Source organism: Neolamprologus brichardi, chromosome 1, assembly GCF_056152115.1.
Source record: "Neolamprologus brichardi isolate AB-2024 chromosome 1, ASM5615211v1, whole genome shotgun sequence".
Taxonomy (NCBI): domain Eukaryota; kingdom Metazoa; phylum Chordata; class Actinopteri; order Cichliformes; family Cichlidae; genus Neolamprologus; species Neolamprologus brichardi.
In genome coordinates this window covers 31252018-31324106 of record NC_142104.1, presented here as the reverse complement: position 1 = coordinate 31324106, position 72089 = coordinate 31252018, and the positions used below count along the sequence as shown (strand labels likewise).

Sequence of the window (72089 nt, the reverse complement as noted above, 5' to 3'; positions counted from 1 at the left end):
ACAAAACTAATTAAAATCATTATGAAGCTGTAGACAGGGTGTTGATTGACAGTACATGTGAATTACAAAAAAATCTACAACTGAACAATTGAAGTATTTCTTATTCTAACAGCATAGCACTTCAGGAATGTTTTACTTGTCATTTTTACTTTTTTTTGCACATTTACTATTTCTGCTTGTTATTTTATTGTGAAAATCACAGTCATTCATAGTTATAGTTAAATAAAGACAAATGATCAATATGTTCAATTTTAGTAGTCCATGGATATTAGATTAGATTAGATTAGATGAAACTTTATTAATCCCTCGGGTGGGTTCGCCAGGAAATTCAGTTTCCAGTAGCACAGCACTGACAGAAGTTGCATGTTACAGATACAATAAGGGGAATGAGAGTAAGGATATAGAGATTGACAGACCACGTGACTTTCGCGCATTGCATGCCGGTAACTCGTGGCAAAACAATCCAAGTACCGCATCAAATGCAAGCATTTGCAGCACCGCAAAACATCCATTCTCCGGTTCCAATACCTTCTTGCTTTTTCTTTGCTCCCCAAAAAAGTTATGTACAAAACGAAGGAGAACAATGCCGATCTGTACAAAGACAGACTTGATGAAAAGTCAAAGAAAAGATAGGAGGAAAAAAATCAAAGGAGTGAAAGGTTTATACCCTTACGAGCACACAGAGTGGACAAAATACGTTAGCGTGCTGCCCAACTTTCACCACGCTCATATTTATAATCATACGGTTCTTGGAGTGAGTGCATACACTCATGAAGTTTAGTAACTTCAGGTCACTTCAACAAGCCCAGGAACAGTTTACCGAAGGATGGGTACAGGACCATGAAATGCACCGTGTAGAACGAAAGACCATCGTACGTATCATAAGTTTACCAGTCTCACAAATCGTCTTCATAAATACACATTCGTTAACCGTTTATTAATAGGACCTTTAAGCTCAACGGTAATTAATTAGTAGTGGAAATAATTTCTGGTTCGCATTACAGAAATGTAGCAGTGACAATAATACTGTATGCTGCAATCGTACTGGGCAATTAGTGATACAAAAAAAACCTGTTTTATCCTGTGAATAAAAGTATATGTTTTTGTCAATGTACCATGGTAATAACAGAAGCGAAACGCAATATTGTGTCAGGACAATTCACTATTTATGCACAATAAACAAATGAGCATAGCGCCACAATTTCTGTTCAGCACCAGACTTGCTTGTAACCTATATCACCAATTATGTTATGAAAAATGACGTATTAACTACAACAGAAGACTGACCTTTGTGGAAATGTTTGGAGCAGACTAACCTGTGAGCTGGAGTGTTCTGGGACGTTATATTTGGTCTTTGAATGGCTGTAATCCAGGCCATCCGTCGCCTCTTTTTACTTCGGAAAGATGGCTCGAACAATTTCTCTTCAACGACGTAATCCGATAAAAAAAAACGATCTCTTTACCCGTCGGCTTCCCGTGGCTGTCATGCGACCGGCTATTGCAGTTAATAATACAACAGCTTCTTGACAGTTTTTTGTGTTTCTTTTTATCGCTGTGTAACTGATTTCAATTGAAAGCCTGCGTGCGCTAGTACCTCTTGCCACGAGTTCCCAGAATTCTTTGCGGTTTTACCCTTGAATGACGTCACATTTTCAATCTCTATAAGCATAAATACACCATATATACACACATACACATATATAAATACAGAATATACAATATGGATAAATAGGATTGCACATTTGAGTGATTATATTGCACAGTGATTATTGCACAGTCGAATATAAGAAAAAAACAAATATTGCACAGTGTAAAAAAGCACTACAGCTCAGTTGTTCCCGCCTTCCCTTGTCCCCCTGTTTCCCCTCCCCCTCCCCTCCAGTGAGGAGTTAAACAGTCTGATGGCGCGTGGGACAAAGGAGTACAAATTACAAAGACCACACTGCACTTTATGGTAAATGGAGCACATTGTGGAAAAGCAGCTCTGCAGCCTAAATCCCTACATTGTTTGCAAGTCTACCAGTAAATGTATATTACTTTCTTGTCATAAATTTTTAAAATAGATTTTTAGTCTTAATATAGTAGAATACCATAACTATTAACTTTTAGTGCACTAATCAGATCCTTTGGGTTATCCTGCTTCATTAGACCTTTGCTCTGCTCTTTGCACTCTGTACTTTGACTTAGTTTATCAGAAAATATGCATAATTATAATACATATGTTCTGCCCAAATGTCTAATTGAGTCATGGTATTAACGTCACAGCTGTGAAAAATGGGGAATCTAGTGATGAGCTGGCTGTCTGAAAACAGCCGAATGGGTAACGACCGATGCTAACAGCTGACAGTAAATATGGCCAAAAGCACGCCAGTCAAACAGGTAAGGCAGAGAAACACCTTACCTGGCGGACAATATAGGTTCAGAGAATAAAACAAACTTGTCCAACTATACTAAGCAATAAGTATATAGAGTGCTGTCATCCTGCACAGCACACTTTCCTTCACAGAACATATAAATAATATCGGTCGGTCTTCATATTTTCATCTTTGTAATATTTACCGCCTTTGTCCTTCACTCCAAACAGTACTTGTCAATGCTCTTGTCACATCTCATTAAATTACTGTAATTCTTGTTTCTGTCATCTACCTCATAAATCTCTCTATAAACTGAAGTTAGATCAAAATACAGCTGCTCGTATTGTATCCAGAATTAGTAGAGAACATATAATGTTCTTGAACAGCTCCATTGGCTTCCAGTTCACTTTCATGTCAATTTCAAGATCCTGCTTCTTCCTTTCAAGGCGCTTCATAACCTTGCTCCTCCATATTTATCGATCTTCTACCTACGTACACCCCACTCATACACTCCACTTTTCTTCAACTTCCCTTCTGTCTGTCCTACCTGTTTGCCTGACTATCATGGGACTCGGAGCCTTTAGCTGTTCTGCACCAAGACTTTGGAACGCACTCCCACTAGATCTCCAGACTACAAACTCTCCCTCTGCCTTTAAATCTTAAAACCTACTCAGTATTGCATACCCTTCATCATGACTCCATCTATTTTTATCTTGTTTAGCTTTTATACTTGTTTTTATACGAGCTTTTATACTTTCATACTTATTTTTCATATTTGTTTACCTCATGTTTTTATTTTGTTGTATGAATGTAAGATGGACTTACATTACAAATAAAATGTATTTTTAGAATTAGTTGTAATCACATGTAGCCATTGTAATGCTAGTACACACTTGTGTTGTGCCAATATTACCCAATCATCCATCCTGGATAGGTTGCCAATCTGACACTGTCAATACTACAGTATATGGATACTACATGTGGTACCACGAGTCTTTCAATATTCAACTGTTACTATAAATCAAGGCTGGCTAAAAGACTTGCAATAGTTTCCAGTCATTTAAAATATTTCTGTAAAAAAATGTTGATTTACTCATGTACCATGCTCTTTTAAAAATTATTAATTCAAACTATTATCAGCAATTTCTATAAAAGCTGTGCTGCAGTTTTATAGTGATTTTCATAGTTTTAACCTAGCATACATGATGGTCCCTTCCATAATTCTTAAAGTCCTTTCACATAGGAAGTGGCATCATTTTGACCGCTAGGTAGAGCGAATAGCCCAAAGTTTATATTAAACTGTGCTTGTATGAGATCTTTTTTTGCTCTGCTCATGGGCTTGCACTATTCATGCCAGTGTGACTATCTTTATGTACAAATCTTTTATAGAAAAATATTTTTGTATTCTAAAAACTGTTGATTCAGTTCTCCCTTGGTGTCAATGCAGCTCACTCCTTTTAGATGAATAATATTCACTGTCCTGCAATAGAGAACAGAAAATTAAATTATTGTATTATCAGAAAACGTCAGTGCTCCCATTCTGTCTCCATCTTTCTCCACTCTGTCTCCCTTGCCTGTCTCACTCATCTCTAACACTCCTTTACTTAAGCACTGGGCAGTATAGTGAAACAGAGAAACTGTACAATTGAAAAATACAAAGTGAATTCAGTTTCAGCACATAGAACCACTGAGGTGCCAGTTTGCTCCTCTAGACTACATTTTCACTTCTGACTGTCAGAAACATTTGAACCCCTGTACAATTAAAAGCTTAACAATTACTCTTGTTAATGGTTCATTAAATATACATTGGAATCATCACGTATCGTATTGAGCAATAAAATGCATTATTATATTATACATCTTATGATTATAGCATGTTTGTATTTAGGCTATATTGCAAAAGTAACCCATCCATATCCATATCCATATTAAGTCAGGTGTTCGAATCACTTCCATGGTCAAATGTGTATGAAATCCAGCACCTAGGCATGCAGACTGCTTCTAACATTTGTGAAAGAATGGGTCACTCTCAGGAGCTCAGTGAATTCTGGAGTAGTGTTGTGATAGGCACTACTCCAGATTGCCACCTGTGCAAAGTCCAGTCTTGAAATTTCCTGTTATAGTATTATAACAAAGTGAAAGCAATTGGGATCAATTAGCTACAACATGGTAGGCCATGTAAAATCACAGAGAAAGGACAGCGTATGCTCAAGTGTGAAGTGCAAAGAGGTCACTAACTTTCTGCAGAGTCAATCATTACAGACCTTCAAACTTCATGTGGCCTTTAGATGAGCTCAAGAACATGCGAGCCATGAGAGCTTCATGGGTTTGGAGGAGTGCCTCTGGTTTGGCAGACTAGGAAGGTTGTCCCAGTCTTCAAAAAAGGGAAGCTGGAGGGTATGCTCAAACTATAACGGGATCACATTCATCTTCTTCTTGGGAAGGTCTATGCCAGTGGTTCCCAAACTTTTTTCGCTAGGCCCCCCTTTGTTTCACAAGACAAATGTTCGCCCCCCACCCCAAAAAAACAACAAAAAAACCCCACATCCACCAACCACACACACCCATATTTTGTTTTCAAACTCCATTGCGGTTTATTTCACACCTCAAACATTTAGTAAACAATTGATCAAATACAAGTAATCTGCAATAAATTGCAGGTAGTAATAAAATACACTACTAACTCTTTTACGCTACGTCCACACCTACACGGGTATTTTGAAAATGCAGCCTTTTGTCCACACGTAAACAGCATTTCGAATCACCGAAAACTGCGTTTTTGTGTGGACGAGGAATACAGAGTTTGTCACGCAACGTCAAACGGTGTGTGCCTTTTTTCACGTCACGCTGTGCGCCACATTATTGTTTACATGAGATGAATTGCAGAATGGCAGATAGAGACAAAATACTGTTAATCTTACTATCTTCAGGTTTTACATATACACACGCAGTTACTGTCCCTCTATTTAGAAAGGCAGAGGCATCACGGTGTGATTATTTTATGTGTAGTTGTTTTTTTCCTGTAATAATATTCAACATTGCTATCAATACATTTTTCAAAAAATGTCTCTCTGTGCAAAATGGGTTTAAAAACATAAACAACTGTGGGATACTGTTTGTCCGTGATTTGGAGAGCCGAGCGCTGCTCCTGATGAAGGGAAAACCAATTCTGCAGGGGAGACCTACCTTGGCACTTGAAACCAAAGGGAAGATATGCTTCACCATATTTTCTAGTATTTGGCTTGAAATGAAGTTGGTTTGGAAACATATTTGGCGATGCTTCATCTCCTGCTTTGCGTTTGTGTGGGCCTGTCCATTATGCTAGCAGTGTCCAAGCATTCTTTTTTTTTTTTTCCTTTTCATACCGCGCCCCCCCTGCAATGGCTCTGCGCCCACCCTAGGGGCGGGCCCCACACTTTGGGAAGCTCTGGTCTATGCCATGGTGCTCGAAACAAGAGATTGTCAATTAGTCTAATTTCAGATAAGCTTTTTGTCTTCTTGAGAATATTTGAGGTTGTTGAGTGGTTTGCTCAACCACTCTATATGTGTCTTGCGGACTTGGAGAAGGCATTTGACCATGTCCGTTTGAGTATCCTGTGGGGGGTACTTTGGGAGTGTGAGATGTCTGGCCCATTGTACAACCATGGTGAGAGCTTGGTCCACTTGGCAATAAGTTGGACTCATTAGTGGTAGTGGTTGGACTCTGTCAGGCTTTCATTTATTACTGTTACTTCGTTCTCTCTGTGGAACCAGTGGTGGAAGACTTCCACCTTGGTGGCCTCACAGTCTCATCTATGGTTTTTGCAAATTATGTGGTTTGATGCTTAATGAGGTGGTGGGCTCCAGCTTGTACTGCAGCAATTTGCAGCTCCGTGTGGAGTGGTGTGAATGAGAATTAGCACCTCCAAGTTTGAGGTGATGGTCCTCAGTGGAAAAGGATGCAGTGCCCATTCCAGGTCAGGAACAATTTGCTTCCGCAAGTAAAGAAGTTGAACTATCTTCAGGTCTTGTCCTTGAACCTTGAGAGAGAGGAGCAGGAAATTGACAAATGGACTGGACATGGCTGCAGTGATGTGAATGCCATACTGGATTGTCTATGTCACTACCATCACCTGTGGTCACAAGCTATGGGTAGTAACTGAAAGAATGAAATCATAGATACAAGTGCCAAAAATAAACTTTAAACAAAACTGGCATCTTTCTTAGATAGGGTGAGGAGTTCAGTAATTTGACAAGGGCCTAGCGTAGAGATGCTTCTCTTCCATGTTCAAAGGAACCAATTGCCATGGTTTAAGCATCTGATAAGGAGTCCTCCTGTCAGGAGGAATGCCCAGAACATCTCATCGTGGGTGAGATGTTCTGGGCATGTCATACGAGGAGGAGGCCTCAGGTCAGACTCAGGAGATGCTGGAGAGATTACATCTTTGGGCTTGCCTTGGAACACCTCAGTATTGTCCCAGATAAGCTCCAGGAAGTGGCTGGGGAAAGGGAGCTCTAGGCTTCTCTGCTTAAACTGCTGCCCCATCCAAAGTTCTAGTAATTTTTCCCTGTTTCTAGTGCTTATTCTTTAGAACACTTCAGTAATAACACATTTGCTGAACAGTATCATTCAGCTGTTGGATATGTTTGAATCCAGTACCTTTCTGCATATTAGACTTGACAATATTAACTGCTGTTTGTGCCCTCATTCCTAGTACATCATGTCAGCAGCATCATATGCTTTAAAGCTTTAGAGAATGTTCTCGTCTGCCAAGTAAATGTCAGAACAGGAGCATAATACATATCCATTTTTTTCCTTTACCCTAGAGAGTGTTAACAAGCGTATTAATGAAATGAATACCTGTGGGTTTGTGGTACTTCATTTGATACCTTGCGTAATGGGAAGGATGAAATATCGTGGACAATTAAATCGTGTCTTTAAGCTTCCTGTAATACCCACTAATGAACTGTGGTTGTCAAAACCCACAATCACTCTCTGGTGGGAGAGAAGTGCCCACTGGTGACTAACCTCTCAGTTATAGCACTGGTATGCTGCACTGCTTAATAACTTGAAATACAATGGAAAGGAGTGGCATTTTAAGATGGCATAGGTTTTGATTCATTGAAGAAGTATATTTGATTTAAATTTGTCCAGTTCTATTAGCAGGTATGGTGGGTTGCCAGGGTAAACTGGTTTCTTTTTTACTCTGGATAATTTCATGCTAAACAGGTCTTGTAATTCCATCCATTCATCCAGGGCCAGTGCTTTTGATTGTTTTGTTTTTTTTTTGACATTTTGACCTTCTTTACATTGATTTTATTATGACTTGTGCAGTCACCATAAAATGAAATGACTAAATGTGGATGAAAATCAACTGATTTTTTAACACTATATCACCATCACAATGATGACATAAGAGAAACATAAGAAAAGGTTTCTTCTATGTCAGTACTAAATATTGATAGTTCAGAAGGAGTAAGAAAATAAATAAGTGAACTAGTGGTTTGAAGCTTTTTTTGCCTTTATTTATTTATTTTAACCAGAAAGATGGAATATGCCCACACTTTTAAAACATACAAACATATCAGAATTAATAATAAACCCTTATTAAGATTAACATGTCACGTAAGACTTCAATATAGGCTTGTGAGGGGTAGATCAGAAAGTTCTGTGGCTTCGTCTATGAATCAAATCTTGGTGACTAGCTGAATTACATGTGTCTGCCATTTCCTTGCCTCCCTTTGCACCAATACTCCACTTTCATTAGTTTTTCTAGTTTTAGATTGGTCCCTGGAAGTCTTGTTCAGGTCACTTTTATGTATGGATTTGTGATATGGCCTGGATCCACTCTCTCAGAGCTGAAGAAGAAGAAGCTGAAGTGAGTCAAAATAAAGTCAGGTGTGTGGTGATTGACATTTGTCATTGACTGGTGTTTCCAGATAAGCAGGGTAAGGTTGTACAATTTACAGTTAGGCCAATGGTGAACAAACCCAGGAATGTCCCAAATTAATGTCATCTTGACCATAATTACCTTACTTGGGCTTGTGGCCCTTTCTTTGAAGACTGCTTTTTCATATCTTGGTTGCCTTCACTTACAACTCAGGTGTTATCACCACTCTTTAGTATGGAAGATCTTTTTCACACAGAATTTGAAATTTGCTGTCTGTACAAGTTCATGGCAAGTCTGCAAATGTGATCTGCAAATGATCATCTAGTTCTCTAAGCAGTGTAATGACATGACATCAAAGAGATATAAACCAAAAAATTAGATCAGGCTTTGCATTTTAATAGGAATATGCCCACGACTTACATTCACAAACTGTATTGCAACGTTTAAACACTTGTGAACAAATGAAAACTGTCATAGATTTCATTTTGAGCAGGACATTCAGAAAAACATATAGTGACAATCTAAAATCATAAAAGTTCCTGTTTTTTTCTGTTGTACTGTATATTTAACTTGGTTTGCAAGAAGTGGTTAAAAGGCAACCATACATAAAAAAACATTCCCTTCCTGATCTCCATAAGTGTTTGCAGAGGTTTGACACATGTTCTCTTTCCTATATATTTCAATGTTCAGCCATACAGGAGCGTGAACGATACAGTGCATAAATATCTGTCATCATGAGCCGTAGTGTTTGGCAGCCTTGCCTATCCATTATTACCCATGAAATTCAACGAGTGAAGAATAAAACTGAAATGAAGAGCTGATCTGTATTGTGATGGCTCATTTCCTTATTCCACATCTCCACATTAATTCTAATTATGCCCAAGCTGTCCCCACTTCCCTTCGAGGAGAGGTTTCTGTGTCAGGGTTTCTGTCAGAACTGCCTTTCCATGATAAAGTAGCAGAGCGAGCCAATATTCCTCACTGCCAGAGATAGGCTTCACACACATCTGGAGGCCTATTTATCAAGCTGTTCCGCCACTGGTAGGAGGCACAAATATACACCGTAATGTGCTCAGAGTTGCACATAAACAAGTGCTAATACATGTATATGTATATACACATGTGAAAATATAATACGTGCATAAATATATAGTATATTAGTCAAGATAACGTAGCCACATGAAGCCGATCTATGTTCTTGGAGTCAAAACAATTTAAACACGGGAGTTCATATGCAAAAAAGGATTTATTCTAAGATCTTAGTAGCTGAGCATTAATTAAGATTCAGTTCTTGAATCTTGCTGCGTGATTAAAGTCTTGTTTATTGCAGTGTAGAAAAAATGTTCTCTGACAAAACTTTAATTATTCATGGTTCTGCACTTAAAATGTAAACATGACATGTCAACCTTTAAGGATTACTCCAGATGACCTTTTATTCAGGGCAGTAAGTTTGTCTTGTTATTGTCTGATAAAAGATGTAGTGTTATTGAGTCGGGCAAGACTACATCTTTTATATATATTACCTCAATATATCTTAGTGACATGTACATGGCCTATGCTGTTTTTCAAAAAGATTGTTTTTCCTTCCAACCCTTATTGTGTGGTTGTCATTACAAATCCACTTACTTCTTCGCAAATAACAGCAAAACAAATAACAGAATGGCTCTGATTAATTATTAATCTGTAAGATTTACATTGATGGATTCTCATTTTCCAAGTAATTTTCACTTTAGCTTACAGCCAATCTGACAAGTAATACATTTTGCAATAGAAAAGAAACAGTTATTATAAACATTCTCAATTATGCATTTAGATGATTGTGGAAACTGTTGAACACGGTTTCATTTAAGTCTCACAAGGATCACTGGCTCTGATTGTACAAAATATGGATAGAAGTGAAGCAAACAACTAAAGAAAACACTTTTACTATGTATGAAATATACTAGTGTTTGTGAAAAATGTAACGTAAAAGGCGACATACAGATATGGTAATTATGTCACAAGTCACCATGCTTGAGAGCCGTAATACTTCTATCAGTTTTGATCACCAGACACAGTTGCGTTTAAATGCAAAAGACAAAAAATGTAACAAAAAAAGAAAAAAGAAAATTTTTTTTTTTTTTTTTACACAAACAACCACTCCTAAAATACCATAAACAATAAGTTTAATGTTTTGCCCGGGAGCCGCAAAAAAAAAGTTATTTCCATCCCTCCCATCATATTTTCACTCAGTGTATTTTGCTCGCATAAACATTTAATTTCCGTTTCTTCAGCCTAAGCTGGCACTCAGGACAGTCCCACACAAAGTCAAATTATATGGCCCACTGCTCCACAGACAAATGCAGAGAATTAGCATCTGAATATGCATTGTGCACCAATCTCCCACACCAGCAAATTTTAATTTAAATATACACGCTTGCTAGGAGTCAGGGCTGGCTAGCTTAAATGAGACTGGAGTACCTTTTTATTATGTTATGTCTACAAATTTTTATTGCAGAGTTGCTCAAGGTTACAATAGGCCATTTATTAAACTGTAATGGATTTTCTAGTTGATCCATTCTGCAATGAAATTGCATAGTAGACAACTGGCTGAACCCACTAATGGAGGATTTGTCATGAGGGTGCATGCTTTTTGTGTTGGCTTAGGAACAGGAAGTCACAAATTTTGCATATTTTATGTAATTTGAAGAACATGTTTTCAGCCAGCTTTCTTGATTGGATGGCTTCTCTCAACCATCCCCCAAGGAGAATCAGATACCATGACAACCTGGTTTATTCTCATGTGTGGTCTTATCTAAAATCCTAAAAACATTTTTACACACACACACACACACACTTTGGGTAACTAAGCTGCTTCGTAGATATTTGTTTAAAAAACTCATTTTTTTTTCTGTCATTGTCAAACATCAAAGATGTTTATATCCATCTATTTTGGGTAGAGCAACCACGTCCTCTTTTTTTCTCTATTGAAAATTTCATCCATCACCCTCTTACTGATTTTTTTCCCCCTTATACTCTTTTTAAAAATGTTCCAAGTCTTCCAGAAAGCATTAGACAGGGGATGGACAAGATTTAATGGTAGGTGAGTCTGAAAGACAGGATGCTCAGAACTGAATTGAATGTAACCACAAACACCTTGTTTTCAAGCTCGCATGCATGTGGGTTAAAAGACCGGCATTGACCCTAAAAAGAATCATTAATATTTTATTATTAATCCTGTTTCATCAGAATCCTAGGTATTCAAGGACTACCAAAGGCAAGAGGATTGTGCTATTTGTTCAAAAATGCTGAAAAATGCAAAATAACAAAATCTTTCTCTTATCACATGCATGGGCAGAAATGTATAGTCCAACAGACATACAGTCCAACTGAAACAACAGCAAAGTTATGAAATTAAGCTGAAGTTAAAAGAAATCCACACAGGAATTAGCTATAATATATCCATTTTGGCTATTTAAACCATAAGGAACAGTAAGCAAAACAGAAAACGTTAAGGGGACTGTGATTTCTAGAAATAGATGATATCTACAGTCATTCAAAATGAGCTTTTATTTCTTAATTTTTAGCCATTTCATGTTTGTGCAGTTTTTGAGGAGGTTTTGTTTCATACATTTTTAATTTGTGTTTTTTCTGAACATTTTGAGGTTTCAACTGTCTTCATCTTTGTTGAGCACGGTTACCATGGTTACAGGTGTTATTCTCATCTGTTGGAAGGTGGAAAAAGCTCTGTTTGCTGGAACACACACATACACACAAACACACAGTGTCAACACTCTGATCTGCAGTGATACAACAGACTAACCCTCGTCAGCGAAATCCAGCTACTATTTTGAAACACTTTGCTCACTTTTTCAATTTTGCTGTGTGGGACCAGGAGAGAGATGCAAAAATATTTGATAACAGAGGAAAAATCTAGAGGGGATTGTGGGATAGGTCAAGTGACTAAATCAATCTAAATAAAGTTTGGATCAAGGTGTGTTCCAAAGATGTATGCAGTTTTTTGAACATATTATTACTTATGTATAGTATAATATAATAATATGTTACTTAATTCATCCAGTATTTGATTTGTTGATAAAAATGTAACACAGAATCATAAATATCCCTTAAAGTCCCTTAATTTCTTATTAGTAGATACAGTATTTAAAACACAAAACTATACTGTATTACTCAGGAAACAACTGATGTGTGATTGACAGCGTGTTCAGTAACCAACAGCCATGTAATTCAGCCACACAATTCATAGGGAATAAAGTATAAATAGATTCTCTCTCTCTCTTCATACCGATTTCTAATGTGGTGTCTTGAGTTTCCACTCTATTCTCATTCTGCTAGCCTCACAAGGTCACAATCACCACTTTCATTAACCCAGTGAACTCTTGACCTGTGAGAGTATATGTAATTCATTCTGCTCTCCTCAAATTATCTGGCAAATGAGCTCAGCCAAAGTTAGAATGAGGCAATTAACTCAACAGTCTGAGAACTCTAATCAGTAACTCATCTCCATGACTAATGCACATACCTCTAGTGAGGGTATATTTTTAGGTTGCTTTCTTTCCTTTTTTTAAATGTTGTGTTTTCATCTAAAATTTCGTTGCCAGCTAAACACAGTACATTTTAGGCACTATAAATCATCCAGTGAGGAACATCTTAATGTTTTCACTTTTTTTAAAGGATGCATTTGGTGAGATACAATCATGCTCCTGATTCTCTTATTGCCTGCTACACCCCTTCTGTTTTGGTATATATATCCGGTTTCCTGCCAGTCTCCTTGGATTAACTTTTAAGCACTGTAGTGCAACTCAAATATTCCTCTAGCTGTGCAGATATGATTCTCAGCAAAATAATGGATGCCACTGCCTCTTGGATGTTTTCAGTAAATAACAGTTCTCTGTCTTCTGGCTGGCTGACAGATTATGTGTGAATCTCCTCATTAAAATGTCTGACCTCAATCCATCAAAATACAACAATTAAAGACGAGTTTCAAAAGTATCTTTTAGTTTAAAACTCCCTAACACTTCATGAAGTGTTTTTGAGAACATTAGAGACTGGGTCTAAAATAGTCATACATGTTTTGGTTTTTTTAATTATATAGTTGACCACAAAATTGTGATTGAAAAGCTGAAACTGATTTGTTTATTTGGGATGGCTCAGAAGTAACTTTGACTAATTAGAAACATTGTTTCTTTCATTTGGTAATCATGTGTTTCTCACTTGGTAACTTGGGAGTTACCCAGGAACCTGTCATTTTTCTTCTACGCAGCAAATTGGATAATGTTACTCTATAGGAGTAAACACTCAAGGAGTTTACATTGGTTTTGGTTTCCATTGTTATTTTAACACTGAACAGCAGAGTTAAGCGAGCAATACTAAAATAGTGTTATACTCCTTACACCATGAATGGTAATAACAAAAACACCAAGAATAGTGACTGACTCAACACTTAAACAATAAAAATGATTCATGTGCAGTGCACCTTATTGAATCACAAAAGAGAGAACATTTATCACCAACAAAGAGGGCAATGCAGATTTCCAGAGTAGAATTTCTATACGTCTTTCCTTCAGTAAAATACAAGACGTATTTTATTTTATTTTATGTTATTTATACACCCTATATATAGATCCCATTTAACACCCATGACTAAAATATGAACTCCCAGACAAGAAATTATTCTACATCAATACATTTACATACATCTTGGGACGGGTTAAACTGATTTTATTTCTAAATAGCCAGAACAGACAATGCTCAAAGTTCCAAGTGTCAATACAGCCTTACAATGGAAAAAATGGTCAAGGCACACAATATAATATAAGAACGTTCTAGCTGGCATAGGTGAATATCCCATACATACAGTGGCTTGCAAAAGTATTCGACCCCCTTGAACTTTTCCACATTTTGTCACATTACAGCCACAAACATGAATCAATTTTATTGGACGTGAAAAGACCAATACAAAGTGGTGTACACGTGAGAAGTGGAACAAAAATCATACATGATTCCAAACATTTTTTACAAATAAATAACTGCAAAGTGGGGTGTGCGTAATTATTCAGCCCCCTGAGTCAATACTTTGTAGAACCACCTTTTGCTGCAATTACAGCTGCCAGTCTTTTAGGGTATGTCTCTACCAGCTTTGCACATCTAGAGATTTCTTGCCCATTCTTCTTTGCAAAACAGCTCCAGCTCAGTCAGATTAGATGGACAGCGTTTGTGAACAGCAGTTTTCAGATCTTGCCACCGATTCTCGATTTGATTTAGATCTGGACTTTGACTGGGCCATTCTAACACATGGATATGTTTTGTTTTAAACCATTCCATTGTTGCCCTGGCTTTATGTTTAGGGTCGTTGTCCTGCTGGAAGGTGACCCTCCGCCCCAGTCTCAAGTCTTTTACAGACTCCAAGAGGTTTTCTTCCAAGATTGCCCTGTATTTGGCTCCATCCATCTTCCCATCAACTCTGACCAGCTTCCCTGTCCCTGCTGAAGAGAAGCACCCCCAGAGCATGATGCTGCCACCATCATATTTGACAGTCGGGATGGTGTGTTCAGAGTGATGTTCAGTGTTAGTTTTCCACCACACATAGCGTTTTGCATTTTGGCCAAAAAGTTCCATTTTGGTCTCATGTGACAAGAGCACCTTCTTCCACATGTTTGCTGTGTCCCCCACATGGCTTGTGGCAAACTGCAAATGGGACTTCTTATGGTTTTCTGTTAACAATGGCTTTCTTCTTGCCACTCTTCCATAAAGGGCAACTTTGTGCAGTGCACGACTAATAGTTGTCCTATGGACAGATTCCCCCACCTGAGCTGTAGATCTCTGCAGCTCGTCCAGAGTCACCATGGGCCTCTTGGCTGCATTTCTGATCAGCGCTCTCCTTGTTCGGCCTGTGAGTTTAGGTGGACAGCCTTGTCTTGGTAGGTTTACAGTTGTGCCATACTCCTTCCATTTCTGAATGATCGCATGAACAGTGCTCCGTGGGATGTTCAAGGCTTGGGAAATATTTTTGTAGCCTAAGTGTGCTGCCACGTTCCTACAGGCAAGAACAACTTGGACCCCGATAAACAGTGTCCTCTACACTGCAAGCCTCACCCTCTCAGAAAATGCCGTCTTTTCAAAAGTAAGACCCTGGAAGAAAGAAAGGCATACTTAAAGGACAAGAACATTTGTTTCAAGTGTTGTTCTTCTGTGCAGCACAAGGCCAGAGATTGTCCTAAATCAGTGCAGTGCACAGATTGTGGTAGTGAAAGACATATCACCGCACTACACCCCAATCCTTGTCCTCGAAATGCAGAGAGCCTGGTGGCTAGTGAAGGGTATGGCGGGGAGGAAAGAGAAGGAGAAGCAAGTGTGGCTGATGTGACATCAAAATGAACAGAAGTATGCGGAGACTCAGTTGGTTCAAGGTCATGCTCTAAGATATGTTTGGTCAGAGTGTATCCTGCTGGACAACCAGAGAAAGCTGTCAAGATGTATGCTGTTCTAGACGAACAAAGCAATCGCTCCTTGGCTAAAACATACTTTTTTGACATCTTCAACATTGAAGGACAGCTTGAGCCGTATACACTGAAAACATGCTCAGGTGTTGTGGAGATAGCAGGGAGACAAGCCCGTGACTTCATTTTGGAGTCCCTTGATGGCACCACTCAGCTTCCCCTGCCTACTCTTATTGAGTGTGATATGATACCTGATGGTAGGACGGAAATCCCATCCCCAGAAGTCACTCAGTACTACCCACATCTGAAGGCAATCAAGGGAAAAAGCCCAGAAATTGATCCAGAAGCTGACATCCTCCTTCTTCTCGGCAGAGACATTCTGCGTGTGCACAAAGTCAGAGAACAGCATAATGGTCTCCATAATGAACCATATGCTCAACGACTCGACCTTGGTTGGGTGATCGTAGGGGAAGTGTGTCTGGGAGAAGTGCATAAGACATCCAACATCTGTGTATACAAGACCAACATTCTACCAAATGGATGGGCTTCACTCTTGAGTGCATGTCCAAACAATATGCAAGTCAAAGAAAAGCTTGGTTGTCACACCTCAAACCTAAGTCTTCAAAGCTCTGCACAACAATTGAAAAGTAAGGAAAGTGAGTTTGCCAGTCAGGTGTTTCAAAGGACACAACATGATGATGTCCCAGCAATGTCAATCGATGACGATGAGTTTCTTGAAGACATTAGATGAACAAGTCTATAAAGACAGTTACAATACTTGGGTTTCCCCATTACCTTTTCGGTCACCACGAAACCACCTTCCCAATAACAGACCTCAAGCATTAAAGCGTCTTGCATATCTTCGGAGAACTCTGGAGAAAAAACCACAAATGAGGAAACACTTCATCGATTTCATGCAAAGAATGTTTGTTGAAAAGCAAGCAGAGCCGGCCCCTCCATTAAAAGAAGGTGAGGAAAGGTGGTATCTACCAATATTTGGGGTTTACCACCCACAAAAACCTGACCAGATAAGGGTAGTGTTTGATTCAAGTGCCAAACATGAAGGGATTTCCCTCAATGATGTGCTCCTGAGTGGACCCGACTTGAACAACACTCTCCTTGGGGTTCTGACCCGCTTCCGCAGAGAACCTATAGCAGTTACAGCGGATGTGCAGCAGATGCTCTACTGCTTCAAGGTGTGCGAGGACCATCGTAACTTTCTGAGGTTCTTATGGTATGAAAACAATGATCTCCAGAAAGCAGTGAAAGAGTTTCGAATGACAGTACATGTATTTGGCAACAGTCCATCACCAGCAGTTGCCATTTACTGCCTCAGTCGAGCTGCTAAGCAAGCAGATGACTCCACTACCAGTGCAAGGGAGTTCATCACATGCAATTTTTATGTGGATGATGGACTTGCATCTTTTCCTAATGAAGCAGAAGCCACTGGTGTCCTGCGCACTGCCCAAGCGATGCTAGCTAAATCAAACATTAAGCTACACAAGATTGCATCGAACAGCAGCAGTGTTATGCAAGCATTCCCACCAGAAGATTTGGCCAAGGATTTGAAAGATCTAGACTTAGGAGTGGAGTCACTACCTCTTCAGAGGAGTCTAGGTCTAATTTGGAATCTGGAGACAGACAACTTCACCTTCTGTGTGTCGAAGGAGGAGAAGCCCTTGACAAAAAGAGGGATTTTGTCTGCAGTCAACAGTTTATTTGACCCTTTGGGATTTGTAGTGCCAGTCACAGTGGGAGGAAGACATTTAGTGAGAAACCTCTCCGTTGAACAGTATGACTGGGACACACCATTGCCAGCTTCAAAACAAGAACACTGGAAACTCTGGAAAGACTCTATGAAAGACTTCGATCAGCTCCAGATTCCAAGACTATATGTTCCAGTGTCTTTGTCCACACAGACTCAGCACAGAGAGTTGTGCGTGTTTTCAGATGCATCAGTCATGGCTATAGCTGCTGTGGCTTACTTGAAAACAATTTCTGCAACAGGAGAGATCCACGTGGGATTTGTTATGGCAAAGGCAAAGCTGGCCCCACACCCAGCGCACACCGTGCCCCGTCTTGAGCTTTGTGCTGCGGTTTTGGCAACTGAAATGGCAGTCTTCATCCAAGATGAAATGGATATTGACATTCATTCTGTGACGTACTATACTGACAGCAAGATAGTACTGGGCTACATATATAACACCTCACGCAGGTTTTATGTCTATGTGTCAAACAGGATAGCACAGATCAGAAAGTTGTCCAGATCAGTGGCATTACATCACCACTGAAGAAAACCCAGCAGACCATAGAACTCAGCCAACAACTGCTGCAGCTCTTAAAGGAACCAATTGGTTCATTGGACCATCATTTCTATTGAGCCCTTCACAAGGACTCCTTCCCCAGAGTGATGACTTTGAGCTGATACATCCGGAGGTGGATCCAGAAGTTCGCCCTGAAGTAACGACCTTCAGCACAATGGTTAAAGAAAGCTCGCTTGGAGCTCAAAGGTTTCTTACATTTTCCACTTGGAGAGCTTTGACTCGTGCAGTCTCCACATTAATCAAAAAGGCAAGGAGTGTTGCAGATACACATGGTGGCAACACTGGAGATGAAGATGAACAAGCAGTAACAGTGATCATTAAAACTGCACAACAAGATGCCTTTGCAAGGGAGTTGCAGTGTCTAGCCAAAGGGGACCGAATCCCAAAACAAAGTCCACTGCGAAAGCTGACACCATTTCTGGACAAAGATGGACTACTAAGAGTTGGCGGCCGTATGTCCTCAACCGATATGTCTTTTGATGATAAACATCCTCTGGTCATTCCCAAGACGCACATTGCAATATTATTGGTCAGAAGATATCACGAACAGTCTGCGCACCAAGGACGCCATTTCACGGAGGGAGCTATTAGGTTGGCAGGACTTTGGCTGATTGGGGGAAAAAGACTTGTATCTAGTGTGATATACAAATGTGTAACTTGCAAAAGGCTGAGAGGTAAAATGGAGGACCAGAAGATGTCAGACTTGCCATCTGAAAGACTTTCACCAGATCCACCATTTACTCATGTAGGGTTGGATGTTTTTGGACCTTGGATGGTGACTGCCTGAAGAACAAGAGGAGGGCATGCGGAAAGTAAACGATGGGCAGTAATGTTCACTTGTTTGACTACCAGAGCTGTGTACATTGAGGTTATAGAGACTATGACCACTACAAGCTTCATCAATGGGCTCAGACGTTTCATTGCCATAAGAGGGCCGATCAAAACAATCGGATCAGACCGGGGAACAAATTTCACTGGAGCCTGTAAAGAACTCAGACTTGACACATCAGATTCTGAGGTGAAGAGTTACCTTAGAGGCAACAAGTGTACTTGGATATTCAATCCTCCCCACTCTTCCCACATGGGTGGGGTGTGGGAGAGGATGATTGGCATCGCTCGGCGAATCTTAGATGCTCTTCTTCTGAAGCTGAATCCATCGTACCTCACACATGAGACACTTGTCACCCTGATGGCAGAGGTTACCGCCATTATAAATTCAAGACCATTGGTGTCAGTGTCTTCTGACCCAGAAGCATCGGCAGTTCTCACCCCATCAATGTTGTTGACACAGAAACGAGATACATTGACTGCTCCCTCTGGGGATTTTGATGTTAATGATCTGTCCAACAAACACTGGAAAAGGGTCCAAGCACTCGCTGATGCATTTTGGAAGAGGTGGAAAACGGAGTATCTGACCACGCTTCAAACACAGAGAAAGTGGACAACAGAGAAGCCAAACCTTCAAGTGGGAGATGTTGTACTGATGAAGGATTCGCAAGTAAAAAGGACTGAGTGGCCTGTTGGACTTGTGATTAAAGCTTTTCCTAGCCAAGATCATAGAGTACGTAAGGTGGAAGTGAAGGTAGTCAAGAATGGCACTCCTAAAGTGTATTTGCGGCCAGTGTCGGAGGTTGTTTTACTACTACATCCAGAGAATGGGTAGTGGTATAATTCATTATACCAGGCGGGGAGTGTGCTTCCACTGCTGGGGTGCAGTAGCTCCACCACCCCAATAGGGGGAGGAAGCGGGTTTGTGTACTCAAATTTTCTCTAGTAAATATAGGAAAAGTTCACGGAGTCTGGCTAAGGTGCTACCAGCACACAAAATATTAGCTCTGAAGTTGGCTGTACTGGAGCATGAGAAATATATGCTTGTAAGTACGATTGTATTCTGTGTTCATGTTAAGCATGTGATGTAAAATGGGTTGTTGACGCTCATATTTGAAGCCGGCGGGTTAGCTGCACTGCTGATGCTAATTGTGTTAGCATGTCAATAGGAAATTCCATTATGTGTTAGCATCAAGCTAGCGGGATTTGGAGTTAACATGTTTTCATTTATTTTTCTTGGTTATACCAGCTATAATTCAAGTTGTTAAGTCTTCAGTCTGTACTTTGTAATGTGAGAAATATATTATGTTCCGAATGTATGTTTTAATATGCTTTTCTTATGTTTGTAGTTTTACAGTGCCTTCATTAGGGAGACAAATAAACCCTGCAATGAGAACTGGAAGCCTTTGCCTCTCCTTTTGAAGAATCTATCTGCCAAACTCGGCATCAACGTACACGGAGGGCAGAATACTAAGCCTGCTTTAAATTTCTCAATAACTTTATCCCTGACCTGTCTGGTGTGTTCTTTGGACTTCATGGTGTTGTTGCTCCCAATATTCTCTTAGACAAGCTCTGATGCCGTCACAGAGCAGCTGTATTTGTACTGACAGTAGATTACATACAGGTGCACTCTATTTAGTCATTAGCACTCAGGCAATGTCTATGGGCAACAGACTGCACTCAGACCAAAGGGGGCTGAATAATTACGCACACACAACTTTACAGTTATTTATTTGTAAAAAATGTTTGGAATCATGTATGATTTTTCGTTTCACTTCTCAAGTGTACACCACTTGACAGACAGTGATTGCTGCCCACGGGAACGCACGCAGCTGCTTAAAGCTGTAGCGCCCAGATTACTTACATCTACTTCCGTGCAATTGATATCAGGTGCGGTAAGATGAACACAGCTTCAACCGTCTGTTTGTTGAAAAATAGTACCGCGACCGCACCGCACTTTCTTGTTAGTAACGGTAACGGCATTGTAACGATAGGAATAGTAATTAGTTAGATTACTCGTTACTGAAAAAAGTAACACCATTAGTAATGCCGTTAGTAATGCCGTTACTTTTAACGCCGTTACTTGTAACGCCGTTAGTCCCATCACTGGTGCAAATTATCCCCAGTGACTTGTGCAGCTGTCTTATGTACTGGTTTATCAGCAAAAGGTGCATCTCTTCCTGTGCACTTAACAATTTTAAAATCATGCTTCAAGACTGCATTGATGTCATTACTTTTTAATATCTTGACTGTGAAAGACAGCCACCAAGTGAGTATTCATCAGAGCAGAATTAATCTTTGGAAACAAGTTTCTTAGGACAACATAGATCATGCTATTCTTATGAATACTATGCTTAGATCCAAAGACATTCTGGTCACATATCTGCTGAAATTTCTTACCAGGGTCAAAGGCATGTGACGATTTTTGATTTCAAACCAAATTTCTAACAAAGTTGAAAGTGGATTCATGAACTAAACATTTGCGCATCTTGTTTAATTTTAATCAACACGGTGATAAGATTAGTGCTGAGATCCTTCATTCTGGGTCTTTTATGGCAGAGACCTACATCGATATCGTGCATGATGGTGGTCCACAAATATATATATATGATGCCAAACAAATTTATTAGATGAAGTGTTTGCCACAGTTTTACTAAATTAATAGTGTTGGCAATTACCAAAATCATTTTTCATGATGATCATGTTTCTGTGTGCAAGCTCTTTAATTACAATGATATTATTATTATTATTATTATTAGTAGTAGTAGTAGTAGTAGTAGTAGTACTACTATTATTGGTATCTATAAATCTTTAGATTTTCAGTTTTACAAAAAAGCTGAATAAATTGAAAAACACATTATTAGTAGCATTATTTAACTAAAATGCCAAATACAGTTAGTTACTTGCAATCCTGACGAGAAAAATGTGTTTTAGTTTTGAATGCTGTGCTTGATTAATTGATTAATTCCTTTTGTGCTGACTCAAATGTTTGTATAAAATTTGAAATTCCTCAGACATGTTCAAAATGGTAAAACCTCACTTAAAAGCCAAGACACGGGGTTAAGAGTTAAATTCTTGAACTCTGACAGCTGAGGAGCATTATGAAGTTTGATGCATTACACCTACAGTGAAGATTCCTTACATGGTGGTGATTCCTTTATGATATGGGACCTGGGAGACCACAGCTCCCAGTTCACAAAATTCACCAAAACTCACACAGAGTTCACTTTTTACCAGGGATTTTAAATGGGAGAGCATGTATGCATGCCCCAGTGTTGTCAGGCATGCAAACAAGCATGCGCCATACAAACCAGTACCATTTTTAATTGCTGCAATGATTTTTCGTTAAAATGGACTAGCCTGCTACATCATATATTCACTCTGATTTTCTGGTGTCTTTGAATTCAGCCTTCTGTAATTTAGATTGCCACTTGATGGCTTAATGTCAAAATAATTATATAAAGGTTGCGGCTACTTACTTTGTGAACCCTGACTATACCATTCATAGCTTCTTGAAGGGTGATCTTCACATTTCTGCAGAGTGGATAAAGGAATCCAATGTCAGCGTTTCTGTGAGGTTATTGTTTTCTTTAATGAATTTGGCCTTGAGAAAGTCTGTTCACTTCTTAATAGGTTCTCCAAAGAAAAGCTGGAAATCCTGCAGCACCTAAACACAACATAAAACAGAGTACTTTAACTCTATCCTTGGTTCACCAAATCATAAACATGACAAGACCAGAAATAAACAATAAAGCAGTACATGAAACTATGTGGAGACAATTATTGTTGCACCATGCTTTCTGCATATATACATAAAAACTTTTTTAAAAACAGTTTATTGAGCATGAAACATTCAGTGGTAGCAGGCCTTCAAAGTGGCTTACTTTACTTTGTGTCGAGGAATCTTGGGAATACTAAGCACTTTATAGAACAGGTTCAATAATTAATGTCTGATTTTAATATAGATTTGCCCCTTGACAGTGCATCCCATCAGGTCGATCCCCCTCCATCCACTCTTTCAGACTCTGGCCCTCTGAGGGTCCCTATAGGAACGTATTTTGCTGCCAGTTCTGAGCTACATGAGCTTGCATGTTGCTTTTTTTCCAAAACAATTAAAAAAAATAGATGTTTCTAAACTGACCCGAAATACTCAAAAACTTAAATATTTTAAAATTTTATACAACTGTAAAGGAGCTACAATTTTTGTTTAGATTGTTCTGGTTTAAATTTGTCATACTGGGCTAACAGATGAGGTAGCCTTTTTCTTCCATCTATTTTCTTTACCACCTTCTTGATAATCCACATAAACATGTTTCCTTATTTATGTTTTGGCCAGTGCACATGTTTCCTTTGATAAATTGCAATGGTTGCACAAGCTGTGGCAAGTGACTGAAAGAATAAGACTGTGGATAGAAGCCGCATCAATGAGCTTTCAGTAAAGGGGGTTTGGGTGAGGTGTCCAACTGGGAGGAGACCCAGGACACGCTAGAGAGATTGCATATCTTGGCTTGTTTGGGAATACTGTTTGGTATCCCTGCCCCCACCCTCCCATAAGAGCTTAAGGATGTAGCCAGGGAGAAGGAGATCTGGGCATCCCTGCTTAGATTCATTTCCCTTGTGACCCCTATCAGGATAGCCAGCAGAAAATAAGTATATGAATAGTGTTTTTGTTAGGGAACAGTTTAGGACAAATACCATTCGATTTTCACTAAGAAATGTTTGACTGTTTGTCAAAGATTGACTCTATACTGCTCTTAAATGACTGTGTGTGACTGTGGCTCATCTTTATGTCCCACACATAGACAAACCACCAAAGTAACTGCATTATGTTTATACTGCATTCTGTAATAAATACAGAATACATTGCTATATAATCTAGAAATTACAGTATTACTGTAAAAAAACATGTTAACAATGGCTGTAAAAACATTTTTTTTTAAATGTTCAATACATATCACATTCACAAGGACAGACAAGGATGTGAGTTCATGATGACCTCAATCTTTGACAACTAAACTAAAAAGAATAAAAAGAGAATCTGATGAATGAACTTATAAAAGCAAAACCCAAATGCATTCTGGCTCTGGTCACTGCTGGCATGCAGAATCAAAAATGCAACCTGTAATGGAAATTGTATTTATAGGTGCACAGCAACATAGGATGGGAATTGTAAAATATATATATTACATAGGGAATAAAGTTTAAATTTTTTTTAAAAAAACCCAAAAAACATTATTATTAACTTGAAGGGTTAAGACATGATAGAACTCTGTCTATCATGTAAAATTAAATTAATTGTAATCATCTTTTTATTTCACAAATCTTGTGCAGTCTTCCATATTTCTCTTGAATTGGAAATGCAATTAAACCCTTGAGGGTATGCCACAAAGCTCTTTATTCATTCTCATAGGCATTCATTCCCTTAGCTTTCAATTTCTTTCTGCCTTATTTTTCTCCTCGTATTTACTTCTTCTTTTACTCGCTTTCATTTCCAGTAGAGCTCTTTCAATGAATCATGACTCTGGTGTAGGCAGCCATTCCTCTCCATCTCTCTCAGGACCTTCCCTTTAGAACTCTTTTATTTTCTGTGTTTCATTCAGTAATGTCCAGCTTTGACTTGACTCTGACCCCACAACAGTAGCATGCTCATCTTTATTTGAGAAATAGGTTAATTTAAGGACTGTGACCTCTGTGTCTAACCCTAACCCAGCTCAAAGTAATTAGTCTAGAAATCCAGTGAACCTGTTACAGCTCAGAGAAACCCTGGCATATTTTAGAGAAAGCACATAATGACAAAACATTTGATGTCAAAAAACAAAAAGAATTCAGTTTTATTATTAGCATTAGTATTAATAATCATTTTACTATTATTATTGTTATCATATATCTGGCTATTTCATTCATTCTTATGGACAAGGACCAATTGTGATAAGAAATGACTGTATAATATCAGTAGTTAAGACTCAAACAGCATTCTTCCAAGTGAAATGTAGGGTTCTTTTCGGACCCATTGTTCTAACTTTGTGTTTGTATATATATCCTTAAATGTGACTGTGTAATTTATTCTTGTGCTGTTCTGCTTCTACCTGAAAGTGCTGCGATCAAGTGTTTCTTGATCTCTATCTTTTATACACAATGTCGTTTGCTGGCAATTAGACTGGAGACCAATGGTACTTACTTTTAATTGGAAACTGCCAATGCTGGTGCCAACATGCCAGTTCAGTGCTGTGCTGTAACTACAAGAGCGCTTGCTGCAAAATTATTGTAGTAACAACAGACATCTATGTTGTATTGTTATGAAAAAATCTTCTAAAAAAGCAGTCTGGGACCCTTTTGTTGGCATATTTTCTCTGGCTGCTGAGGAATAGTTTAAATGTCCATGTTTTCTTTTATGTACATTTTGTTGAAAGAGATAAGTTAGTTGTTGATAACGTTCCAGATTGTTTTGGGGTTTTTTGTCATGCTTTTTTATGATGATAAATAGTTGATAAATAATGAAATTATATTGAGATTCCAAATTAAACATAGCACTGATTATCCTTGGGAGAGGACAACGAAGGGATTTGTTTTTTATATAAAACATTGAATCCGGGGCTAGTTTGTTTTCTTGAGTAAGCTAAGTAGGCATTTTAGACTTTTTTGCCAAATTTATGACATGGTATTATAAAGATTGATTTGGAGAATTTCCCACAAACCCTAAGTTATAGAACCTAAACAAACGCAGGCGAGTGGATTTGATGCTCACTGTTAACCTTGGTTGATGTGTGAGTCCCATTAAATGCAATAATAAAGCAACTGAAACAGCTTTTAGTTGAGAAGCTGAGAGAAATTGATTTGTTTATGGGTCTATCCACTGCAGTGGGGGGAGGGAAAGCTAATGTAGAGCTGTGGAGATTCTGTGCTGCCTGTTATGGCTGCTCCACAAGACTCTTCCATTAGGCTGGGGATCTAGGTTAAAGACATATATCTGGCAAGATTTAGAAATGGAGGCAATCCACCTTAGCACGAGAACTTAGACAATCTACTCCGTACACTGCCCGCAAGCATATTTGACCTCAGAGTGCAGGTCATTTGACTTATGTGATTGCTGCTTACAGTTAAGTGTACTATGCCCTGGCCCTCTGCAAAAATGTCAGTTAAATGGTATACATCCAATTATTCCCAAGCACAAACACTTCCTTAACTAAAGCTGCCTCTGTGAACATTTCCATGTGAAGTAATGAGCAAGTCTAGAAACCTTGTGAGAGGATAGCGTGTAATGGTTTCCAAAAGCCCTAATTAAGCCACACGGTGCTTAAAAACCATTAACCTGACTATGATGCTTTTGTGTGAGAGAGTGTTTAGTGAGCTAACAAAAATGGAAGCTTATTCAGTCCTGGAACATAAGGAAAAGTGTGAGTGCAGGACTGTTAAACTGGGTAGAAAATGGTACTTGGGTTTGGGACATGGCAATCGTGACTAGTGTGACGTATGCTTAGAGCTAAAATGCCCGTTTCTGTCACAGAAAAACGCCTTTACTCTCACTAGGAAAGTCTTAATGAGTGCAGGCATGCTACCACTTTACACTGACCAAAGGATATTTGTACTGTTTAGGCTGGATAATTAGAATGCAAATTGGAAGAACAATTTAACAAAGTGTGTGCAGTTTTGCAACTTTGAAGGTTTTCAGCTGTGATACACCAATATCGTTCTAGCCCCCTGACCTTTCTCTTTGCCAACTGTTTGCGAATGTTACTGCCATCTTTACCTCCAGGAATAAAATGATTTTTATTTGTTTTTGGCCATTTGTTGCGTTATTACTGTAGTATTTGATAATGCCTTGTCTTGATTTGAATCTAGGGGTCAATTTATGTATTTGTCACCCTTTTTAACTGAGTAGTCCAAAATCAGTCGAATCCGCAGTAATCTGTCATACAAAGTCAAGGAAAAACAGTATTTGAGAATCTACTCATTGGGTTCAGTTAGGATCGTAAGGAGACTGGCAGTGGTAACTCAACTTAAAGAAGGAATATCCCTCCACTCAGAATGAGACACTGACAACAACTTAAAGGAAGAAAAGTGATTTGAGTGTATTCCACATTTAAATGGTCCAAAACATAGACATGAACAAAACATTTAAATAATCTCAAACATGCAAATCTCAACAATGTACAATATATCACTTAAAGTGTCCATAAATGGTTTAGGTAGGCTGTCCATTTCAGTTCAGTGCACTTAGTATTCAGTGTTCTTAGTAAGTGTTAATTGTCTTTAGTCACTGGTTTGCTTTTTTTTCCACCAGTTTCTTTTTGTTAAGTGGAATCAGATCTGACCCAAAAAAAAGGAAAAAAGTAACAACATAAAGCGTCCTGAGATCTCAGAAAAACGTTAATCCAAAAAAAAATTGCAAATCGTTGTATCCTACCACCCTCCAAGGGAACAGGTGGCCTTCAGATTGAGAATGTCCTTTCTAGGCACCTCCAGTGGCATCCAGTCCTTAGATGGCACCGCTTGGTCCTTGCAGCAGATTTCTACCACATAAAAAACCAGTCTGCACACAACGTGCAGTCCAATCACTTCACTTGTAAAATAAAACATGTCTTCCTCTAATATTATCCCTTTTTTCCCCACACATCACACATCTATACAGTTCTTATTGGCCAATAACAATTTATCAACAGCAAAAATACATTTCACTGCAAATCATGAAGCATGAAAAGTGTCTCCGTGGTGTGTTAGCTAAAACGTCACATATAAACGCCTTAGCCCAGGGAGCACATGTGGGTACGCTAGCATACTTTCCACAGGCTAACACAGCTAAGCAATCATTAGCAGGTTCTAAGACAAATATCACATTTCTGACAAGCATAGTATCCTGACTGGTTTTATGCTCAGAACTGGACTGTGAATCACAACTTAAACTGCAACTATGAGACTCACCAGGATATTCTTCAAAGAAAACATTAATTCCGTAGCGCAACACGTTACAGACTGAATCTCCACACAGCTTTGCGCATCTAGCTCCGTGCAGGCGGATGCAGTGAAAGAAAGTCACCACGCACGCGCTATGGTGCATTCACGGTACATGGGAAAACTCAGAACTTAACAAAACAGTAACACTTCAAATTAGAATAAAAATGGAATACAATTGGCAATAAAATAACCATGGGTTACATATTGATAAATGAAAAAGGCCCCAGACAGGGTATTACAATGTTTTTGTCCAAAACTGACCATAAATGATCAATGATTACAATGATAATTTAATATTATTTAAAAAATGAGGTACCGCATAAAAAAAGAAATTGTAAGTTTGAATTCTTTATTTTAGTCCAAGTTTCCCTAAAAGCCCTTTGATGAGGATATGTCTGGGTTCAATAAGAACATGTTTCATAGTTAGAATCTTAGTACCATCATACTGACAGATGCCCTTTTGGTAACCTTGACTGTTATTCTAAAAGTAAGTGAAGTAGAGGACATTTTTTTCCTCTGATCTTGATCCTTATAGAATCTGTGCACATGCTGTCTAATGATTCCCAAATAGCTCTTCTGACACTAGTGGAGGAGCAGAAAGTGTCACAGAGGTCATCACCAACAAACGAGGGCTGGAGGAAGAGCCAAAGTGGAGGTCCAACATCAGTGGGTAGTATTTTATATGCCTCAAGCACACAATTAGTTAGCTGGTTATCTGGTTGTCTTGTCTGGTTGCTCGCTGGTTTGAAACTAGAATAAAATAAAATAATTATTAACCAGCTGTAGGCACTACCATAATTGTTATCCAAAGGTCATCATTGTGTGTTTTAAAATTATTTTATGCTTAATTTTAAAACAGAATTATGTTTGAAAGTAATTATAATTTGATTATTTATTTCATCTTATCTGTACAGTCTGGTGGGTTAACTTTTCAAGTCAAACAGTGATCATTAATTTCAGTCCATTGTTATGATTGTTGTGATTCATTATTTACTTGTAATGTTACGTGACTGTGCTGACCTCCTCGCTTGTTACTGTAGTGATTCATTGGTTGAGAGTATAACTGCCTGTGTGTGTCACACCACGACCAAGAGTTCTAATGCTTTTTTACACTCGAAGGCTTTTGTAGAAGAAAGCTGATAAGGTTTCCATAACCATGTGCAAATGTGTCAGAGATTGTTCTGACTGGCAAGAAAAAAAAACAATGTAACATCAGATGAGTTATCTATTGATTTCCACTTGACTACTGATGGCTTGGCACTGCCAAAATTGACTTCTTAAGGCTTGTGCACACAAATTACTAAGATTTCATTATAAAATATTACATGCATTTTAATGTCATTTCTGACGTTTGGCACTTTCATGTCAGTGGATATGTACATGCCACCAAGTATATTTTATACAGATTAGCCTTACTTATTTGTTATTTTAGTCACATTGATGTTAGAAAGCTAAATTTCTCAACTTGATTGAAATGGTCTATTTTAAGTCTCTCCCTCTGTCTATCGTCACAATAAAGATAACCCAACAAAAGAAAGGAGCGTAAATCCTAAAAGAGAGTGGTTTTATAATGACTTGCAACAATGGACAGGGCAGCCTCCCACTCATTTCTGTCCTTCAGCTATAACTTAGCAAAGAGTGAAGCCTCCACAGAACTGGGACACAAAGAACTGACACACTTAGTCCTAGCAATTTGTCACCCTTGAGTTCGAATGACTGAATGCAATTTTAAACATGATTGATGTGTATTGTTATTTTTTGTGAGGTGAGAACAACTAAAACTGTTTTGTATGTGCTGTGTAAAATTATTTGCTTTCTGATTTCTTATTGTTTTGAACATTTATCACCTTGCAAAAATACAAAATACAGCTTTCAAATAATGATTTCATTTGTTAAGCAAAAAGAAGCTGTTTTATGTATGTGTATGCATATGTATATGTATGTATGTGTCTATATATATATATATATATATATATATATATATATATATATATATATAGACACACCCAGCACGCCCCTGCGGGCGGTTTATCCTTCAAGCTCGGGTCCGGGGGTCCTGCGCAGTATCTTAGCTGTTCCCAGGACTGCGCTCTTCTGGACAGAGATCTCCGATGTTATTCCCGGGATCTGCTGGAGCCACTCGCCTAGCTTGGGAGTTACCGCACCTAGTGCTCCGATTACCACGGGGACCACCGTTACCTTCACCCTCCACATCCTCTCGAGCTCTTCTCTGAGCCCTTGGTATTTCTCCAGCTTCTCGTGTTCCTTCTTCCTGATATTGCTGTCATTCGGAACCGCTACATCGATCACTACGGCCGTCGTCTTCTGTTTGTCTACCACCACTATGTCCGGTTGGTTAGCCACCACCATTTTGTCCGTTTGTATCTGGAAGTCCCACAGGATCTTAGCTCGGTCATTCTCCACCACCCTTGGGGGCATTTCCCATTTTGACCTCGGGACTTCCAGGTTATACTCGGTGCAGATGTTCCTGTACACTATGCCGGCCACTTGGTTATGGCATTCCATGTATGCCTTGCCTGCTAGCATCTTGCAACCTGCTGTTATGTGCTGGATTGTCTCTGGGGCATCTTTACACAGCCTGCACCTGGGGTCTTCCCTGGTGTGATAGACCCCAGCCTCTATGGATCTTGTACTTAGAGCTTGTTCTTGTGCTGCCATGATTAGTGCCTCTGTGCTATCTTTCAGTCCAGCTTTGTCCAGCCACTGGTAGGATTTCTGGATATCAGCCACCTCCTCTATCTGCCGGTGGTACATACCGTGCAGATGCCTGTCCTTCCATGATGGTTCCTCGTCTCCCTCCTCTTTCTTGGGTTTCTGCTGCCTGAGGTATTCACTGTATATATACACACACACACACATACATATATATATATATATATATATATATATATATATATGAGGGGATTGAACTACCAGAAGGCAACATTGCAGACATAGAGGACAGTTACAAGTACCTGGGGATCCCGCAGGCGAATGGGAACCATGAAGAGGCCGCTAGGAAAGCTGCAACCACAAAGTACCTGCAGAGGGTCAGGCAAGTCCTGAGGAGTCAGTTGAACGGTAAGAACAAGATCCGGGCCATCAACACGTACGCCCTGCCCGTGATCAGGTACCCTGCTGAGTTAATAGGCTGGCCAAAGGAGGAGATAGAAGCCACTGACATAAAGACAAGAAAGCTCCTTACCATGCATGGAGGGTTTCACCCCAAGTCTAGCACCCTGAGGCTGTACGCTAAGCGGAAGGAAGGGGGCCGGGGACTGGTGAGTGTCAGCACCACAATCCAGGATGAGACAACAAACATCCAAGAATACATCATGAAGATGGCCCCATCTGACAGCGTGCTCAGTGAATACCTCAGGCAGCAATGTCTGCAATGTTGCCTTCTGGTAGTTCAGTCCCCTCAGTTCTGACTACCTTCCCTCTCTTTGTTACCATCCGACTACACTTCTCCAGCCCGAACGACATTCCAATGTCATTGATGTATATCCTGGTAGTGTGGATCAGTGAATCGATGTCTCGTTCACTCTTGGCATACAGCTTGATGTCATCCATGTACAGGAGGTGGCTGACAACTGCTCCGTTCCGTAGTCTTGTTAATGATCTCACTGAGGGGGTTCAGGCCTATGCAGAACAGTAGTGGGGACAGAGCATCTCCTTGGTAGATCCCGCACTTGATAGTGACTTGTGCTATGGGCTTGGAGTTGGCCTCTAGTGTTGTACGCCACATCCCCATTGAGTTCCTGATGAAGGCTTTTAGGGTCCCGTTGATCTTGTACAATTCTAGGCATTCCAGTATCCAGCTGTGGGGCATTGAGTCATAGGCCTTCTTGTAATCAATCCAGGCAGTGCACAGGTTGGTCAGTCTGGTCTTGCAGTCTCGGCTGACTGTTCTGTCTACCAGTAGCTGGTGTTTTGCGCCTCTGGTATTCTTGCCAATTCCTTTCTGTGTCCCGCTCATGTATTGACCCATTTGCCTGTTCATCTTAGCCGATATGATGCCTGACAGGAGCTTCCATGTAGTACTGAGGCAGGTTATTGGTCGGTAGTTGGAGGGGACTGGTCCCTTCTTGGGGTCCTTGGGGATCAGGACCGTCCGACCTTCGGTTAGCCATTCCGGGTGTCCCTCGTTAACTAGCAGCTGGTTCATTTGTGCTGCCAGACGCTCGTGGAGTGCAGTCAGCTTCTTTAGCCAGTAGGCGTGAACCATGTCGGGCCCTGGTGCTGTCCAACTCTTCATACTGGAGACCCTTTCTTGGATATCTGCCACTGTGATGGTTACTGGACCCTGTTCAGGGAGGTCACTATGGTCTGCCCTCAGATCCACTAGCCACTGAGCATTGCCGTTATGGGTTGCGTCCTTCTCCCATATGCTCTTCCAGTATTGCTCCGTCTCCAGCCTTGGTGGTGCTGTTCTCAAGGCCTCAGGTATGGACAGCTTGCTGTATTTCTTATGCACCTTCTTTGTCGCACCTTTCTGCAACTCCGTTAGTTGGCTAACCTCCCTCCGTGCTACTTTGATCTTGCCCTCTAGCCTCCTTCTCCATGGAGGGTACTGCCCCTTGTGGCTGTTCAACTTGTAGCCAAGCATCTCACTGATCACTGCTGCCGTATTGTAGATCAGCTTGTTAGTGTCGGTAATCGTGGTTGTAGGTATTGTCCGTAGTGCTGCATTAACATCCTCTAGCAGACCTTCTGAGGGGAACTGGCTTCCTCCCACCGTCCAAAGACATGTAGCTTGTGGGGATAGGTTAATTGGATAATCAAATTGTCACTAGGTGTGAATGTGCGAATGAAAGTGAGTGTGAATGCTTGTCTGTCCCTGTGTGTTGGCCCTGCGACAGACTGGCGACCTGTCCAGGGTGTACCCTGCCTCTCGCCCTATGACAGCTGGGATAGGCTCCAGCGCCCCCCGCGACCCTGAAAAGGATAAGTGGAAGCGAATGGATGGATATATATATATATATATATATATATATATATATACATGCATATCTACTGTACATGCACATCATGTATGTTGTCCCATTTTCTTGTATACACACATGCCTAGAAATAAAGTATTCATATTCAGGATTAAAGAACACATAAATATCTCAGATGGAAGTAAATGTGGCTTTAGCTCAAAATTGTATTATCTTCTAGTTAGTTAATTGTTTTTCAGAATTGCACAACAAATATGGAGACAAAAAAGGCATGTTGATGAGCTGGACAAAATGTTGTGCCACACACAAGCAAAATCAAACAAACACACTGTATGGAGATACATTAGCCATGCTGTATACTCTATGTAGAGTCACAGGGCAGTATCAAACTGGTTGGATCTGAGCTAGACATACATTCGGTAGGCAAAGAGATCATACTTTTTTCTTTTTATACAGAGCAGAAGGTGTCATGATTTTGTAGTCTTTACATCATTTTTTTGTATGGACATATTCATCATAGTCATTTATGTTTGGGAAAGACTGCAGTTGTTGTTTTCACTGCTAATTATCCTTTGTGACGTGATGTTTGAACAAAGCTTTGATCATTTTGTACAAAGAAGGAACACTGCATGACTCGTATCCAAATGCACTGTGTGTTATTTGATCAAGTTACTTTATGTGTGTGTTTGTATTGCTTATGTTGGTGGATCATAAATGAATGTGTTGACAGCTTGGGTCCAAGAAATACATTTATTCTTACAATATTTTTGGATAGATTGTTATCTTATTACTATCTTTACTTTTAACATCAAGACTACTCAATTTACTTTTACTTAGTGTGATATTTATATCTACTTTTCATTTAAGATTGAACAAAGCTTTCTTATGATGAGCAACAAGAAAGTAAATGTCATCACTTTCTCCTAACATGATCTATTTGTTGTCTCGGAGATGGATTTGAAACTTACACCAAGAGTTCTGAACTAGAAAATGTGCCCTAAATCCCAGAAAATGATCCTGAATTCCCCCATAACTCCCATAACTTTTGGGTATGTCACATCTTTTTTTTTCTTCTCAATTTTTCTTGTATTTGAACCAAGGACCTTCTTGCTGTGAAGCAACAGTACTAACTGTCATTTCACTTTATTTCCCAACTCTCTTTTTATTGCTTTGGGAAACTAAAGTCAATTCTATTGCAACAACTTACACAACACAGATTTTGCATCTGACAGGAAAATATACTTTTAGTACATTTTTTTCCCAAACGGAGGCTCAAATGTGGCCTTCCAGCCTTCATGTTGATTAATGCTTGCTGCAGTCCTGAACCATCATCCATCCATTTTCTTCTGATTTTCAATTCAATGTCAGCCTGGAGCCTATCACAGCTATGACTGAGAGAGAGACAAGGTAAACCCTGGACAGGTCAGTAGTCTATTGTCTACTATAGACTATGGGGGAAAGTCTGAGCACAGGCAGAGAACCCCTGCAGGCACTCGGAAAACATGCAAACTCCTCGTAGGACAGCAATGTTGAATTTGACAGGAAGATAGTAAATACTTTCTAATATAGGAGAAAGTGATATCTTTTCCCAGTCCCTGTTGTCACTCTTGCTGCACTCTTTTGGATTGTGGTGGCTTTTCAGTGAGCTTTTAGAAGACCCATGTAAGGTGGGTCAGGCTAGAAGTAACTAGGTTTTCATCATCACTCTGAGGAAAGATATAATTCTGACAGTATTGCACGGATAGAAGAAAAATGAAAATACAGTGCACACAGTGATAGACTCAGTACTCAGGCTCTTACTTTTGGATAACATAAACTTGACACCATCTCCTAATGTTATTCATTATCAATAAATGTAATATGGACACCCTCTTTGTGTGGCTGATGATGGTACTTGATTCATCAGTTTTTAATCAGCATTGTTTGGGGCACAATCACTTCACTAGCTCAATGACAGCCTCTTCACCCCACCCTTCTCTCACAGACTGCCGTCCTTTCTCTCTTTCTCTGTATGTTACCACATCAACACTGACCACTATTGTGTGTCTCTTTATATCGGATAACAGTGCAAGGTAATGTGGGTAGACTGAACAAGAGTACGGTTTCTCCCTCAGAAGAGGAGGCTTTTTGTCTTCTTTCTTAATCTTTTACCGTGAGTTGTGCCCCAGCCTTCTTGGCTTACTTAATTAGTCATGCAGACGTATGGTGAAGGAGAATGGTGGTGCCTTTCATTGACTTTCCCTGTAGTCAAACACACAGAGGTCTTATGCATGTGGAGAAAGCATTGAACCTGCAGTATGCACCTGTACTTGATTCCTCTTTGCTCTGCAGCAATCATATCCTGTCTATCGATGAAGTTTCAGGAAGTTCGCCTGTGGCAACAAACTCTGCAAGACACTCCGCAGGGGAATATTCTTAGCTGAAAATGTGTGTGTTATGTTTCTATCGGCACTTTTAAAGATTTAATCAGCTTCTCAACAAAAAAGGTTTTTCTTTCTTTAGTTTATAGGCCAGGAAAGATGAAGCTACCCAAAGGAAAGAAAAAGCTCCTATGACCATCTTTGCCATACCCCAAACAGGTTTTTTTTCATTGCTTTTAAACTTTGCCCTTGTCCACTGAACATTACCCTTAATTTTACCTGGTTAAGAAGAAAAATACTTTTGATACCAGGAATGGTTGTAAGACAATTCTAGGCCTTTTGGTCATAGATACCACACTTATCTTTTTGCCTCGGCATTGACTTTAGTTGAAAGTCAGAAAGTTTTAAATATCCTTTGATTCAACCCAAGGCAAAGTCCGAAATATCTTAACAGCCATTTTTCAGTGTTACTTTTATCTTTCTAAGCTTTAGGTTTTGAATTGTAATGACTAATCCTGTTTAAGTCCATAACACTGAATGCAGATGGTTCTTGTTTCTGCGTGTGATACTGTACATCATCCTTCAGTATGTTCAAATTAGTGTTCAAGGCACAGTGAGTGGCCAGAGCCCAGGAGTGACAGGAGTGACATTTTCAGTCCTGTTCCAACCTGTCATTCTCTCTTAGGTGAAGAGGGCTCAAAAGGTCAAACTGCCACTAGTATTACATTTAAAATGTCAGTCAGAAGACAAAAATACCTGCTACACACTGAGCGTCACTTGTTAAAGGCAATGTATGTGAGTTGATGTCTGTTAGATAAGAGGATTTTTCCCTTGGGAAATAGTGAACTTGATGAGTCAGAAGATCACTCATCACCTGGGGGAAGCAGCACCTGAACAGACTGGATAGACATCAAGTCAGGTCAGTCAGTTCTGCATATCTATGAGTTTCTTGTCTCAGCATTATGTTGTCATGGGTGTTATCACTGGTGACTAGTTGTCAACTTGGTTTTGTTTTAAGAACCATCAAACTTCTAACACTAGCGACCAGGAAAACACCTAAGACCTAATGGACCCTAAGCTGTCCCTGTGCCAACAAGGGTATCCTATTTGTTGGATGTTGCTGTTTTCTGCTGGGTCACTCAGTGGCCTTGGGTTGTTGCATACTGTTTGGGAAAGAAACATTGATAGCCCTGTTGGCAGTATCGTAGTGTTGTTGCTTGAGAAGCAGGAAGTTCTGGGTCTTGGCCTGCTCCCTGATGGACATTACACTGATAAAGCTAAAGGCTACTGAAAAAATGAAGAAAGAGAAGAAGTGTGAGAATACCAAAAAGGGGGAGTGTGGAACACATTATCCTGGGTTAGAGAAGGAACTTTGGAAAAGCTACAGTGATGCTGTATTAAGGACATGACTGCTATAGACAGGAAACTGCTACCTAAACATAAATATAAAACTGGTGAAAACCAGAATTAAATGACATTTTATTCATATTTATTTTTGTTTTACTTTGCAAAAGTGAAAATAAAAGACAAAATTCAAGATTCACGTACTTTCTCTGCTTGGGTACAGGACGACATTACGGTAAATGGCCCATTCCATTGGCCCCTCATTTTAGTAAACTCTTGGATGAGAACTTCTTTCCTTCAGCCAAAATGTTGAAGGTCTTTCAGCTTGACAGTGAACAAAACATACGGCCAAGACAACAAAGGGGTGGCTGAAAAAGAAGTACAGGGAAGTGGCCTAACCAGCCTGCAAAGCTCTGTCCTCAGAAAATCTGTGGAGGGAGCTGAAGCTTTGTGTTGCCATTGCTGCAGCCAAGAAACCTAAATGGTTCAGAGAGTTTGTGTAAAGAGGAGTCGGCCAAAACCCCTCCTAAGATGTGTGCAACCTGGTGACCACTACTACTAGCGTCTTTGCTGTGCATGCCAACATGGGTTTCTCCTTGGGGATCAATCAAATCAGTTTATGAATTTAATGTAATTTGCTTTTTTCTGGATTTTTGGTTGATATTCTGTCTCTCTTCATTAAAATGAAACTACTAGAGACTGTTGAATTTGCTGTAATGAAATGTAATGAAATTTACAAATTCAGCTGGAACAGAAGCATGTACGGTCTATGAAGGCTAGTTCTAAAGGGAAAAATGGGATCCAAACCCTGAACTAATAAAACGTGCCTAATGAAGTAAACGGTGAGTGTATATAGTGTTTATTACTACTTGGATGGCATATCTTCTAATAGAAAGCACTTTATCCTCTAATAGAAGGAAGCCTACCACCTATAAAAAATACCCCCTATGTCATACTGCCTTTTTTTCACTGTCTTTTAATTCTAAACACCCAGTGCCAGTTAAATGAGTGTCCTAAATATAAACACAGCAGAAACATGTTAAAGTCTCCCCAGAGACAGAGAGGGGAAAGCAGCACAGCCATGAGCATGCTTATGTGTATGACCAAGCGCTCATATTGCAAGCTCTTTGTTTCCAGTCCCTTTAAATGCAGACTTCACAGTATTGCAGATGTTGGAGATAAAGTGCTCCGTTTCATTCTCAGCTCTCATGTGGGACATTGAAAATGGTCAGCAGAAATGGTAGTGTGCACACAGACTCAATTTTTCTCTCATAAATCTTTTTTTCTCTTAATAGAGACAAAGCACAAGTGAGTATTTGGGTCGAAATTCTATTGAAGAGGTAGAGAATCTGTTTCAGCCTGGCCCAGAGATGCTCTTCGCACTGAAGGGTCAATTTATTGTGCAAGCAAATGACCCCTTTTCCTTTTTATCTTTTACTGTGTCACAAAAAAATGTAATTTGTCTGCACAGGGCCAGCCGTGGCATAAACAGTCTTGTTTAGCACCACAACCACTGGGAGAGGAGGCACATGACTTTCTGAGTTGCTTTATCCACACACTACAGTTGTAGTATTTTTATATATAAATAAATGCCAGTTACATTTGTCAAAACAGTTCATACAATGTTTAATAAGCCTATCAGCACCAGATAAATCTCTCTATAGTTCACATGAGGAGATTTGAATTCCTAACAATCTGCTAGCTTTGTAGTGCTTCTGCAGGTTTGGAATCTTACTTCCAGTTAGCTGCAACAGGAAGTTAGCCCCAGTGTTGGACAAGACAGGAACCGTGCCATCAAAATGCTACATCACAATACGGAATTTTGATTACCAAACGCTGCACAAATGGCTCCTCAAAGAATATTTGGGAGTGGTCTTTAAGGATGAAAAAAGAGAAAAACTGAAGATAGAAAAAAATAAGATGGGATAAAAGTATGCATTGTTTATTGACTCTATCTGAAAGAATGGACGCTGAGTTTCTTGCATGTTGTGTTTGAACATATTTAACAGTAAATAGCCACAATTATTTTTAAATTGACCTGCTAGTTAGGCATAACAGATTTAGATGATGACTCATCAATGTTTTTTTCTACGAACATGTTTTTTTTTTGTCAGCTTGTTAGCCAACCCAAGAGGAACTGTAAAAATAATTAATAGTAGAATAACCTGTTTTATTGTATGCCTAGGTTTGGCTGTTAGATAATTACCAATGTTTTTGTGGGCTTTCTTGTTTGTTTGTTTGTTGGTTGTTGTTTTGCAATTTAGAGTTGTCTTTTAATTTTTAACAAATTAAACTGAATATAGAGACAGTAATTTTCACCTGGCAAGCTGCAGCTAGAAAGTAATTTATTTATTATTCATTTTAGCTGTTTCATTAGAACAATCTTTACATGAGATTTACTTGCTAACTTACATAGAACTGCAACGCCATTTATAATTTATAATAGTTGTTTTTATTACCTAGAATCCAATGTTGTCTCACAACATTAAAGTGGTGTTGTAAGTTTATTATTTTAATACGAAATCTATAAAATGTTCAGATTGCCCCAAATTCCTCCAGGCTTACTATTAACTTTCTAGCTGTGTTTAATTGTGTCTTTTAGATCATATTGGGACATATTAATTATATGGCTAGTTATGAGCATTGTGAGTAATTTGGTGGTTGTGCTGGAAGTGTTTTGGGGCTATGTATAAAATCTCAATTAGGGCCACCAAAATCCTAGGGCTGGCCCTGCTTCTGCAATCCGGACATTGCTGTAAGCTACAAATTTCGGAAAAATATTTTTTTCTGCTGAATGAAGCTTTCTCTGTCTCTGCTCTCTTCTACTATTCAGTGTTGTTAAGGAAAATCAATTTTTAAATGGAGAACAGCCATGTCTCCATGTTTTACTCTTTTCTCCATGTCAGCACTTGCGCCTAGAAGAAGATCGTTCACCTCAAAGCATCCCACAGTGAGAAAATGGATAGATAGCATCTGCTGCATCTGAAAAACACAAATCCGTTTTGACACATTTATTTTCCTGCCAACAACTCTTGTCTTTCAGATTATCCTGCATTCCACACATTTTGACCATAAGTGACTGCAGGTGAAAGGGAGGTTAGCTGTGATTTATTTCTGGTGATTAGCATAGAAAAAAGAAAAGGTGTATTAAAAAGAGAAGAGGACGATAAGGCCTTTTGAGTGTGATATTCCAGGCCTGGTTCACTGGTTTAACTGAAGCCATATAGGAGCTCTCATATAACCTTTCCTTTTTACTGTATCACCATGGTGACTGCTGAGGTAAGCAGTTGATCTCATTAAAACAGGAGCTCGAGCTGACAACAGTTTGGAAGTTGTCCTTGAGAAACAGAAACAGTAGCCTTGGAATGCTAGCACAAGCCTCCTGACAAAAGGACAGCTTTTTGGGAAATTTCCGGTTTCATTCAGCAACCCTTTTCCCGATTTGCATCATTAGCATCATAATATGATTCAGGAGGGTAGCGTACAATGGAGCAGAGCAGACCTTGATACCCTGAAAGATGAGCCTCCAGTCCTTTCCTTTTGTAAAGTACTGAAATTCCTTGCATGTAGCACAAGGCCAGGTTTTTGTGTATCTGAGGTATTTTAAAGTCTAATAAAGATGACCATACAAATATTAAATGACTGACCCTTAACACACTGCAAGAAACATCACATTTTTTATCCAAACATAATGGATCAATTAATCAAATTCATATGATTTCTATAGAAATATATGTTTTAAAAATGAAAATATAGGTAATTTTCACAGACCAACCCCCAAAAACATCTGAGATGATCCCTTCCACTAAACAAGATTAGTCATAAATGTGTCCAGGACACCTCATAGTGTACACCATGAATTTTTAAAAACCTGGGTTGAAGCTGACCTACACAGGAACACTGCTGAGAAAAAGCTGGAAAGCCTGAGAATGGCCACTGCTGAGGGAGGACTCGCATCTGTGTGGAATTTTTAGACATTAAAAGAAGTAATAGGTTAAAAATAATGGAATAAATGGTTACGTGTCAGCAAACTTACCGCAAAGTGCAGTCAACATTTTGGCACATTGGGCAAAGCGTGTGTGTTTTCACTCTTAGGGTACAAGTAGTCCCACTTCTGCTTTTACTGCTTTGGCAGTTGTATCAAAGATGGTCGTCATGGTCAGGGTCAGCTCCCCACAGGAAAGTAAGAAGAGTAATCCTGTTAGAGCTGTTATTATAACCTCTAACAGCTACACACGTACTGTGACCATCTCCACTGCAACCGTGTCGGCTGAGTCACTGAGCCCTACATTTTGCTAAAGTGCACTTTTTGGAATCAAACTGTGTCAGAGAAAGATTGCAACCCCATCTGCTGATACCTAAATTAGTATTTATTATGATATAAGTTCATTAATCTTATAGCCCAGACAATAGGTAAGTTTTATTTTCAATGATTTGTTTATTTCTTTGTTTTGGGTTTTTTTTGGTTCATTTTTTTATTGGGGGGTAGAATTGGTAGGATCTATCTGAATAAAAACCACAAGTGAAAGAGCTTTGTCTGCCAAAACTCCTTCTGTGGTAATCTGTATAGAAATGATGTTGCCAGACAGTTTACTGCAGTGGATGGATGCCACAGAGATCTCATCAGCTTCACACAAGAGATGTTTATATAACTACACGCAACGCTTCAGATACCTTCTGGTAATAACAGCTTGCCTGCAATCAGAGCTTAAAGCTACCTTGACAGTATCAACCTTCTGGGACTTTAGCACCGCCTGCTCATTTCATTTTGAGTGACACATAAGGAGCACAATCAAATTAATAATTTCTAGTGTGGTCTCCTGAGATGTGGAATCAGAACTAAATGGACCTCACTGACTATTTGAGGATTAAGTGTAAATTGTGGATATTTAACAGTCCAGATTTTGATAACATATGCAAACGTATAAACTGGTGGTATTCAGCTGTAGTTACAGATAACTAAAACATGGGTTCAGAATGTTTAGGAAATTATAATGAGACCAGGTTTATATATTCTTTGTTTATTTTCTAGACAAGGAAACTTGTCCAACAAGATATTGGGCTGTCCGTGAGGCTGATCTCAGAGTCAAAACAAAAAGTATCAAAACAAAGATGGGTCACTTTAGTCCAAAAGACTCAGTTAGGCTTTTCCTTTTTCAGGCATCCCTTTGAATACAGAAACTTCACCAAACATAGGGTTGGAAATACAAAGCACAATATTGAAAACTGGTCATTAGTGATATAATATTATAATCTAAATGATATAAAATATAAACATAAAAAAGTCCTTGTCCTATAAACAAATAGAAAAAAAATGCACACTAAAGAAAAAGCAAGTTATTCACAGGGAATAATAATAATAATAGAAAAAAACTTCAACAAAAATAATGTTCAGCCTCAGATTTCTCACGTAAATGAAGTCCAGTGTCTCATCAGATTGTGCATTTGGTTGAGTTAATACGGAGCATAGCTGTCTGCCTGGATGAGGGCTGCTCATTTTTATAACTGATTAGTATTGCAGTCTGGTGCACCCTAAGAGCCGCATACATCCTTAGACTCACTGCTTATTGTCTTTAAACGGCATAAACATGACAAAGATTCACTACAACGTGGGCCCATGAATACCGATTATCCATTAATGCTTCATTTAAGATAAAGCACGCCTTTGTTATTATGGGGAGCTGTAAATGCTCCTCAAAGAAAAGTGAAAAGTTGACAGAGTGGTAAGTTAATTTTACAGGCAAGGTACCACATCATTCCTTCGGTGTAACTGTAGAATTCAATCAGGAGTAAAACCTTAAAAGGCGACGATAAGGCTTTGGAAACAAGAGCCTGCATTATAGTGTGAAATAAGCTTTCTGTTTCCCAGGTGAGATCTATAAAAATGGTACAGTCAGCCAAATAAATGTAGTTGCAGAGCCACAGGCTGCTGTTAGCAACTAAATTCACACACACAGACCAATTCCAGATACAGCAAATCTACAGGACGCCAATGTAAAAAACTGAAAGCTGATACATCTACAAGCAAAGAACTGATTGGTTTTGATTTGGGAATTTATCCATGTGGGTTCCATAGCTAGACAGTTTCTGTGTCAGTATATTTATTCTCAAATAGATGTGTCTGTGAATACACAGTTGTGTACACACAGTCACTGCGTATCTCTATTCAGCACAAAAATAAATTGAGTGGTTATTTTGAAAGCAGTGTAAGCTCTTGCTGGCTTAGATTGGGATAACAGATTGCCTTGGGTGTTTTATCTAAAGTTTGTTATCAAGTCCAAATTTATAAATCTGGTCTTCTTCTCACATGCAGAAAGCTGCTGTAATGAAGCTGAATCATAAGAAACATGGCAGAGGTTAATAGAGTGAACCTGCACGTGTAGGCCCCCTTAGTGCTTCAGTGAGCAATGGGATCTTTGCAGAAGCTTCAGTTTGGTGAAGCATGTTGTGGGGAGGCCACTGCCATGAAGGCATGTTCTCTTCTTTTCATTCTTTTTCTTCTTCTTCTCCTCTATAATAATAATAATAATAATAATAATAATAATAATAATAATAATAATTCTTTTCTTACAACTGCATTCTAACAAAACATATATTCACTAGAAACATTATTCATTGCTTGGCAGCTGTGCTGTATGGGCATGTATACATTATTCTCCTCAGCAATGAATTAGTATTATTAGCCATTATAAACCCAAGTAACTGTTGCTATTAATCACTGTATACCATTTTTAAATATTTCTTAAGCCATGTAAATAGCATTATAACTTAATGTTCTCAGTTATGCACCTTGTCCCTGTAATAAGATTAGTATGGTTCCTGGGGAACGGCTCTAGTGAATGCCAAAGCCAAACACCTGCTTGTCCAATAGAAAACAGGCCAACTGTGTGTCACCTTGTCCACTTGGTGTTTTTTCCACACTGGACTTATATGTTTTCAACACACCGGCAACTATTTGTGTTTGTTGTACTTCACTGACTGCGAGCATTCCTTCACGAGGAAACACTGCCGTTTGAGAGAATCTCGCCAACTGGGACATAGAAGAGTCAATGACCTGCAACATGATTCGAAGGATGCACATGGTAGTGATTTTTACATCAACAACAGGGACAAGCAGACACACTGGCTGTAGTGACTCAACTTGCTGCAATATGCCCTTCAGGCTGAAAAACAAAAACGACCTAACAGCTATCACAGTCTTGACAGTTCTGGCTGTTGTTCCTGTTAATGCTCCTGTTAGTTTTGTAGTCTTGCTATTTTTGCGATAATGTGCCTTTTGATACCGATGAGGGAGGAGTATGGAGGGTAGTTTTTTGTTTCAATGAAGCCACCTAGATGGAGTTTAAATGCTTGTAGAATGTGCACAGGTTAAAAAAAATATCTTAGGTCAGAAGCATTAGTCCAAAAAATTGTAAAATTTTACCAGCAAATTTGAGCAAAGCTAATTATTGACTACGTAGGATGAACCCTAACTCTATACTCCACACAACATGCCAATAATACCTTATACTCAGTACACTCTACAATACAAGGATATGTGAAGGAAAACCATCACTAGGATACCACCTAATCAGGCCTAAGAGCTTGTTTCCAATGAGAGAGAGGGAAAGAAAAGAAGTAAAATACTTAACAAAATCGTGCAGCGTGGGAGGGGAGAATCTGACAATAGCTGGTGCTAGGTCAATAGAGAGGCCACTTATCTGTTGAGACTGGGAACCACTCCAGCCATACCAACACAGCAAAAAGTGAAATAAATACCACTACACTGGTCAACTGTGGCTAAAAATTGCAGACAATTAAAGATACAAATAGAACAAATAAAACATACAGTTTAAAACATTCAGTCTAGGAATGGAGATTACTATGGTGCTCATTGGTTTTTACTGTGCAGTGTGGGGATAGTCTGGGCAGCTGAACTTCCAGTGAACTGTAACATTTTGGCACTGGGGCATCCTGGAATATATCAGATTCCCCTGACAGTTCACTATTCACTGAAATATTCTTAGACACATCCCACATGACTTATACCGCTGTGATTTCTTACACTGTTGAGACACCGAAGCTATGAACAGACGCTATATAAAAGACTCCTTGCCAGTTTAAAGAGCCGCTGGTGGGTTTGGACAAGCCCTGTATCTTCCTTTTAGCAGTTAAACACTCAAAACACCCAATCTAAACACCCCTTCAGCACCTTGAAACACAGACACATTTGTGACCTCCTGTGTTGGAAATTAAGGCAATGATAGTGACAGTGCTGCAATAGAAGAAAAAAGGGGCGTGAAAGAGAAAGATAGAGAATATTTGAGTGCATGTGAAAAAAACAGTAGCCAACTGTTTGTTAGTTGATTAGATGTTAGTGAGGGTTGAGTCAGTGTGGCCATGGCCCTAACCAGCTGAGAGATTACTGAAGTCTGGACCTTTTTCTTTTTTTTAAACTAGAAATTTTGGCACAGATCAATGTGTGATGTTCTACGTTGCTTTTACTTTGATAAGACTCCAAAATAATTCTACAAAGATATGGCCTATACTAGTGCCTCTGATTGGATGTTTTTTACAATTTTCAGCATTTCTGGTATGGATTGTAATGTAACTTGTAACTCTAAAGTAACCCCCTCCAGAGGTAGTTTAACTACCTCAACAGCCTTTCCCCATTGATGGGCTAGGCATCCCCATTGTCCCCTGACTCTGGTTCCTATACAGAAGCGGTGTAATCTGGATTTAGTGGGTCCTCAAAGTATTCTAGTGACACAGCAACTGAAAAACATATGGTAAATGGACTTATTTAGCTCTTTGGTGCTCTAACTGAGCACTCAAAGCGCTTTTATCTGGGGTCACTAATTTCTAAACCTTGGTTATGGCCCTCTTTCTGACCTCCCAGACTTACTCTTGGTATGACCTTTGTTGGTCAACCACTCCTGGGCAATGTGATCTGACTGTTGATTAGTGAAGTTTCAATTCTTTGGAAATAATGTCTAATCTATTTAAACAAATTGTTAAAGAATTGGAATTTGGACTATATATCTATGTTTGAAATGAAATATTATATATGTTTGAATGTACATGTGCACACCTATCCTATGCATGCCTAAGGACACGATTACTGTAGGTCTGCACTTTTTGGGGCTGCACAGAATGTTTTTGTGTACGAGTCAACATCCAGTCAGGAAATTGTTGCTCATATCAGTAGCCAGCCAGTAGCTATGGTGAAGAAAGAGGCCAGGGTGAGGGAGAAATGTTATGCATGGTTGCTTTGCTGTCCCCTTAGCCCTGAGTTTTGGCAGGCCATCAGAGGGAAGCAGATAAGGCCTCACACATGTCTCACGTTTGGTGAACTGGCAGTGAGCTGTTCAGAGACAGATGCTGTGGCTCGGTGGGAGGAGTGGACATTGCACTTTCCATCTCCTGCCATTCTCAATTTCCTATGGCAGGATGCTGATTTAGACTAAAGTACCAGCAGCTAATTTGTATGATGAATGCAACTCTCTTTTTTCCCTCTTCCTTTCACCACCTTCTCTCTCGAGCTTTCTAATAAATGCTACACAGGAATAGCAGCCAAGCTCCAAATACAGCCACAAGGTTAAGTCACACATGTAGCCTATTAGCACACCAGCATCCCTTATTTAAAAAAAACTAACTTCATTTCGCTGTCAAATATGGAATATTTTGTTTGATCAAAATTGTTTTCAAAGAGAATCATCAAAACGTCTTTGGGTTCTTGACATTACTGTACTGTTTATGAAAAGACAAATCTTCACCATTATTAGATGGGTCAAACACTGCTTACTAGGTTTTTGACAGTATGATTTTCTTAAGCTTTGTAGTTATAATGGCTTGAATGAAGAGCTGAGAAAACAAACAAACAAGCAAAAAAACTCAAAAAAACCACTTTTGTACCCCAACTCTTTGTGCATTTTGACACGAAAGCCACATCACTGTTATTGTGTCAGATTCTGGGTGAGAATAATAAAAACTTTTTTTTAAAATTTCCAGTTGTGCTTGTAACTGCTCTAAAGGTAACATTCCCATTATAATTATTTAGAAGTCATATGTCATGCCTTGAATTCTGAAACTCTCTGAAGCTGTTTTATTTCTCTGCATTTGTGTTATTGAATACAGCCAGATTTGTATCATTGACTTTATTTTTCAAATATAAATGGATTAAAAGCTGAAAAGTGTCAATGATACTTGAAGTAATGCCAGTAGAAGCATCTGTAGCAATTTATCAGCAAAATGCCTAAAGAGAAAGAGGTTATAGAAGCTAAACTGACAATAATAGAGTTACAGCTGCAGAGTCTACCAAAATAGTTCTTTACTTTAATTGTCACCCTACCAACAAATTTTACATACATCAACTAGGAACCCCTAGTCGATTACCTTCCGTGAGTAATCAATTCAGGTAAATATTTTTATTTTGTATTTACATAATTAAACCACTGAGGTTGATTTTGACCCCAGTATAAAATAACTGAAATAAACACACAGCCAGCCAGTCCAGAAGCCTAATCTTTCCAGAATGTCCTGGGTCTGCCCTGTGTCCTACTAACTTCCTCCTGCTAGGACATGCCCACTGCACCTGACCTAGCAGGTGCCCAGGAGGCATTCTGGTCAGATGACAATACCACCTCCTTTGGATGTGGAGACAGTGGCTCTACTCTGCGTCCCTCCCAACTCACTAAGCTCCTCACCCTATCTGTAAGGGACAGCAGACATGCTTCAGTGGAAGCTCATTTCTGCTTTTATCCCCAATCTCATTCTTTCAGTACCCAGAGCTTATGCGAGGGTCAGAATGTAGCTCAACCCATACACTGACAGCTCTGGGATCAGCTCTCTCTTCACCACAGCAGACTGGTACAGTGTTAACATTAGAGCAGATGCTGCACCAATCTGTCTGTCAATCTCCCGCTTCACTCACCCACTCTCATGAACAAGACCCCGAGGTACTCCTCCACTTGGTGCAGCAACTCATTCCTGACAGGGAGTTAGCATTCCACCTTTTTTCCTTGGTCTCAAACTTGAAGATGTTAAGTATCATCCAGCCACATTACACTCCACTGACAACCAACCTAGTGCAAGCAGATGAAGCCAAAAGCACAACATCATTTGCAAAAAGCATAGACCTTTCCAAACCTTTCCCCCTCCAGACCTTGGCTGTGCCTAAAAACTCTGTGTATAAATATTACCAAAAATCACTATGGTTGTACCTCGACATTCTGACAACTCCCAAACTTACAAAGCAATAATAAGGCAGAAATAGAAAAGCAGAAATAATGCTGCATTATTTTGAAGAAACTGGCAGTTATAAAAACTGGAATGATTGAAATAAACTGTGAGACAAACAAACAAGGCACAAGGCAAAAGGCAAAGAAAGAGGGAAGATGAGGATTAATGTGTGTCTACAAAGCAGACAGGACCCAAGTTTCAGACTGTGCAAAGTTGCCCTGGAGAGTATTTGCAACATAGTAGCAGGATGTAAGGTGCAAGCTCGGACAATGTACACTGAGAGACACAACCAAGTCGCCGGGATAGTGTACAGGAACATCTGGGCCCTGTGCGGACTGAAAGTCTTCAACCCTTCAAGCAAGACAACACATAAGGTTGTTGAGAACAACAGGGCTAAGGTCCAGTGGGACATTGGGTTCCAAACTCCCAGGCCTCTGGTAGAGGACCAGAGCAGGAGGAACATACACATACTTATGGGATGAGAGGGAGATTTATATATACTGTAAATTGGTCTACAGTCCATGGGATAAGGATTAAACACAACAAATTGTTATTTCTAGGCAAAAGAGAACATTTTTAAACACAACACATATTTGGGGTTGTGGCTTTTCAATTTGAAAAAAAATATTTTAAATATTAATTGCGCACGTATGTAAACCTGGGAAGTATAATTTCTATAAACTGTTTAAAATATTGTACTACAATTGACCCAGAAGAACCTTCACAGCTTTTAAAATTATTTTTTCTCAATTGCTATGATGCAGTTCTCAGATCAGGAATATCACTGTTACCACTCTTAATGCACTTCTCTAATTGGGGAACCCATTTCCTTTACCACCTTTCTCATTTTGTGTACACACTGACACTGTTTGTACACATACTTCACTACCTTTCGTCATTGTGTTAATTTACAATAATTGATTACGCAGCAGTGGAGAGTGGACTTTATCAAAGTAGATGTCTTTCTGAAAGCGCTGTAACTAAGTTTAAGAATATAATCCAGCCACTGTTATCATCGTCAATGCCCTGTACCAACACATAGCAGAGCAGCTATCTGAACGCTACCCCAACAGAGGTCGATTATCTTGTTAATAATTTCACCTCCTCACTACGTACGACTCTGGATACTGTAGCTCCAGTGAAAACTAAGGTCTCTAATCAGAAGTACCTGACCCCGTGGTATAATTCTCAAACACGTACCCTAAAGCAGATGACTCGTAATCTGGAGAGGAAATGGCGTGTCACAAATTTAGAGGATCATCATTTAGCCTGGAGAAATAGTTTGTTGCTTTATAAGAAAGCCCTCCGCAAAGCCAGAACAGCTTACTACTCATCACTGATTGAAGAAAATAAGAACAACCCCAGGTTTCTCTTCAGCACTGTAGCCAGGCTGACAAAAAGTCAGAGCTCTTTTGAGCCAACCATCCCTTTAACGTTAACTAGTGATGACTTCATGAACTTCTTCACAAATAAAATTTTTATCATTAGAGAAAAAATTACCAATAATCATCCCACAGATGTAATATTATCTACAGCTACTCTTAGTTCCATTGATGTTAAGTTAGACTCTTTTTCTCCAATCGATCTTTCTGAGTTAACTTCAATAATTACTTCCTCCAACCATCAACGTGTCTTTTAGACCCCATTCCTACAAAACTGCTCAAAGAAGTCCTGCCATTGATTAATTCTTCGATCTTATATATGATCAACCTATCTCTAATAATCGGCTATGTACCACAGGCCTTCAAGGTGGCTGCAGTTAAACCTTTACTCAAAAAGCCATCTCTAGACCCAGCAGTCTTAGCTAATTATAGGCCAATCTCCAACCTTCCTTTCATATCAAAAATCCTTGAAAGAGTAGTTGTCAAACAGCTAACAGATCATCTGCAGAGGAATGGTTTATTTGAAGAGTTTCAGTCAGGTTTCAGAGTTCATCACAGCACAGAAACAGCTTTAGTGAAGGTTACAAATGATCTTCTTATGGCCTCTGACAGTGGACTCATCTCTGTGCTTGTCCTTCTTGACCTTAGTGCAGCATTCGATACTGTTGACCATAATATCCTGTTAGAGCGATTAGAACATGCTGTAGGTATTACAGGTATTGCACTGCAGTGGTTTGTATCATATCTATCTAATAGACTCCAATTTGTGCATGTAAATGGAGAGTCCTCTTCACACACTGAGGTTAATTATGGAGTTCCACAGGGTTCAGTGCTAGGACCAATTCTGTTTACATTATACATGCTTCCCCTAGGCAGCATCATTAGAAGACATAGCATACATTTTCACTGCTATGCAGATGACACCCAGCTCTATCTGTCCATAAAGCCAGATAACACACACCAATTAGTTAAACTGCAGGAATGTCTTAAAGACATAAAGACTTGGATGGCCACTAACTTTCTGCTTCTTAACTCAGATAAAACTGAGGTCATTGTACTCGGCGCTGAAAAGCTTAGAAATATGGTATCTAACCAGATTCTTACTCTGGATGGCATTACCTTGGCCTCCAGTAACACTGTGAGGAACCTTGGAGTCATTTTTGACCAGGATATGTCCTTCAACGCACATATTAAACAAATATGTAAGACTGCGTTCTTCCATTTGCGCAACATCTCTAAAATTAGAAATATCCTGTCTCAGAGTGATGCTGAAAAACTAGTTCATGCATTTATTACTTCCAGGCTGGACTACTGCAATTCATTATTATCAGGATGTCCAAAAAACTCACTGAAAAGCCTTCAGTTAATCCAAAATGCTGCAGCAAGAGTACTGACAGGGACTAGAAAGAGAGAGCATATTTCTCCTGTTTTGGCTTCCCTTCATTGGCTTCCTGTTAAATCCAGAATTGAATTCAAAATCCTGCTCCTCACATACAAGGTCTTAAATAATCAGGCCCCATCTTATCTTAATGACCTTGTAGTACCATATTACCCTATTAGAGCACTTCGCTCCCGCTCTGCAGGCCTACTTGTTGTTCCTAGAGTATTTAAAAGTAGAATGGGAGGGAGAGCCTTCAGTTTTCAGGCCCCTCTTCTGTGGAACCAGCTTCCAGTTTGGATTCGGGAGACAGACACTATCTCTACTTTTAAGATTAGGCTTAAAACTTTCCTTTTTGCTAAAGCATATAGTTAGGGCTGGACCAGGTGACCCTGAATCCTCCCTTAGTTATGCTGCAATAGATGTAGGCTGCCGGGGGATTCCCATGATGCATTGAGTTTTTCCTTTCCAGTCACCTTTCTCACTCACTATGAGTTAATAGACCTCTCTGTATTGAATCATATCTGTTATTAATCTCTGTCTCTCTTCCACAGCATGTCTTTTATCCTGTCTTCCTTCTCTCACCCCAACCGGTCGCAGCAGATGGCCGCCCCTCCCTGAGCCTGGTTCTGCCGGAGGTTTCTTCCTGTTAAAAGGAAGTTTTTCCTTCCCACTGTCGCCAAAGTGCTTGCTCATAGGGGGTCATATGATTGTTGGGCTTTTCTCTGTATCTATGAAGCGCCTTGAGGCGACATTTGTTGTGATTTGGCGCTATATAAATAAAATTGAATTGAATTGAATTAATGGATTTCTCATCTGAATGTCACAACTCAGTTTGTACTTTTGTCAGTCAGAGCTATAGATCTCTTATTTTAAGTCAAATCACTTTTTTTCAGATATGTATGAAAGAACAAGGCCACACACACACACACACACACACACACACTGTTAATGGTAGTAGGGCCTTTCAGCTGAAACAAATACAAACACATGCTTTGTATCACTGGTATCACAAGTTTTTGATAAAAGTATATAAAAAAATTGGCGTCTAATTGTTAAAACAGGGGTGAAAGGTTTTTGGCCCTTGGGCAGAGAGCTGAAGTGTTTTGTCTTTTGTGTTTTGAGGTGTGAAAAAGGTCTTTTGCACAGACTAGTCGGTGTTATAAGAAATGCCTTAGCGGTTTTGCGAATTGCATTATTAAGGGTGAAAATGATATTACTGATGTGAGAACTGCATCGAGGCAATAGAGAAAAACTGTATCATAGAAGGACAAAATTTTCCTCTGCAGTTGCTGGAGTTTAGCCCCCTGCAGCTTGGTGGATGGGTAGGCTATGCTATCCAATCAATACAAATGTTTGTGAGAGGAAAGCCAGGAGAAGATTACATCGTTGTCTCTGCATCCGTAATTCCCATTTGTTGGTTGGGTGACTGCTTGGGTTTGGGGTGGGGGTTGGGTGAGGTTACAGTCGACTAGTCAAGCTCTTCCCTGGCAGATGAAATGATGCAGCTGCTGTGGCCTTGTTTATCAAAGGAGATGCACAGAGTGTTTGCTGCAGCATTAGAGAGGGAAAAAAGGGTATGTGTTGAACTGGACACGCAAAATTGAGCAAAAAGGGGGAAATGCAAAAGATTGGAGAATTATATTATAATATGATTTACAGTTCAGTGCCCATATTTAGATAAGAATGTGAAGCAGACAATTTTTTCTTATGTCCTATTTTCTATTTATGGGCTAACACTCTGAGTTGCCCATTCACATATTGGTTCTGCATTTACAGTACTTATGTTTTCCCTCCTCTTATGTTTCTCAGTGTGGCAGCCTTTTAGATGGTAGGATAGTAAGAATATTCAGAGAGTGTACAGCACAACTGGCGTTTAAATGGAGAAAAATTAGCCCGTCATTTATTATTCATTCCTCAAACTAGACTTCTGATGCAAAAAACTTACTTCACTTAACTATGCACAATATTTCTGCAGGGTTAATATAGAAAATACTATATCCTCATGTGCCCCATTACAATAACGACAACCACTTACTATGAATGGATTTGATATTAAATAAAATCTGCAAAGCTTTATCTGTGGGGAAACCATTATTATACCGGGCGATCGTGGCTCAAGTTTGTCTTGTAATTGGAAGGTTGCCGGTTTGAGCCCTGGCTCCGACAGTCTCGGTCGTTGTGTCCTTGGGCAAGACACTTCACCCGTTGCCTAGTGGTGGTGGTCAGAGGGCGCCAGTGAGTGTCAGTGTACCCCAGGGCAGCTGTGGCTACAATGTAGCTTGCCATCACCAGTGTGTGAATGGGTGGATGACTGAATGTAGTGTAAAGTGTTTTGGGGTCCTTAGGGACTAAATAAAGTGCTATAAAAATTTTTGTTTAAAAATAGCATAATCAATCATAATCAGTAAAAATTGTCTTCATTTTTAGTTATAAGTTATGATATTTTTTAAGAATTCCATTGTGACATTTTGGATTTGGGCAAACAGTTTCAACCAGGATACTGCCATTGGAATGAACAATAGAGCCATTTGGGTCATTCCTGCTTTCTAAACTCTGAAATGTTTGTATAAGATGTAATCACCTAGATAAATGCTGCTGTATCTCAGTGGAGCTGAGAAAATTGATTAGCTGCAGAGGAAATGTCAAGAGCTGAACTGGATGTTGACTGATGAAAATGTCCTTGACATTATTCTGATCCCTGTATCATTTACTACAAAGTAGCCTCCAACCTATTTAAATCAGGAGGCTAATTTGTGCCAGTGTCTGTTTTACTGCCCTGTCATTGTTTTGGTTTAGCCAGCAGTTATTGCCGACTCGATGACACTTCATTACTGCCTAATTAGTATTCCGAATTAATTGGCCATCTTGTTAATTATAACCTCTAAATATTATGATAAAGCTCCTGAACAATTAAAATGAGGTGGGTTAGAGGCGGTGGAGCTGCATCACAAAGGACTGTAAACTACAGCGTGTTCTCACTTGAGGGGAATACGGTGGATTTAATTTGAAATCTTAATTTGATATCAAATGTTTTACTTTGTTATAAAAACAATAACAAAGTAAAACTGTAAAACAAAGCAATTCAAAAACAAACAAAAAAAAAATCACACCCATGTGCACATTTTGCTATGATGGCACATGCAAAGACATATACACAAAAGCACACAGAGGTAAAAACAATACCAGTGTCAGCCTTGCAGCTGATGTCTTTAAGAAGCCAGCAGTTTTATTATTTACCTACTCTTTGCATGTACTATATGTTTCTAAAGAGGATTGTGACCTCGTGTCTTTGGCACTATTCACTGTGACCCAAATCTTAGAAGAGAGACGTTGATTAATCTCAGCATGTAGGCAATTTTGTTGTTTACTGATTTAGTGATTATGTGGGATTTAGAAAGATTTTTTTTCCCCAAACAATTTATTTATTTATTTCAAAAGGCAGGGCACAAATCTGCAAAAATGTAACATTGTATACTATTTTTTTGTCTTTTTTTAAACAGTTACTTCCATCTCTGTGGCACAGTTTCTCTTTAGCTTTAAATCCAATATTTGAAGGTCAGATTTACAACACTAATTTCAACAAGAGACAGTCGGTCAGTAAATCAGGTCAATGGACATTATCCAATATAATCCACTCTAATCTCACAGAGTATACTCATAGCGGGAGATTACCTCTGTGTTTCATTTTAATTGCTGTGTTAAAATCCTGATTTGGTCGCTTATGATTTGTAACACTAAAATGGAGAGACTGTGACGTGTCCTGAAATTAGAAAGATGTGAGTTTAGTCAGTCTGCAGTTATTCATTTAAAAAGATTTAATTTTAAAAGTACCCCAATGTGAGAATCTACCCAAGCAAAACCAAAGCAAAAAGGTGGGTGCTTTTCATTTGTTGTTTACAGCAATGCTTTATTGGTTTACAGATGATTCTCTTTGCATGCATGGTGATCTGACAGATGCATGACACCAACAACTGGAAGCAATTCTATTAAAATGATTCAAAAAAATAACCCATTAATCCCCAACAGAAAAGACCCACTAATCTTTAAAACCACACACACAGAAACAAAAGTCTGTGGACACACACATCAACATGCAATCTGGGAGGTATCAAAAAGGACAATACATATAAAACTTTTCATTTTCATATAGCACACAGGTCAAAACATATTAAAGTATCAAAATTTCCCCCCAAAAAAGCCACATAAGCACTTACAGTGCTGTTTCACCGAGATTATTTAATAATTAAAAAAATAAAAAAGTTTACACCTACAAAAGTGGGATTTGATGAGGGAACCCTAAAAAGCTGAAAAAAATGCAGTCACTGGCAATAACTGCGATTTAGACAACTGAACAACTTCAGTATAGAACAATATAGAACAAGTAGATGGTACATAAGCCATTGTGCCTCATTTTCAACTTCTTGTTACTAAAAAAAGCTAGAAATGAAACAGGATTTGACAAAAGCATCATTGTCTAATGTCAACAGTCCAGCACAGTCCATGTTTCTAAACTGTACCATAATCCTGCAAACTCCATAGTTAAGCCTGTACTGAATGCCCAGGAAGACCTTTGAATGCCCTCAGATTAAAACTGATTTTTTTGTAAGACATTTGACAATATCAAATGACAAAATAAGTCAAGCGACATAGCAGCATATCCACTGTCTGATTGACAGATTTACCAAGAATTTGAAGATTTATATGTAAGCTTCAAATTCCCAGTTTATGTCTTTGTGGTTTTAAAATAATCTTTCAGTCAGTCTCAGTCTCATTTGGATATTGTATATACTACTAATCCACTAGAGGGGCATTTTTTTTTTGTCCAAGAAGAGGCAAGGCATTACCGAGGGGCAAAATTCTCAGATGTGCTACTCTAATCTGTTTCATGCTGATGCTCTCTCCTGTTCTGCTGGATGATACAGTTACCTTGTTGTTCTCTACATGAATGCATTGTTTTATTTGTAAATGATTCTGTCAATGTCAATAACCAAACTAAATCTGGACACCAGAGTAAAATTTCAGTAGGTTTACTGCAACCCAACATTTTCAGAAAAGTCAAAGGTTTTTTGAGAATTGTTTGGTGTCTCTTCTTTGAGTTGGGGCAAACGAGGGAGGTGGGCAGATACGTCCAAGAGTTCTTTCCAAACTGTCTTTTTAAACCACAGGTCTTCACAGGCTGCTTTTCACAGAATTCACAAAGCAGGAAGCCTCTGCACAAAAGAGAACAGGGTTAGTCCAGAGCAAAAACAAAAACAAAAAACAAATAAAACAAAAACAGATCTTCTCACTAAAACCAAAAACACTGAGCTGAAAGCACTGAGCTATACTACCACAGTTGAGGGAACTGAGGGAAGTCTTAATAGCAGGTGGTTAATCACTAGATTGCACATAGGTGGATAATTACCAACTGCTTCCAGGTACAAAGACTGGGGAGGTGGGAAACCCGGATGGCTTCGCCTCAGAAAAGTACAAGCTAAATTAACAACACACACTCACACAGACAGAGGACAGAGAAGGAGAGCCAAAAATGGGGAGAAACAGACAGAAAAGGCAGGTTGGCATGAAAGGAAAGGGGACCATGACAGTTTATTGTTCTCAATAGATGTATTTGTGGTAGAGGTGGGCAGACTGATTCAAGTATCAATACCAATGCTCTTACTGGATCTATACTTGAGTGAAACGATCAATACTTTGTTTCTCTCCTTTAAGTTCAGAGTGTTGTTCCCGTTCATTAGAAAGGAGGCATGTCTGCGCAAACACTCCTTCTCTCATGCAGGTACTGCACCGCCACCTCCTCCATGCTTTCCTATGCTTTTCTTGTCCTCCGATCACATGACTCATGTGATTCCAGTGATTGAGAAAGCTTAGCATCGGAAGTACTTTACAACAGTAAATGCTGTAAACATAGATGTGTGCTGGAAGGAATTTCTCTACTGTGGAAACACCATGAACACATATAAAGACATGAAAGACCATGAAAGAGAGCTTTGTCGCAGAGCGAGGAGCAAAAGAAATGAAGAGAGGAAGAAGGAAATATCTCCAAGACACCAAGACCCCCAGCACATAGACAGAGCCCAGTTTTACAGTGTTTTCACAGAGGCAAATAATAACCAGATAACTCACATAAGGGTGAAAGTAATGTTTCCAGGTGAGTTCTTCAGTATTAGTTAATGTTTAAAAGTTATTGGTCATCATAGTTCTTAGTTTAGCAAACTGATTCATTTACTGTATTTAGCATCAAATCACAACAACAGTTTCCTCAAGGTGCTTTTATATTGTTAAGTTAAAGACAAAGACACCAAGATATAATACAAATTTGTTATTAATATTTAATCAAACTTGTTTTGAGGAGCTTCAAGCTTAAAGAAATGTGTTTATGCTGATTATATTAATCAAGCTGCAGGCTTTAAATGAGAACAATATTGTAAAAAACTAAAACATGGAACACCAAATGCACCTTGTGACAAAGTGGGTGAGAACACCATTTGTCCATATTCTTAATTAACATTCTTGCTTTGATTTAGCCAGATCTCATATGTATTCTGTAGTAGGCAAACATCTACTATCCCGGGTTTGTTTATGTTTTGCATGGTATAATCATATAACATAACATCTTGGTTTAAATCAATTCTGACAAGTTTGTTGCGGACACTGGCGCCACCAGTGGGCAACAGGTGAAGTGTCTTGCCCAAGGACACAACGACTGAGACTGTCCAAGCCGGGGCTCGAACCGGCAACCTCCCAACAAGGCAAACTCCCAACTCTTGAGCCACAATCGCCCCAATTAAAATCAATAATAAAAAAAGAAAAGTAATTGAGGTAGACTCAAACAAAAAAATAAACAAACCAAACAAAACACAAGAAAGTGGACAGCCCTGTTAATGTTTGTGTCCATTTCTGTTTTACTCAGGCCAGAGTGGGCAGTGACAGTTCAGATGGAGCTTTCCAGTCTCTACCAACTCAAACCATACCTACCTGGAATCCTTTTGCTTATTAAGTTTAAGTTATCTATGTAATTGAGGCTAGATGGGCATTTTCTAAGCCAAAACACTGGCGTACAATTCTACATCAGTAAATAAACAGCAGATGTCAATTTTGTATTTTAATGCAGATGCACAGCTTGCTTGTATGGGCTGTCCTCGATGAACTTGCACTCCTGTTAAGCTGGGAAGGCACTCGCATGATGAAAACAGTGGGTGGCAAGCTGTCTCCAAGTGGGTTCACACTGCATAAGTCTTCTGGAGATGTATTTAGTGCCGCAGGTCTTCCAATATTTTAATCCATTGCTGAGCAGTAATGATGTGATCCTAAGTGCTGACACCTGAATGATTGTAGCTCACATCCACAGGCAGAGGGAATTCATTCTGGGCATGTTCAAACCTTTACTTTGGTTCAAACAACAGCCAAAAAATATATACATATATTTTAAAAAATATGGCATGGCATGGTTCATATTCACACTGACACACTGCAACTGAACCAAGTCTAGGTGGGTAATATATTATATATTATATATATTCTCATAAAGAAATGGCCAATCAATATCTATAACAACAGGATTTTTAAAAAACTTTTGTATTCCTGAATGCTAATAAGTCCTGGGAAGTCATTCCAATCTTAGTGTTGAAGGAAATGTTTTAATTTATCATTTTCAGTGGTGCAGACTATGATCCCATTTGTTAATATTTTGCAATAATCTGCACATCAGACTAATGTTCAGTCACCTTGCGTTATGAAACAGAGAATCAGATTACAAAGGCTGACTGTTTCCTCATCTGTCCCACAGTAGGATCTCTCTGTTGGGCGTTCCGAGGTGCTCTCCCATGGTCCATATGTACTCAGTGAGATTTCCCTCAAGTTGTCATCCCTGATGAAATCTCTGTTGCTGGTGCGAGCTTCAGCGAAACGTGTAATTTATATGGTCTTTTTGTGCTGTTTTCTTATTTGAGGCCATTTGCCTGTGGCATGTTTTGATTTAAAGTGTCGTGTATACCCCAAACACTGTACATTTCAGTCCAGAATGGGGCAACTCATTTCCCTTCTCTTGGAACCAATCCTCTGTAACAGAGGAGAATGTGTTTATAATCTGGTGTTGTATTTGAAAGGTGGATGTTGTCTGCTAACAGGCTAATGAACTGCTGGTACTCTATAAAATAATCATGGTCTACTCTTATTGCCAATGGCCCTAACCCAAGGCAATGAGTATTGAGCTTTAAACATTAATGAGTGAAATCTTAGGCTTTTCTGAGGGATGTGAAGCACTACACTTTACAAAGCTGCCATTAACTTGTATGATTGTCATGACTGTGACTTATCACACCTGCCCATTTAAATGTCCCAGATGATTATTTCTGATCAGTTTGTAATAGAAACAGAGAGAGAAAGTCTTATAGTGACACAAAAGTAACCTGTTCCTATTTTGAAGTCACTATTCCATTGAAAAAAAATCTACGGAGATGGATATTCAATAAATTGACTAAAAACACAATGAAAACATATTGCGTTCAGAATATATTAATACATTACATCCACACAGCTGATAACTGGGTCTTTCATCTTATTCACTCACCAATTTCAGGAAAGGCATCACTTTTAAGCGCACCCCTCCCTTATGTTATTAAGATATTTCGAAAATAGATTCACCTGAAGAGATGATTATGACTAGATGAGTCATTTAGTGCTACATGCTAATGTTTCAGCTTTCACTCTGACCAAATCAACAAAAGTCTCAATGCCAAAAGCTCATTTTGATTAGTCAATCTGAGTTCATTAACTCAGAAACATGTCCCACTTCTCCCAGTGTAACAAGGTTACCATATGAACACTCATCCTAATGTGCCTTTCCCCACCTCAGTGATTTTGCTTTATGAACCCCTGTCCCCACGGGTGCTGAGGTATGTGTGCTGCAAAATGGAGATCTAATTGGAAATGATCGCTGACAGAAGCTTGAGCCACAGAGTCCCTTAATGATCCAGGTAGCACTTGGATCACATAGAGCCCCCCCCCCACCCCCCCACCCCACCCCACCTCCTCCTCACTACCTGTGAAAGGCATTTTGAGCTGATGACAGCGGTAAAAGCCCTGTTGTGGGATTGAGAGGCCACAGCCATGCTGTGCTCTGTGTGTTACAGTGTGGGAGGGAGGGCTAGATGGAAAGAGAAAATCCAGAAAGAAGGCAAGCCTTTTTGACAGATGAAAGCCCTCTGAAAATTGGTAACTCTGGTGTCATTAAAGAAAGTGTTGCCCTTTTTAAGAGCGATTCAGCAGTGTCCTCTAATAGGAGACAGACCTCGTGTTCTAGTAGCCGTGTTCTTAGGTTATTTTTAAATGTAAATGTAATTCAACTTGAAAGTAACAAAGATGTCATGCATGCAAGCCCCAGTTATATGAGAACAGAACAAGCAATTTGTTAAAAATTATGAATGTTTAACATTATTCAGTAAAGATGTTAACAACACTGTAGCCTCACTATGAATTAAATGAATAAAATAAAATAAAATAAAATAAAAAAACGAGAGTGAGGCAGACAGGTGATGGAGGTCACATTAAATTTCATTGTTTTTCAGAAAGGTGGTGCTATCACTGTCACTGTCACTCTTTTTCAGGCAACGTGGTATTGTCCTTGCATTTAAATAAGTAAATTATGTTACAAAAAGACACACAAACCACACAGTTCTTGGTGAAAATCTTTAGTAATGGACTCCAAAGCATTTTATCACTGCACTATAGAGGCATTATAGCTGCCCTTTTATTAAACCCAGTTAGATTGAGATTCAGTATGTTTTTGTCATAGTTATTTTTTATGTATTTATTTATTTTTCCTTTATCTAAAATGTCACATATGGCACAGTAATAGGAAAGTCATGTTAAATGTTGTACCTTTTAGTCAACAATTAGTACTTTAACCTTTCTTAGATTATCTCTGCCAAACCAAATACATGTTAATGTACAAGTTAATTTTCTTTCTTTCCCATCAACATCCATGGTGTTACTGAGAACTCAAAAAAGCAGAAAACAACATATTTTATTGCTTGAGGTAAAAGTAAGGAGTAATGCAGCAGGTGGTTATAAAGGGATACATTTGGATAAATCTGGACTATAAAAATGTGACTACATAAAGTTAGTCTCAGCATTTAATCTGCTACTTTTTGTCTTTCGGTAAACATTTATAGCATGGTTGATGAAACTCACAGTACACAAAAGTGCTTTGGTGTATTCGGCCCCCTAAAAAATCCTAACCATTTGAGAACACTTTCTTATATCTTTGATAAAGTCAAAAATGACACATCAAGCAGTCTCTTCCAGCCATCTAAACTGAATGTGAAATGACTCTACAGACCTTGTCAAGTGAGATCCTGACCCATGTCTTTAATATCACTGTATATGCCAGTAGTGAAATTTTGACACATATGCCCATGGGCCAAATCACTGAAGGTAGGCGTGTCCAGCCAGTGTCACTTCCTTGTCGCCTTGGGCCTTGGGATGCCAGAGCTGAAAGTTTTCTCCACTGTTTAGGGCTGGGCTAAATGCACAGCACACAGTCAATACACCCATCCTTCATGTGACGCTAACTGACAAGGTGACTCTTTAATGGCATGACTGAAAGTTCCCCTTGGCTCTTTAGTTTTTGAATGATGATGAGTGACATTCTGGCACGACTTCATCATCTGGCACCTGAGGTGTGGCGCATTGTGCCTTCTTGTGATGTCTTACAAAGGAACCGCTGCATATAAAGGTGTAAAGTTACTGAAAAGAATTAGCAAAATTAGGTATTAAGCAAATACGATGAGCTGAAATTATAAAATTCAAACAGATAAAACAATAGCAACAAAAAATTACAAACACCATCTTTTATTTTCCACCTCCTTGTTGAAGAACCCGTTTGAGAAATATTCCATTCAGTTTACATGATGAAGCTAGAGCTTTATGGGATCCTTCCCCTTTTCTGAAGTGAGCAGTCATGTCAAGTGTAGAGATCTCAATCAGTAATCTAGTACCACTGGTAGGACTGTAAACAAAGTGGATACCATCAAACCTGAAACTTCTGACAAAACCATTCAAAGTGTTATAATTCCCTTTGTGACGTTCTCCTGAAAAGGTCTAGGGCATAGGTGTCAAACTCTGGCCCGCGGGCCAAATTTGGCCCGCAGCCTAATTACATTTGGCCCGTGAAGCCATACCAAATTACTATTAGAGCTGGCCTACTGGTATTATACAGCTAATATATATATTGTTTAGTATTAAGCTTTGCTTGTTCCATATTCAGTTTTTCAGCAAAACGTGTTTGAGTCCATAAGGAAAGATTCATTCTTATATCTGGAGGAATAAATATATTTCAATAAATATTAACGTTAGCCCGCGACTTTGTTCCAGTTTTGAATTTTGGCCCACTGTGTATTTGAGTTTGACACCCCTGGTCTAGGGGATGAGAGCAAGTAACAAAAGGTCTCCATGTTGAAAATAAGGAGACAGGGAGGTAAAATTGTTAAGTTAAAGGGTTTTATTAATGTTTCTATTAATGACTAAACTAAAAGAGACTAATAAGCCACTATCATCGTTTAAAGAAAGAAAACAACAAAACTCAGGGGTTGGTCAATAAACTGATACGTAAGTCAAAAAGGGTTAGTCACCAAAACACACTCCTCTCCACACAGTAGTAGCAATCAACCACCCCCCACACACAGCTTACTATCTGCAACCCAGCAACACTCTCTTTCTCTGGCCTTAAGTATTCTTAATTGCTGATGGGAGTCAGCTGCACAAAAAAAGTAGCACCTAAGGCAGGAGAGATGGCGGGACACACCCACACAAGGTCAGATTCACAGGGAGTCCTGCTAGGGCCGTAACACCCTGAGTCTGAGATAGCACAATAGATGCAAAGAACATCAGTGCTGCTGCTATGGAAGGAGTGTGCATAGATCACAGCAGGTCATTTATATCCATGTTGGTATTTATTTGGCTTTGCACCTTTTAAATTTGTGTGTTATTTCCAGTTCTTGGTGTATTGGTTCATACAGTTGATCTCTGTGCTTAAATGGAGTCCAGTTGTGTGCAACTGGGGAATGGGTTACTGTTTCTACGTTATTTTAATGTCTTGAATCAAACCATTACAGCAAGAAGGTTAAACAGATGGAAGTGCTAAATCATCTGCGGAAATTTAGGGCGCATATTAATTTCCTTCAGGACTCTCATGTGAAAGTTCCACAGTGATATAGTAAAACGAAATGGGTCATGTATGCTTTAGGGGAGGTCTAGAGGGATTTTAGTGACAATAAATGAATCACTTACTATACTGCTGACCCTAATGTACACACTGGGGCAGCAGCTTTGAAATATGTCTGTAATTCCAAGCCTCTGCGGATTTGTCTGATAAAATTATGTGTTTAATTATATTTAGGCCATATGTACAATAGCCTCATGCATATTTCTGGCCCATTATTACATTTAAGTGCATAAATGTTTTATCCATTACATACACAAATATAGCACCAAATTTAATTTGATGCACATCAACCATTAACCTCCTAAGACCAGAACTCTTCCGCGGCATGCATTTTTAATTTCTCTTTGATATTTGGGCATATTGGGGCCCGATTAATGTAAAAACAAAGAATTACCAGATTTTTTTTTACCTTATTTTTGTTTTTAAGAAAAATAAGAGCAACATATGAGGATGTTTGTTTAAAATTTTGATAGAACAGTAGCAGTATAATGTCCTCGTAAGTGGATATCAGGCCCTCGTAGAGCAAAATGTAGTATTTTGGTCTAAATAACCCAAAATGTGATGTCCACATATGTGGATGCCAAGTCCTAGGAGGTTAATGAAATTTGGATAATAATGCAATAATTAGCACTACTCCGACAAGGTTGTTAGGATGATGAGTGATTCTTAAAGAAAAAAAGTCCCATATGATTATGTTGAAAAATCACAAAATAAAAGAAAACATGCCCTGTAGCGTAAAAAAACACTGAACACTAGAAAAAAATCTAAATACACTAAAAACCAGAATATGTTAACCATTATAACCTGTTTGGTTTACATTACATTTTGCTGACAATTATGCATAAGGTTTATTGCCAATGTTAAAACTATGGAAAACAAAAATGGAATTAAAATAAATAATAGGCCAACATATTTTTTGACTGCATCACTTGTCACTTTTTAGTGATCTGCATAAAATTGCTGGCAGTCAGTAAAGATACGAACAAAAATCATCAGTGGAAGAAACAACTTTCATTGGTATGTATTTAGTTTAGCTAACCAGGTAGCCTATCTTGTAATTTCACTCCATGGCTGAAGAGGTGATAGTGAGTATTTCTAGAGTGAAGTCAGTCAAATATAGTGAGAAGAAAAAACGTGTCGCTCAAACTATAACTATAACTATAACTATAACAAATAATAATTCAACACCAAATTTAAATCAACCAGTGTGATTTTCTTTGGTAGGATAGTTTCAAATGATAAGACTATTTCATAAACTGCCTAAGACTGCATTGCAGCCCTATTTATATTTCCATATTCACAAAAGTAAAAGAAAATAACCCATCAATAACCCATAAACAATAATCAGCAGATTAAATATTGTAATTGTAAATATTTCACAAACCGCTGTAGGCAATCATCGTACATTTAAGTCAGTGTGTAGTTAGCACTACTTTTGTTACACTTTTGCATACAATGTATCCAGCTCATCTCATGGCAGCATATGCAGAGTAAAGGCTCCTCCTTGAGCCTCACTTTTGTTGTGATGTAGGCTTGCTCAAGTTATTTTGTCAGTGTCATTTTGCTCTCTCTGTGCTTCCAGCTCAATGTAATTTTTTTTCCTCCCTTCAGATCTGGTCTGCTACTAGTGATTGAACTGCAGGTCTTCCGGCTGTCTGGGAAGTGGTGCCTCTGCTTTCAAGCACTTGTACCATGCACCCTGGAAGCGGCCTCTTCAAAAATCTGGGAAACCTCTCCCAGGTGGAGCTACTGTGTTATTATGTTGAAACTATTTCTGCAATATATATATATATATATATATATATATATATATATATATATATATATATATATATATATATATATATATATATATAAACATCTGTTGACCAAGTTCTATGTCATCGTGATGACAAATGGTCTCCATCAATTTTCAAATTGCCAATGCAAAGATTTGTTTCTGCGAGAACGTTTCCCTGAACTGCAGCGAGCACTCACTCCTGCAGTAGTTTGGTTTTGGTTGTTTCCATCATTAAAGTGGTTCTCTGGTTGTTCATCTCAAAAATAATAACAAAGAAATTTTACAATTTTAACAAAGAAATTTTTTTTTGTTTTAATTTGTCTAAACTGTGCTGTGATCCTTATTAGAGGAATTGTGTTTATTAGTGTTTCTTGTTTTGAGTCGGGTAATTGCACTTGCGATTGTGGCTCAAGAGTTCAGGAGTTCGCCTTGTAATTGGAAGGTTGTCGATTCGAGCCCCGGCACAGACAGTCTTGGTGTCCTTGGGCAAGACACTTCACCCGTTGCCTACTGGTGGTGGTCAGAGGGCCCGGTGGCGCCAGTGTCTGGCAGCCTCACCTCTGTCAGTGCGCCCCAGGGTGGCTGTGGCTACAATGTAGTTTGCCATCACCAGTGTGTGAATGGGTGGATGACTGAATGTGTAAAGCGCTTTGGGGTCCTTAGGGACTAGTAAAGCGCTATATATACAGGCCATTTACTTATTTCACCCTTTGCTACAGACCGTGCACTCATACCATGTGTGTGTGAACACGTGCTAGCCAGGCCCCAAATCGTTTTCATTTTTGCAACTATATATTAACATTTATCTCTTTTTCTGGATGGCTGGTAGCTATGGGCTGGATCTCTTGGGCGTCACTTGGAGAGTGGGCATTGTGTCAGGAATCCTTTCTCCCATCTGTTGGTTAATGCTGGCACTGCAAAATCTTGGCTCCACTCTCTTTACCTCTTTCTCAAAGCAGGCAACTAGACCATGAAGGCAGGATATAGGAGTAAATATAAATATAATAAATAAGACTCGTATGATCTTTTTCCAATCTTAAAGTGATCTTTTATAACTACCTGAGAGTGGAATCGCTTTATGTGACACTGTCCACGCAAGTTACAAACTAGCCTTCTTCACTCCTGCCACATTCTTTGTGTAGAAAGCAAAGTTAACTAATCCATAGCTCTTCTTTGCCACAGTGAGATACCAGAGATGTTTTGTTTTTTTTTAAATAGAAAGTGTCAGACTTTTTAAACTCCACGGTACAAGTATTACACCTTGGATCAATTGGTGAGACACAATGCGTCTGAATCCAATTACATGCATTTGCCTCAAAAGCAACTAATCTGCTGCAATCTCACAGGAGGGAGTACTCTACTGTATCGGGTGCTTCAGACAAATCGATAAACACAAAACAGAAACAGCAGTGCAATTCCCCTTCCTATCCGGTGAACAGAACATTCCATTTAATAAATAAATGAGCAGTGTGCCAAATCATCTTTCATCTGGTACAAAAACACAGCCAGTAGTTCAGTGTCACAAATCAATAAACAATGTGTTTATTCAAAATGCTCTGTGCATGTCAGTTTTCATTGCAGTCAACATCCAGGAGAGTTTGTGTGCGCATTTTTTTGTTTGTTTATTTATATTAAAACTTTGTCTGTCTCACTTGCTTCTACCTAAAGTCTTTTTATTAAGTGTAAATGTTTAGATGTAAGCTCTAATGCCACAAAAGTGAAATTCATCTTGTCATCTAACATCTCAAAAAACAGAAGTATTGTACAAATATAACCAATATTAAGTTTTGATGGAGAAATAACCTTTAAATTTGAAAAGTTCAAAATTGACTTTATTTTGAACAAGCATTCTCAGATGGTTGGTTACAGAGTGGAAGTTGTGAAAATAAGGCTAGGTTTAGTTAAATGTCAGTTAAATGTCATGAATGATCTCTGCGTTTCTGGCCTGTCTATATTTGCAGATCTTTTAGATTCGTGTTGAACAGTAACAAAGTACTTCTCGAATGGCCATGACCCTCAGGTAACAATGCCCCTAATGGCTTCTTTTTGAAAAAAAAAAAAACCAAAAAACTGCAAGGTTATCCATTTTGAAAACATAAGACATGAGAGCTATTTCCAGAATCCCTTTCTTGATGAAAAGTGCCTGGATTGGTTTATTAACCACACCAAAACCTCAAGAGAGTGTACCTTTGTTAAATTTCCAGAAGCAAGAGACCACTGATCCTTTGGGTCCTGAATCAAATGTTGAGTTTGATTAGAGGGTCACCTTCAGCTCAGTAGGTGATAACGGCTCATAAAGACTTCCTGTAACATGCCCCATTAATAGTCTTTTACCCCATTTAGGATAAACATGTCTGTCCTCATGGAATAGCATCCATTGAGTTTACTTAAAAAACAAAACAGTGGGCTTGCAAGATAATATTTATTGCTCTTCTTTCTTGTCCCTAAAAAATGTTAATTTTAAATGTAACATTAGAACATAACCTTAACATATGTGGAGCTACCTGTGAAATAAGACGAGCATTTAGTTTGTTTGATTTTTGTGCAACCTGAAAGACAGTCTGAGTTTATTGTTTTAGTCAGAAAATTAAAACAAAGTAGCTGAGCAATGCAGTACAAGCTACAGTTCATATTAAATTAATGGATTCTTGTGGTAATGATGCATAGCTATTTTGGAGCTGTGTTTTGTTTTTGTCATTTATTTTTAACATCACTTTCCCTTTAATGCATCAAGTTCTCCTGATAAAACAGGTCATCTGTCATTAAGAGGCAGCTTCTAAAACAACATTTATGGTTGTTCCAAAAGGACTACAAAAATTCTAATAATGGAATGGAAATACTATCGCTCAAAAAGCCAATGCAGACTATTGGTATACCTCATACCAGTTACTATAATTGTGCTTGACGTGATGTGCAAAGAAATGGAGACAAGAGTACAATGAGAAGTCTCACATCTCTTTTCTTTAGCACAGCATACAGTATTACGGTTATTGTCATTATTAGCGATTTTACTAATCAATCTGTCACAAATGTTTTTTCTTTTAACTGTTGGAAAGACATTGGATCTATTTTTGCTTTGGGAGGAGAAAAATATTTGAAACTACAAAGAGCATGTGCTGTTCGAGGAATCAGAAAAGAAAACAAAGCAAAATAAAATATCCATCCATCAAGGGCTGGAGAAGGGAAAAAAATATATATATATACATACATACATACACACACACACACATATACATATATATATATATACACATACACACACACACACACACACACACACACACACACACATACACACACACACACACACATATACACATACACACATACACACACACACACACACATACACATATATACACACACATATATATCAGACAAAAATAATTGTGCCGAGACGCTCATGGCAGAGCACAAATTCCAGAATGCATACGGAGATTGATTTATTGATACAAATCTTCTTCACTGTTGTTAAGTGATGTTTTCTTGTGACGTGTTCAGTGAGCCAGCGCTGTTTGGATTTTTGGAATGGTTCATTTGGAAAGGATCTCGACAGGAAATACACAAAAGTCATTTATCTAAAAAGCAGACTGGAATGTGTGCCAGAGAGACAGCACCACAATGACAAGCTGGAAGGCAAAATGGAGAAGAGCTACACAGCAATGAGGAACTCACTGTGGAAGATCCTACTCGTTGAAAAAAAGAGAATAAAAACAGAAATTAAGTCACACACAGTCAATTTGCATGTTATTTATGATGGTTTCAATTAGATATTCCTTATGGTGTTATATACAGGTTTGCACTCAGGTTCTTTAGACCCAGTCTTTGTCTTACCTAACTTGTGCAGCCATGATTGTTAGCTGCCCATTCAAACATGAAAGGATATATTGCAAAAAAAAATAAGAATAAATTATCACAGGCAGGATACATATACACTGGAAGTACAGAATAAAAGATGAAGTAAATCATCTTATTTGCATAACAACAGCAAGTCAGGTTCTAATGACGATACACTCACTGGCCACTTTATTAGGCCTGTTCATTTAAAATACAAATGTCTAATCAGCCAACCACATGGGAGCAACCAGCAAATTTAATAATGGTCAAGACACCTGCTGAAGTTCAAACTGTGTCAGGATTTAATAATTTTTTTGTGGTTGCTGCTCCCAGATAGGTTGCTTGGAGTATTGCAGAAACCGCTGATCCAGTGGGATTTTCTCCCACAACTGTCTCTGGGTTTCCGAGTTTGGTCTGAAAAAGAGAAAATGTCCAGTGAAGACATGGAAGCCTTGTTCATGAAAGAGGTCAGAGGAGAATGACCATGCTGCTTGGAGCTGATAGGAAGGCAACGTAACACAAATAACCACCCATTACAAAGATCTGCAAAAGGACATCTCTGAACAAATGACACATCAACCTTGAAGCCGATGAGCTACAATAGCAGAAGACCTCACCAGATGCCAATCTTGTAGCTAACAACAAAAACTAAGGGTACAATTCAAACAGCGTGATCTAAAGTGGACAATAGAAGACGGGAAAAACATTCTCCGTCTGTCAAGTCTCAATTTCTCCTGTAACAATCAGATGATAGGCTCAGGATTTGGCAATAACAACATGAAAGCATGGATTCATCCTGCCTTATATCAACCCTGAGGCTACTGTTGGTGTAAGAGTGTGAGGAATATTTTCTTCACACACTTTGAGCCCTTTGGTATCAATTGAGCATTGTGTAAAAAGTATTGTTACTCACCATGACCATTCCTTTAGGACCAAAGTGTACCCATCTTCTGATGGCAGCTTCCAGCAGAATACTACATCATGTCGTCATCTCAAACTGGTTTCTTTCAACATGATAACTTCATTGTACTAGGATGGCCTCCTCAGTCACCAGATCTCAATCCAATACTTGCAAAGTGGTAGAAGAGGAGATTTGCATCATGGATGTATCTATCCAGTGAGGAATTGAGGGAGCTCTGAATTTAATGTTAAATGTCACAATTAAGTTAAATAGTAATAACCTCATGAACACTAATATCTGTAGCACTGTATTCTTACCACAGTAATCTGATGGAAAAGCCTATTTTTGGGCCTCACTCCTTTTTTTGCAGTTGACTTTTTCCATAATACACGTCCTGTCTTGGTTCAGTGAAAAATGTTCAAATTAGATCTGAAAAGGTATTCTAATTGCTGCCTTTTCACTGGTGACTGCCATGACTATTGTTTTTTCAGAAAAATAAGGGAAAAACAGTTAACATAAAATTAATTGAGGTAGCGTTCTCCCTAAACAAATAAACACAACCACTGGTCTTCAAAATAGACATTTTAATATGATTCTTTGTTTGCGGTTGTGTGTGGGAAGAAAAAAAAAATATGCACACTTTCGACACAGCTCATAGATCAGTGTACACAGTATAATTCTATTGTTGGTTGCTCAAACATGGAATTGTTTACATGGGGGATGCACCGAGCTGGATAATGTGCTTAGAAACAAGGCTTCATGGTAAATGAATTATGAGTGTTTTATCAAATTGCTTTGAGTTTTGTTCTGACCTTCAGCTTGTTTGGAGCTATGCCATAGAAGCTGGCCAGACTCATGCCTGTTGTGCGATTGTTCCCAGGAGATTTGGGCTTGTTGACTCATTTGACTTTGTTTTGTTTTTGCTCCTGCTTGGGAAAGCTTAACAAATTGTTGTAATGTCATTGTGAGGTGATGTAGCCGAGCTAGATGAGTCTCTCTATCCCTCCTTCATCAGAGTCCTCTGTCATGTTGCACGACTAGAGTGCACAAGCCTTTGGTAACAGGTATTTTTAATGATGATCGGAGGAAAGCTGAAATTTTTTGAAGAAGGGCTATAATAATAATAATAATAATAATAATAATAAAAAGATCAGTCAGTGTTATCATGAATGAGCCTCCAGAGCTCATGTCTTAGTTTTGCGTCATTGTTTCAAGACACTATTTAAATCTGATTATACAGTTTCCTATCAAGGATATATTACAACAATAACACATATAGCTTAACAGATAGGAAAAATAGATTCCCACATCCAATATATACATGTCAAGTCATCTAGAGTCAGTCAGTGCAGATGCATAGCAAAACCAAATCTCTAATGCTTGCAAACATAACATATCTGCACTCACTGTTGTGATTTAAATATGTTTTTAAACACCATTTTACCAAGCAACAGACTTAAGCCCTTTACTGAGGTTTGACTCAATGGTACGCATACTGCAGTCTTTCCCTTGACTGAGTGTAGCCATTGATTTTTAACATTACCAAGAAATCAGATTTTAATAATTCAAGGAAGGCAAAAAGAGATTCCTGTGTACAGATGGCAAAGGACACGCAAGTACTACTAAAAAAGATACACAACCCATAAGGCCACTAAAAAGCTGTAAACCAGTCAACACTGTTTGTTATTATCATAAAGAAGCACATATTTTGTGAAGGATAGTGCCGAGGGTTTGTTTTTTGATTATTAATGAGCAGTTTCCTCTTGTTTATTGTTTTGCTAACTATCCAAGATTAGCTTTCACAGGTAATTCAATAAATATTTGGAAACAGTTTTTCACATGGTCTGCAGTTTATCTGCATTTTGAAAACCTGGTGGATCAACAAATGGCATTTGAGTCCATCTTCACAAGCTGAAATAATTTCATTATATCTGCAAAACAAACTCTCATAGAAATATGCATTTTTCAGTGTTGGCACTTCAAATTAGCATTTTTATCATCCCATAAATTCCACATGTTATGACCTCTGTAAATGAGAAAAGCAACCACTTCAAATAGCTTTCTTTTTGGAAGCATTCGCTTTTCTGGATTTTGTTTCGACCTGTATAGGGCTTCTCTTCAGGAAACACATTAAATCTGTTATACAAATGAATTGGCTGCATATCACGTGCTGTTGCGCTGTTGTTCTTAAAGGCCTGGGTAGTTGGCCTGAAGAGACAAGAGGCTGATCAGACCTTGAGAAGATCCCTAGTGACAGCACATCAGTACCAGCCTCTTCTCTGACATCCCCCCTCATTACCACACTGTCACTCTAAATGTGCAGACATGCATGCAAGTAAACAAGCACATGCATGCACACACACGTTGTGAGCAGCTCTTTATGCAGATTGGCTATGTAGGGCAGCCTCCTTCACTGTGTACGGTGGTGACATTGACACATGGTAACGGAGGAGATTCATTTTCTCACGGGGTTGGTTTGGGGTTTATTTTAAGCCCAGGAGTTTCATGGAGCAGACCTGATAGCTGCCCACACCCAAAATGTGTAAAAGTCTGAGTGTGGGGTTTGGGGCTGTGCTCATTTTTAACATCCTTTTAACCCTTAGCTGCCAGCTGGTGCTTAATGTGGCATTCTGGCACCTTTTCCTCTCAAACGAATAGCTTTAAATTATAAGAACGTATAGCTCAGCAAGAGGGAGCAAGATATAATCTTTCCTGTAATGGTCTACCCAAATGTCCACTTTAACCCTCCACACTATTAAATATGGTTTTGCATTTAGAATCTTTGATCCAAGATGTTTACAGATGACAATAAACTTTATAACAATGAACTTAAACTTTACAATTCAAACTGCCGGGACAGTTCTTATTTGGTGGTGAAAAAGTTTAAAGCAAGTTTATGGTCTAACCACAGCCAAGAGCTAGACATATGAATTTGTGAAACTTTATTTTGA

The 72089-nt window shown here is 38.9% G+C and overlaps 1 long non-coding RNA gene across 1 annotated transcript; it reads right to left on the bottom strand.

Annotated features, from left to right (window-relative positions):
• Window positions 1-26859: 26859 nt before the first annotated feature.
• Window positions 26860-27950, bottom strand: LOC148106431 (uncharacterized). The gene is made up of 2 exons (XR_015719395.1): window positions 27735-27950; window positions 26860-27345 (listed from the first exon to the last, which is right to left on the bottom strand). It is a non-coding gene; the product is annotated as an uncharacterized LOC148106431 (long non-coding RNA).
• Between the last annotated feature and the right edge of the window lie 44139 nt (window positions 27951-72089).